The sequence below is a fragment of the Echeneis naucrates genome, chromosome 7 (assembly GCF_900963305.1).
Source record: "Echeneis naucrates chromosome 7, fEcheNa1.1, whole genome shotgun sequence".
Taxonomy (NCBI): domain Eukaryota; kingdom Metazoa; phylum Chordata; class Actinopteri; order Carangiformes; family Echeneidae; genus Echeneis; species Echeneis naucrates.
The window spans coordinates 1,713,797-1,785,885 of NC_042517.1; the positions used below are offsets into that span (position 1 = coordinate 1,713,797).

Genomic DNA, 72,089 nt, shown 5'->3' on the forward strand with positions numbered 1-72,089 from the left:
TGCTGGATCGTTAACCTCGGACAGTCGGTGAAAGGTTAGTTAGGTTTTTTTTATTTTACGCCCCCCAATCTCATTTTTACAGCAGCAGCCTAACTCAGGGGAAAGTAAAGGTCTGATTCAAACAGCATCCAGTTGAGTCCAGCTGATTTGGAGATTTTTTTCCAAGATGCAGACTCGGCTCTGATTTCTGTTCTGCTAATGGGACTGAGGAAATTGACTCCGCCCACCTTCAGAGGCAGGTGGGATAGGCTCCACCCCATCCTAAAATCAGTCATTAGCTGAAAAAAAGTCCACTTAAAAAGAATTAAATATCTTTATATGATTTACAATATTATGGGATATCTATTTCATTTCATTTATACGTTTGACCCAAATGGAGCAAAGAACTTAATTTCTTTTATTATTATTATTATTTTTTTATCTATCTCTCATCATGAGTTCACAGAAAGGTAAAGATGTCGCTTTAAACGTTTTAACCGCTCACGGTCACCATGGTGATCAACGCCGTTAAAAATGGACCTTCTGTCCATCCTATTAAAGCCAAAACACTTCCCCTTAATATAAAGTGACTGTGACATCGGACCACGTGTCCTCATGCACATTAAACTCCGGAACCAAGGGCACGACAAAGTCAGCTATGTGTCAGTGTCGTTTGTGTGTTTGTGTCTATTTGTTCGTCAAATTTGCAGCCCGTGTTAGAAAAGATAAGTCATTACCACTCAGCTGTGTGTGTCTGTGTGTGTGTGCGTTTGATTGAGTGTGAGCTGAGATGTGACTGAAGGGGAATATTAAACAGGATGTGACAGAACTGTGACTGACAGAGGAAGATAAGGGCGGCGAGGAGGAGGATGGAGGGATGAAGAGAACCACGGCAAGAGAGCAAATGAGACGGTTGAGAGAGGCAGAGAATGTGGAAGGTGAGAGAGAGATCGACCTGGACCTGAACGGGATCGTCTGCTGAGACCTAAACCGACACCAAACTGCTGCTTCTGTTGTTGCGTCGAGGGAGAACTGATCCAGGACGGATCCAGACCAGGTCCGAACAGAACGGATCCAGATCAGGGAGGTACAAATTCAGAGCAGGAAAGAGCAGATCAGGATCCAGACCAGGAGCAGAACATCTGGAAGTCAATTCAACACACATGCTGCTCAGGCGCACAACACAATACATGCTGCAGTTAAGCTGAAATAAATGTTTTCAATGCTAACGTTAGCAGGCGTCGCAATAAAAAAAAAAAAAAAAAAAAAACGAACTAACTTAAAACTGGGTCCTTTAAACTAAAACTGTTTCTGCACTGATCGGGTGACACATCAAATAAGAAATCGATCACAAGAAAAATTGGTTTGAAAAAGCGAAAGTCACCTAAAAACAAGTTGGTGGCGGAGTAAAGATGAAGTAAGCTGTTGATGCTGATGCATTCAGGATTATCAGGCTCTCCTCCGTTTGAAAGGTCACGAAATGAGATCAGAGATATTTAGAGTTCATCATCCGTCATTAAATTCTACAGCACATTTTATGAATCTGGCCTCTAAATGTTCAGGGTTATTTCCCCGGTGACAAGACACAGCCAGAATTAATAAGATATAGTTCGAAGCAGAAGGACAGATATGTCGGCATTGAAACGGGGGAAACAATCGGAGTGAAGAAGTGAAAACAGCGAGGGAGCGGTGCTGCTGACACGCAGCGGTTTCCCCTCCAAGCCTTCTTCCCTGCCTCTTCAATCATTCCATCAAATAACAGAAGCATAATCAAAGATGTCTTCCTCATCTGGAGCTTTCATTTAGAGAGAAGAGAGAAGAGAAGAGAGTGGATGCCAGAAGGATCACTTAAATATCACCCAGACGGGAACAACTTAAATAAAATAATATAAAAAAAGATGGAGGGCCGCGTATGATGGATCGCTCTCATAAACCGGACTCCGAGTCCAGTAAGAAGAACGACAGAGCCGAGTGTCTTCAGGCAGAAAGAGGGAGGAAAAAAACAAAAAGCCAAGCAAACAACAATCCAGCGAGACGACAGACAGGGATGGAAATAAAGTGACGGCATGAGGGGGCAGAAAAGTGATGACAAATTTGACTGAATATGATGTGGAGAGGAAAAAACAGCATCCAAAATGAAATAAACAGACCAGAGGAAGAGATTTATGACAGAAGTAGCTGGAAAATGTTTCCTTCTTAATTGGACTAATGTCGCAATAACACGTGGAGCCGGCGGTATCTCCTCTCTGCTTTTTGTTTTTATTGTTTGCCGTCAGTGTCGCAGCGTTCAACGGGGAAAGAAGTGCCTGACAAATGGCAGCAAATCACAGAGAATAACAGGAAAAAAAGGATGAATCATTTAAAAAGAAGCAGTTTAAAAACAACAACAAAAGAGCGAGACGTTCCATCAACCCAAAGAAGTCAGACGCACAATAAACAGAGAGAGAAGAGACGCTGAAAATTCATCCATCCATGGAATGAGAGCGACAGTCAGATTGGGATTAACGAAGCGGCCTCTGAGATCACGTGAGGATGAATCATGATCCATCCGGACTCCGTCGCTGTCTCTGCAGTCCGTACGGTTTATTAAAGCTCCTTCTGTCTCTTCGTGCCAAGACCAAAAATAAAATGAGGGGATGAAAGTCAAATCAAATCAAATCACCAGCCCGACAGATTGTAGTTTGATATTTTAAATGTCGTTTGTACTGTGACATATTTCAGATGCAAAGTTCTCAGTTAGAACTCGAACTTCCTGAAGGTTGTGTTCATACATCAGACGATGTAATTCAGTCTTAGAAATGTTGCGCCGCGGAGCCCTAACTGCGTTTTGCTCCTCCACTTTTACCTGCAGGACTTTCCGACGGCTGGTTCCTAATCTGTTTTGGCACCTCAGAGGAAATCATTTCTGGACAAATCAAAATGAACTCAGAACGGATCCTGAAAAAAACAAGAAACATTCAGGAAATCATTTTGAGAGCGAAACGAGAGTGAAAGAAAGGAATCGACAGAGAGACCACATGACTGCTGTGGCAGTTCGACGATGAGACACAGGTGGGACACATTAACGTGCGGACAGGCATGACAGGAAGTGGGGAGTGAAACCCTCATTTCAAAATAAAGCAGGAAGTGTGACAAAATCAACGTTCACCCGTACAAGCAGACACTTTGCTCGGCTCGGCCTTCCTCAGGTTCTGGTTTCTCAGCTGTTTCACTGAAAAGAAGTGAACTCCAGGCGACCTTTTCTTTTTTCAAATACAAATGAACCTGGACTCTGTTTTCCTCTTCGTGGCACCGTCGTTGGAAAAAAGATCACCATGTTGAAGAAGAGAGAAGCTGCAGTTGAGTGTTTTTAACGTAAAACACCAGAACTACCAAACAACAACAACACATCTCGGTTTTAGACGCACACACAGACACACACTAACCAGAGAGCGGGAGACGTGTAATATTTACAGCTCTGTGCTGCATCAGCAAATCACCGCAGCGGCTTAGATCGATGTTGTGTGTTTGTGCGCGTTGTCTGAATGTTCAGGCAGGCATCGAACTCTACATCACTTTGCTGTCGCCGCAGGAACAAACGCTCAGGGGGGCGTTAATCTGCTCCCACCTGTCAGAGGCCAAGCTGAACAAAGTCGCTGCTGAGTTTGTACACAAAATCACAATCGGACCCACACGGACCCACACTTGGCGGACAGCACGCAGTATTTCTCCTGGACGTCTGCAAAAAAATGTCAACCTGACCTGACCTGAAGATATCTGTGAAATTAAAAACAACATTTAAATGTTACATTTTAATAATAATTATTATTATTATATATTACCTTCACTGATAAAGCATTTTAAACAGACTGTGGAGATTCATTTACATTCATATTGTCATCTTTTTTTTTTTTCTTCTTAATAGGAGCAGAAAGAAATCAAAGTTTAACTCTCCAAATGTCCTTTCACTCCATGAAACTGGATAATCCACTTAAAATGCTCAGAGACTGACAGGAAAGTAGTTTGATGATAATAACTGCAGTCGGCACAGACAGGAAGTGGAGTCTGCTGGACGTGTTACTTCGAACACTTCAGCTGCAGCTTTCAGATTTACATTTCTGATTGATTGTTTGTTCCTGTATGGAGGAGAAGTCCTGGATGATCCCGTCCCGTCTTTACGTTCCCTCGGTTTAATTCACTCTCATCCTGCTTGCTTTTTTTTTACATTTGGTAAGTTGTTAAGTTTCACATTTTTCCATTAAAGAAAAAAATATGCAGCTCCGTCAACCTGCATCAAGTGAAAGTCCATTTTGGCTTTTTTTGAATCCTGAAGCTCCGTGGATTTATATTCTGACTCCACTAAGCTTCGCGTAGTGAAGAGAATCCTGGGCTGGTGGACCTGAATGAATAATGGATGAATGGATGGATGGATGGAAGCCTGTTTAAGCCAAAAATAATAAAAAAAAAAACTGCCTCTCTGAGCTACGGCCAATTAATTTTACTCCGTCAAACCTTAACCACAGTATTGGCAGACCAGAGAACGGTCACATTCGTCACTGTGGAAGGCAGAGCTGTCCCACACGTTTCGCCTAAATCCTCCACAGGAAGTGCCCCTCGATGAGAGCCATCACTTTTCTTTTTTTGTCCAGATGACTCCAATCAGCCAGATGGAAGCAAATGAGAGATAACTTGACTTGTTTCTCATTGATCTGGTGCAGCGGGGCAGAAGGGGGCAGGTAGTGCTGCTGCAGAGAGCTTTAAATATTCTCTCTGTGCTCCTGAGGCAAAAACAAGGTTAACACCCCCCCACCCCCCCCCCCCCCCCCCCCCCCCACCCCCGCCACATCTTCCCATTCATTTATCTTCCAGCAGACGCTCGGCATGCTACACGGCTGGCCTGGATGCGCTAACAAGTTGATTAATGGCTGCGGTGAGCAGTTCTAAATTCCCCACCCTCACCTTTACCCGTCTCCATCTGTCAGCTACAACCGTCTGACTATCGAGAAACGTTAGTTAGCGTGGAAAAGGAGGATCCTGGTGTCTCTGAGAGGGAACGGCGAGTTTCTGCCTCACTGTTCGCCGACAATAACCGTGAACTTTCCTGACCCTGGAGGTGAGGTGGAACCACCACGGATGCCGGACTTCATTGAGATCCAGAGATTCTGGAGTGAACACGGGGAGCTTTATCCTGCTGATACCGTTCCCATGAAGTCCTGGACTTGGTCTGAACCAGGTCTCAGTCAGCCAAAGTCACATCCAGATGAATGAAGGTACCAAAGTCTCCCCCAGCCTGCATGTAGCCACAAACCATTTTTTAAATTGCAAACATATGAGATTAACAGAACTGAAATCCTTCCCGCTTTTCAACCATCAGCTCAAACAGACATAATATTGATGCTTGAATGAATCAAAAAGCAACATGAGAATCTGGTGATGTTCATTAAAAACAGCCGAAAGCCGTAATTTGAATTTTGGTGCGTCATTTTGAACACACAGACTGTTCGCTGAGCGAAGATGAAAGTTGGAGGGAATGAAAAAGAAGAGAGGGACTGAAGAGGATGTCACGGCTGCATCTTCGTCCCTCTGGCCCTCAACGCCGTTAACGAAGACACGTTGGATGTCTCCTCCGTCAGACAGCAAGACGCCAAGTTTATCTCTCTGCTGCACCGACAGATTCAAGAGACGCTTCAGCAGCTGGAGGTGCGACGTGACGTGCACGTCAATCCTGCAGACTGAAGAACTGCATGCGTTTCTGGCCCATTTTCCCACGTGACACTAAATTTTTAGATTTTAGAAGTTTGACCTCATTTGGTATGAAATCAAAAGTTCAGAAACTGAACCTTAAAACCAGCCGTCAGGACTTCTGGAACTTTGTGATGTCACAGTGAAAGCAGCCAGCTCCAACCAAACAGGATTTGGTTTCTTTGAGTGATTCTTTTTTCTTCTTTCTCATTTGATCTGTTTTTATTTCATTTTGTTGATTTGAGGAGATGTGATAAGACGATGAAGATGATTTTATCTTCCCTTACGTTACAAATAAAAAACACGGAAGATTTAAAATGCAGGAGCTGTGAGAAGTGATTTGTCAGTTTAAATAAATGTACTGGAAGACAAGCTTTCAAGTTTTGAGGAGAAACCTGCACAAAATATTAATTTCTATCTTCTGAGCACATTTATTTTGAGCAGAAATCCTCGTCCCTCTCTGCCGTCGCACTCTTCAACTCACTCGACTTTTATTTATTTATTTTCGCTCGACTTGTTTTGTTTGAGAGCCATTATCTCTCCGTTGCCTCTTGTGGGCTTTCTTTGTTTCACTGATTCTATTTCACTCGGCAGCTGAGAGCTCTTCATACTCCGATGAAGAGGCTGCGTCAGGTGGCAATGACGTCTCTGCCGTTTTCACACAGAAAAGAAAAAACTCAAAACCACAAGAAGGCAAAACAGATTTGATTGTGATAACAAGCTTCCAAAGGATCAAGTCCTGCTGGCCAGTCCCATGAGGTTGAACTGTTCAGCACACACAAGGAAATAAAATCACTAATACTAATCTTAAAAAAAAGGATAGCACAGGCGAGTTCTTATTTTTAACCCAGCTCAGGCTCAGCTTTTACCATTTAAAATATAAACCACAGAAGAAGACTACAAACATTAATATTCAGTAACTGATTCAGATGTGCAGTGAAATCCATCCCTGAGTCGTGACAGAAAACAACTACAGGCCAGACTGGAGCCGCAGTCGAGCCAGAGAGTACGCAAGGCCACCAGAAAGAAGCAAAAAAAAAAAAGCAAACAAAGGCTGGATCTTCACAATAACGTCACAACAACTGTGCGTCTGGCACAAGAAGAAGAATCTATACGAGGCAAGGCCTCATGGGAAAACATGTCTCCTGCATCTGTTCATACAGTGTGAAAGAATTATGAATGCTAATACGAACTGCACTTCACATGCTAATGTGCGGGAGTTAACATAACAACCGCAGCTGGGTTGGTTGGATGCAAGCTGCACAACATGAGAGCGCCGGTACGGCTTTGTGCGTTCAACAAAACGAAACATCATTTTGTGTTGGTGTTGCGTGACTCCACCTAACCAACAGGAATGAGGTCGGAGCCGTTCTGAAGCAGTTTAATCGTACTGTGTTTGCGCGGCGTCTCTCACGTGTCTGACTGCAGCTCTGCCGAGCAGCAGCAGGCAGAACGCCACTGTCATGGCCGCGTACCATGTCAACAGAGTGTCGACGGCCAGCCGGAACTCAGGATGTGACGTCACAGACTGGCCCCGCCCCAAACGGACGTAGACCAGCAGACGTATCTCGGCGGCCCGGCGGCCCTGCAGCCAGCAGTGGTACACGCCTGAAAGGGAGATTTAGATTTAGATTTGTGTGGAATCATCGTCACTATGTTACGTTTCAGGAGCCACGATTTTAATCTGAAATAATTTACTAATCAAACTTGGTACCCGAGTCGTGACTTCTTGCAGGTTTAAACACCAGGTGGTGTCCGGCGTCGATCAGCCGCCTGGTGGGCGTGGTGCTGCCGTTACTGTCAGCTGAGTAGTCAAAGCGATAGATCGGCTCGGATCCTCGGTCCCAGGCCACGGCCATGTTGGGTTTGGCCCCGGGGCAGCCCAGAGTCAGGACGTGGTCGGCTGGGTGGTTCAGGTAGAACACGGGGACCGGCGCTGGCTTTGAGGCAGAACTGCAACCAGGAAACAAATATGGATGAAAACAATCTTTATCATTTGACATACTTTCCAAAAAAAGTTCATGTCTCTGGATGTTTTCAGTACCAGCTAGACATCGACGGCTTTCTGTAGGTTTAGTTTTCCGGTGCTGTGCAAACTTGGTTTTCGACTCTTTGTCGTGTTCTGACGAACATTTTTGTGCAAAACTTGTCATTTTTTTATCCATAATTTCCATAATTATCTGCGTTCTTACCTGTACCCAAGAAATTCCATCAGAGCGAGGAGCTTTGAGGGGGGCGGAGCTTCAGCTTGGCAAGCCACTTGGCATCTTTTGACCTCCAACTGGGCCCCAGCTCTCCTCTGGTTCGAAAGTCCAAAGGCGGCGGGCACCGCCCCTGAGCCGCATGATGCGACTTTCTGATTGGCCCTTCTGAAGCGTACGTGGAGGAAGTCGGAGCGGATGTAGCAGAGTCCCACGCGGATCTTTTCTCCTGGAGGTCCACAGCGATCGCACACCGACCACGGCCGGAAACTGGTGAAGATCTGATACGGCGGGCGAACCGAGCCGAGGCCTTTACCGCCGTTCATTTTCTCGCTCTTTCTTTCCCCTGGCGACCTGAAACGACCAAATCAGTAAATCCTCATCAGTGGAACACAACAGGACGGATATTTTTACTGTAACTTTTGGTTTTAACACAAAACTGAGAGAGAGAGACCGGAACAAGCGATCCAACAACCCTTCGCCAAACGATTCACTTTGTTTAAACAACATTTTGAGGTTCTACTTTTCTGTTGCACACGCTGTTTTATTAACTAGAAAATAATGGTTTCATAAAATGGTGGTTATATTGTCAGTAGATTCCTGATTAATCATTTTTAATTTTTTAGAATTGTTTCCCACAGAGCCAGCCGGAATCAGACGTCACCTCGCGTTGAAGCTGAGGACTCGTCCCTCCTGGACGTCCAGGTCGTACCCGGAGAAGAAGTCCTTCTGGGCCGAGCCGCAGATGTAGAGGCCGGAGTCGTCGGCCCCCACTCTGAAGATCAACAGGCTGAAGAGACGGATGGAGAATCGACTCCGCAGGTCGCCGCCGTGGGGGACCCTGCTGCTGTCCAGCAGCTTGTTGCCATGGTGATCGGTCAGGGCTTTGGTGTCCTCGGAGCTGCCCAGATGTTCCTTATAGAACCAAACAACCGACTGGACCTGAGACAGACGCGGGCCGAGGATCGATCAGATCAATACCGGGGGAATTCATCATTCATCATTCATCAGCAGATGATTGTCATATCTAACACGTCTTCAAACTCAGCTCCTTACTTTGACCTTGTAAAAAAATGACTTCACTGACACGCCGTCTTTGCGTTGCTCCTACCTGCTGTGGTTTGCAGCGGCAGGGCAGCTCCACCGTCGCTCCGGCCAGGTAGGCAGCGTTGGTGAAGGTCAGGAAAGCGGGACAGGCTCTTCTGGCAAAGACGTCCTTCTTTTCCTCCGGAGCCTCGTAGCTCCACACCTCAGGGTGCAGGACGAGGAGGAGGAGGAGCGAGTTCATAGGAGCTGCACAAGTCCTCACTGTGACAGAATAATTCCTGTTTCCCAGAGAAACTGTGCGAGTTTTCAGATCTGAAGGTGTTTACGTTCAAAAGTCTCCATGATGGAATCTCCTGGCCTCCTCCTGCTCACGCTGAACTTTCCTTTCTTTGATAAAGCCAAAGATTACCCCCACCCCAAAAAAAATACGCCGTCTCCGTTTCCTGTGATGTGGACAAAAACCTCGGGTTGCCACAGTAACGCTGTGCACGCGGTAGGCGAGCACGGCACATCATAATTTGTTCTGCCAGCCAACTGGAATTAAGCTGTAAATGAACCTGAGCAGCAGCGATACGGATTTTCTGGTTGGGTGAAGTAGATGAGGACTGAATTCCTTCAGTAGATATGAAGGCCACATTCTTCTTGTTTGGGCTGTCAGAGAAGAGTCTGTTCTGTAAGAAGAGCCAGTCTGTGTCCACGAGTTCGATTGGAGTCCAAGTTTTCACTTCGTTTATGAACTCAGTAAAGGTTTTCCTGTGGGTTCAGTTCAGAGGTAAATTCAGAGGGAGTGGGGGGGGGCAGTGGAACCCTAACCCTAACCCTAACCCTGTGGATGGTAAGGTCAGGTCAAAGTCCATGCTGGTGCTTTACTTAAATGTTTGAGCCCCCCCCCCACTCTGCTGACAGAGAAAACTCCACTTGGCTCTGGCGGACTTCGGGGTTTTGTTGGTGCAAGGTGAGCTCAGCTTCATCCACTTAAGTCATCCTGCACTTCCTCACAGCGGCTGCTGTAATGTTATAAAGAAGAAACAAATGAGTGCAGCGAAGCGGGTCCCTGCTGAACACCCCCAGGTCCTCATGTCTCATCAGGTTCCACCAGTCCACCGCCCGGGGACACAAACAAGACTCAGCCCGGCTGAGAAGTGTGCGTCAGCATCACAGAAGGTGTGAGGGCAGCAGGATGACTAACTGTGTGTTCAGAGGAATAAATACGACCCCCCGTCAACAAAATGGAGTTCAGTTCATTTTCAAAAACACCAAATGTGCACTAATCAGCTGACATCTGCTGACAATCCCAGTCTTCATTTGGTTATCATCTTTTTTTACGCTGTGGACTCAGTTACACAACTACAACACAACAAAACAAACTTCAACACGTGTACACATCTGCAACAAAAATATTAGAATACTGAAATTCAACACAATCTGGCTGCTTTCTAATTAAACAAACAAACAAACAAAAAAGCTGAAAACACAACGGGACAATATTGTGAAATGTAATAAGTGATAATTGTTGTGTTTTCCTGGTGGATTATTGCACATTTCTGGCTGGTAAAATAATTTAACATTGCAGCTTTAAAGCTTTAATTCCAAGAAACTATATAAATCAGAAAACACTGATTTACCTTCACTGGGATAAAAGAATGGTTGAATCAGAGCAATAAAAGAGAAACCTTTTTTTTTTACTTCTTTAAATTGGCTTTAATTTAACTAATTTTGATTATGAATGACAAACAATTTCTTCTACTTTAGTGTTAGAGAGTTTTAAAAACAAGCTGTCAAAATGTCCTTCACTTTATGATGTCACGAAATGAAACGCTTACAGAACTGATTTTGAGCTGAAGGTCATCCATCGTCTTGAATTCAAGCATCAGACTTCACCAGCTGATGATTGACGGAGCCAAGAGGATTAAACCTTGAATTTATAGTTTAAAATCTTCTTAAAAATACATAAAAATATCATTTCGTCTCTCAGGAAGAGACAGCATTCCCCGTCTCCTGTGCTGTCCTTGAAACTTACATTTTCATCCTCATCCACGAAATCACAACGTTCAACTGAAGAATGTTTCAAATATTTGTGTTCTCGTGTTCACGTGCCGAACATTTACACAACAACCACACAAGTGGTGCTGAGAAAATGAGTCGGCGCTCTGGAGAAAGTCGACACCTGTCATCATTTCATTCAGCTTCATTTTTCTGCAGGAAGGTAAATTACTTTGTCAACTTCCTGACACTGTTTGGTTGAGAGCATGATAGAATTTTCTCTGCGGTGCATCAATCATGACAAGTAGCTTTCAAAGCTCTTGTCAGATTATTTCGGCAGCAAAACTGAAAGTGTCAAAAAATAAATAAATAAATAAATAAATCAAGCCATCTTAGAAAGTGAGAAAAAAAACATATATAACTGTCATCCTCTCCGAGAAGGAGACGGGATGGAAGCTGGAAACTGATTTTACTGCTCACCAAACTTCACTTATCGATCCGTCCTCCCGCTAACTTTTGTTTATTTCCTCCAGCCGCTCTTTAAGATTCAAACGGAAGCATTCGACACACTCGGGAACAAAACTGCAGCTCGCACACAGAAATGGAGAGCGCAGTCTGCTCGGCATGCAAACACAGAAAACCTGACGGTCATCGATAAACCTGGATCCATTTTTTCCAGCCCACTCTGCTGTTATCTCTTTTCTCTTGGACACTTTGTTCCTCTCACATGTGCAACTTTTACTCTCCTGTCTGGAAGCCTACAACATGTTTGTGTGGGAAAAATGTATGTGAGGCTTGTTGAGCAGAGGTGTGAAGAGTCACACGGTCATGATTCTGTTCTAAACTTTCTGTCGTCTTCTGGCTTTGGATCCGAAACGTGGACCTTCCACTGGAGATGTCTGAGCTCTCCGGGGACGGGAGCAGGCTGGGGGGAGGTCAGCTCCTGAGGGGCGGGGTGACGCTGGACACCAATGAGCCCAAACACGATGTCTCTGGATTCAGGAACAGGAGGCCCGTTGAGGAAACAAACTCCGCTGAGCCCCCCCCACCCCTCGCTGCCCGGCTCCAAACACAGACCTCCTCTGTTGGCTGCCGGGCTGCAGCACTCGAACAGTTGGCTACTGATCTGCTTCGATCAAAGAGCGCTGAAGGGCAGCAGCTGAAGGAGGAGGAGGAAGAGCTCTGTTGTGGCTTAATCATCGGAGTTGTGCTAATTTCTGCTGCTGTTTATGGAGAACAACCGCATCTTGGCAAAATCCACCAACTGCTCATCTGCCAGCTGTGCAGCTCTGCTCTCTGATATTGGACCATTATGAGTTTGAGTTGACGGAGTCCTAAAGGGCGACTTAATACAAACCTGTAATATGGAATCTGCAATCCACAGAAAACAAGATCAACACAAAAGAAAAGAATCTATGCTACCTTTGTATTTGTTATTTCCACCATTGGTTTTCTGTTATGCTGCTGTCTTCAGCAGTCGATGTGATTGTATTAGATCAATGAGATACTGATTAGATATTCCAAACACATAACAGCTGTGAGAGACACAAATCCTGAAAAGAAAGGAAACATAAAGTTTAAGAGATTATCATTTATGCCATTCAGCTTTAAAATTGTTACAGAAAACTAAATAATTAGGTGCATTTCCCTTTCAGGGCCGGTTTAATGGAGGGAAGCTATTCGGGGCATTCTTGGAGCTTTGACCAGCGCTCAGTGACATCCATCATCATCACCATCCACACTGATCGTCCGTGCAGCCAATCCCGGTCAACATTTGGCGAAGGCGGTGTTCATCCCCGTCCGGTCGCCATTTAATGTCTGCGTTGACACATCAAGACGAACAACCGTTCCCACTCCCCTCTGGGTGAATTCACTAAATCACCACTCAAACAGAAAAGCCCAGAGTCCCCAAAGCGTCTGAGTCAGGACAGAAAGGACAAAAAAAAACAAACATCCTGAAATCATCTGAGTTCCTACAATGGAATGAAGTCCTAAAGATGAACATGATGGGACCAGAGGAACCTTTACATCAGTTTGCTTTATTTAAGTGAAACATCTCGAATCTGGAAAGGTCAGCAAAGGTCAGAGAGCAGGCTGACTGAACGACGTGGATGGACGTGGAAGAAAACAAGAGGCCAAATGGCTGACGTGGTGTATAATCCCCCCGGCATGTTCCAGCATGTCCTCAGACCTGAAGGTGCTTCAGAGCTCCGCACCAACAGCTGGTCTCTGAAGCATCCGATGCTCATTACCGAGAGCAGCAGCCTCTCATCCGGATGCCAAGGACCCAAGAAGAAGGAGAAACAAGAGGAACAGGAAAATCCAAACAAAGGAGCTGAGTTTATTTTTTATATCGAGCCACAGCAGCAGTCATCTCCAGGCACTTTCCAAACAAAGCAGAGCCGGACCTGCCTGATACCAAATTATTTACGGACATCCAATAGATCGAGCTCCTGGCGACGGCTTATTATAGATTATTACAAATATTTAGCAGATTCAGAGTCCACGGCTCAAAAGAGAGAAACATCGTGAAAGCAGCAAACTGTTGATGCTGCCGGCTGAAACGATCTCATCGCTTTAATACGGAACAAATCGCAGTTCAGAATAAATAAAGATTCTGCTTTGTGATTGTTTTTTTATTAAGAGATGCTGAAAGCACTCAAAGTGACCGCAGAGGGTCAAAAGGCTACAACTGCACAAACGAGGACTCTGCTGGAGGATTGTAATTATTGATAGGAACAATAAAGTTTTGTTGTTTTTGTACTAATTGCTTTCGCTGCTGCGGGCTGCTCTGTTCACACGACAATATGAGAAACGTAATTTTCCCCGGAGGGAAAAAAAAAAAGAAAAGGCCGGTTATACTCCAATAACACACAGATAATGTATCGAGGCCAACAAAGCGTTACACCAACACAAATGTCTGCATCTGTTTCTCCTTCTGTCTCCTCCCAGTTCGCCTTTAATCGTTAATTCCATCTCTTCTCCTCTCTGCCTCTAATTATCCTTCATGACTCCTCTCCGCTTGTATTTCTACAGATGCTCACTAATTAGTTATCGATACATACGGGTGTGTTTGTGCGGACTTCAAGGTCCGTCTGTGTGACGGCGTGTCTGTCGAATGAAGGAGTGATCTCTCTCGTATCGCTGTAATTGCCTCATGGCGTCAACTTTGCTTCCCCCATTATCGCTCTCTGCTCTGTGAAATTTACAGCTAGCAGCTCTTTTTAAGCTTCTTCTTTTACATTTTGACCTACTTATGCATTTGAATTCCATTTTCCAGACGTTTGTGAGTTCCTCGGGCTGCGAACAGAACAAGCTCAAGTCTAAATATAGTTGGTTGTGTTAGCGCTTAAATTTCCTGATAGAATCAAAGCTGCTTGTTCACGTTTTAGGCGCGACTCCCTCGACTGTGCAGTCGATGAAGGTGCTTTATGTTTACATCAAAGCTTAAGGTGAAAACTTTTACATGATGATTTATCAAAGTCTGTGCTGACTCCTGTAATGTCAAACAAAGTGTAATAAAAAAAAAAAGTTGATTTATTTATTTATTTATTTATTCTCACATTTTAAAAAACAGCACTTCCATCACATTGATGGCTGAACTAGCTGACGCTGCAATAACGTGAAACCATTGTGTTAAAAATAACAACAAACACAACAAAAAAGGCAATATTTTTCTCCTTTGCAGGTCAGATCGACAGATATATTGAAAATAGCTCCCGGCAGTTATTCAGTTCTGTAAACTGAGGTCAGGGCTCCATGAGGGAGGTTCAATTTATAGAAATAAAGGAGAAATTGACAAATTAGTCGTTGAACTTCACAAATTTGTTTTAAATCAATACAGTTGTTCCTTTTCCTGTTAAATCCAGAATCAATCAAACGCCGCAAAGACAATTTTACTCGTTTGCATCAGCAAGAAGGTCAGAGTTCACGGACAGAACGTCAGCACTGTAACACAACTACGGAGCGGGCCTCATGGCTGGCATACAAATCATTGCACTGATTGATTTGGCAACATTCCCTCACATTCATCTGCCGCAGTTTTACGAAGGACTTCATTTGAGAGTTCACGACCTTCCGTGCAGGTGAGAGGTCAAGACATTACGATGGAAATGCTCTTCTTCTATCATATCGGGAAAATAAATGAGAGACATCTATCAGTGCAATGAGTACTTTGGCCCTTGGGAGAGAATATCACTGTGTGTGTGTGTGTGTGTGTGTGAGAGAGGAGTTACACAAGCAGGATAACATCAGATAAAACTTACTTTCCAGTAACTTGGACATAAGTATATATATGTAAATAATACATAATGATATTTCTCAGAAAAATGACATTATGATTAAATAAAGTGTTCAGCTACTCTTTTCTTGAAAACTTTGAACGCTGCGTTCCATTTTGCATTCAAAGGAGATGATGACGGCGGCCTGTTTTCCAAAAGTTACGACATTCATGCCGTATATACGATAAAAACAGGCACTCCAGATGGAAGAGCCAGATAAAAGAGGAGTGGAATGTAAGGAAGGGCTGTGGGGAGACGTCCGGCTTTGTTATGTGGTAAATGGGTTAAAAAGGGGGGGGGCAATAACACAGAAAAAGCTAAAATAGAAGCAGAAGAGGGAGCTGGGTGAGATATGAGAAATGCAAAACTCTGGGTGGCAGGTGGAGGGAGGTTAAGGAAGGACGGAGCTGAGCCGTTATATAATGGAGGGGGAGCAGATGAATAGATACAGGGACTTCTTCCTTGTAAAGTGAAGATGAGTCCTCACTGAACCCTCGTGGACCAGATTGTCCGCGACGTCATCCGAGTTAATTTACTGCCGAGCATGGAAGAAGAAACAGAGCGAGGCGTGTTTGTCTGAACTGGTAACTATAAATCCGATATGAATCTAAAGCCGTTCAAACAGCAGCTCATCGCTCGGTGCCACGGAGCTAAATTAAACACACATCAATCAGCCGCACCACGTCCACTCAGTTATTTTGAGCCGCTCCCACATACGGCTATAAATACTCAACTGCTGAAGATCGTCCCCAACGTTGGACCACTTATTCTTTCAGTTACGTTTCCTTTAAAAACCAGAGCTTTCTTTATCTGCTCTCAAAGATTTCCCTCCTCGGGCCTGAGGCCGAGTCAGGCTTTGGTATATTTCTGATTTGCTGACACTTCAACAATAGCAACACTCCGTGTCACAGATAGGGGGCGTTGTTCGGTTCGACGCCAAGCAGCTTTTATACAACAGTCAGCAAGTGTGGCAAAAATGTTAAAGGAATAAGAAACACAAAAAGTAAATACCCCTCAGTGGTTTCTAGTTTGACTTTATTCAGCGTCATCTCCACCTGGGAACCACCAAGTCTGGACCCAAAGTGTCTCGTTCAACAAATCATCAAATCATTTTCAAATTCAGCCACTTCACTCTGAAAACACAGAACTGATCCAAAGATGTTGAACAGCCGACTCTCAGAGCTGCGAAGACGACCTATTTCATCTCATACCTGCTACTTCAAAACCGACGAGACAGGAGCTCAAAGAGAAAAACAAAAACCTGAGTTTTTGTTTTTCACATTGTGTTCTTGAGGAAAACATATAAAATGTAGAATCTCTTAGCTGTTAGTAACGCTCTTTCCTTTGCTCTACACCTTCGTAGTTATGCCCCCCTCCTCTTTCATTCCTGCCAAGTAGGTCAGGAGTAAACGATTTAAGCGCTAATGTGAAATATTTCCACCCTTTTCAGTTTTTAAATAAATATTAGGGGTGATTCAAAACACACCTGACAAACAGACGAAGCCAGAACACAGTGAGTCAGACATGGCCATCGTTTATTTATTCATTTCATATGTGGAGAAAAAATATACAATTTAGAATTCAAGCGTCAGCAAAAAGTCTATGCATTGACAACAAGCCAGCTAGCATGGCAGTCCGCGGGACAGGAACTCGTGAGTTTACGTAGCCACAGCCAGAGTCACGTGATATTCACAGCGCCGCCGCCTGACCTTCACAGGCGAGCAGTAAAACTGAGAGCCAAACAGATTTTTCCGACAGGCGGAAACTACTTCGAGTGTTGCGATCACAGCCAGTGCGTTCAAAAAATGAAAAGGCGAGGTGAGATTTTGCGGCCTGGAAAACAAAACGTCTGAAATTTTCTGAGCTGTTTTGATTCTCGTGACTCGGGCAGCGAGCGAAAATGCAGTCCACAAGTAAAACACCGAAACACACCAGACAGTCTGCCGCACAGCAAAGGAACACTAATGCGACACTGTTAGCAATAGTAGGAATAACAACAACATCAAGATCGTACACTATTTTTGTCTCCCTAGATTTGGATCTTCAACAGGTTTTCACTTCGACATTCATGTGGTCTGTTAAAATGTAAACGAATGAAGGAGTCCGCCCCCCCAGCCACACCTCCGTGTCCTGATGGGTGGAGGTAACAATGCTTTCCATCACGGTTGGCGAAGAAATTGTTCTTAATTACACACCAAGAATAACAAACATTAAATGATGATCAGAAGCATGTTTCGTGTTTCGTACTTAGAAGTGGAATATTGAACAGAATGTCTGTACACAAGCTAATCGGTTCTGCCGTCGTGTCATTTTTGTGCTATAAAAAACACCGAACGGTAAAATACAAAAAGTATTCGCGTCTTCAGTTTTCAACAGTGACACTTAAGCACAAAGAGCTTTCACAGCTGCGTTACAGCACGTCTTCTTAAAGATGAGTAACGTCGAAGCCACCGTCCCCTCGATGAGCCGGCCGCGTTTCCTACTAAACGTCTGCTAGGTTGTACGAAAGGCAACGAGTATTCATAAAGCTATCTCAGAACGGACTACGAAGCTGGAGTTCAAACTGAAGAAGTTGGACAGTACACCTAAAAAAAAATAAATAAAAGAAACAGAACATTTCTTGACAATTTCAAGATACACTGCCTGCTTTCCTTCATCAAACAAACAAAAACTATGATGTACGTTTGTTAGTGTGACGTTTGATGTCCAGTAAAACTGAATTTCACTCTGTCAGTGACCTCAGAGTCAATCTGAGCAGAACCACGTTCAGTGATTCTCAATTTAAGAAACTAAAGAACCATTTAGGCCATAAACCAAATCCATTATTTTCAATATGAGATGATTTTGGAGTGAATGATTGCGCATGAAAAACCTAAAAGGAGCGATCTTTAATCCGCATTAACCACAAATGAATCGACAGTTTCCTTTTCAAAGCGTGGGGCTGATTTTAGTTTTATTCAGCTACTGAATTAAGTCAGTATATGAGAGGAAACTGAATCCATTGAACGCCCAGCGTGATAAAAATGTTCTTGGTGATAATTTACTCATCGGCACACTGCAGAGTGCTGTTAGCAGTTATCACCAGCAAAAAGAGAAGCTGTGTGAGAATTCAGTTTATCGGCTGTAAGACAGTTCAACACATCGGATTAAAGGCTGACACTTCGGGGAGAGTCGGACATTTATCAAGTCATTGCATTTTTTTTTCTAAACCAAAGAAAGTGATATAAAAACCAATAAAGAATGTGACTATTCTCTTCTCAGAGGCTTTATGAATACAGTTCTGGACTATAGTATAAACTAACAGCAAAGCACCAGTAAAAACTAGAATACATTTTATCCAGCCAGAGAGCAAACTTCACTTTATATTTAAGGCAATGTAAGTTCATAGAATTTTTTTCCTCTCAAACAAAACTAAGTTCGAAAAGTTAATAAAAAAAGATGAAACCGTTTGTACAGATGTAAAAAAACAACAACAACAAAAACATAACAAATGAAATCAACTTGAAACAAAAAAAAAAAAATCTGTAAATTCAAATAAGAATAACCAAAAGAACGAAAAATAAAAAATAAGAAAAAATAAGAAATGCGACAATAAGACCAACTGTGAAATTAAAGGGGATACCGACCCTGAAACAGAATTCATGCGTTCATTCTTATAGTTCGGACTGCAAAATGAGCAAAAATGGAAAATGTGTGATACCAAACTATGAAATGAGACGATTAGCTTTTAGAAACTTCACCTAAACTAAGAAAGCTTCAACTCAGAACACCGAGGAACTGACTGTGATAAAACTTGAACATGAAATCTGCCATAAAATTGAAAAGACAGCAGTTTTTACAATTAATTACAGATTATATTTATAAGATGTGAAAAGAAGTACAAATACTTATTTTAATGTAATATCGAACACATTTTCGCAGTCTTATAAGAATTAGCTGTTAGAATTAGAGTTAAGAACAACATTGAATTTTATTCTGCATTTTGGACAGTCCACCATCGTTGGCCCACTGAATCTGAAGTGGACCATGAGAATCCTGTTTCAGGGATGATGTCCACTTTAAGACACTAAGAAGAGAGAGAGCCCCTTTGTCCCTTGGAGTCGGGGGGTCAGAGCACGGTGACCCCTTCCTCCTGCTTCGCCACGGCGGTGCCCGGAGTCAAAATGACTCCCCAGTTAAACACCCCGACCCAACAAACCCAAACCCCCAATGTTCCCTCGAACCCGACGTTGACCACCATCAACGATCAGGTTTGGTTTTTTTTTACCTTGGATCCTTTTATTCGTGATAATACTGCCTCTGTGGCGAATAAGTAACTTTAGTCCCAATGAGGACGGCAGGTGAACTGAACTGTGATCTCATATTCCATGTTTCCTTCGGATACTGGCCTTCCTTCTAACCGACTGACCATCTGAGATGGCGGAGCCTTGAATTCTGGCCGGCCTCTGGCTGCTTTGAGGAATCGTCCCGATACAGTTCTCGATCACCCCCCCACCCGCTGTAATGTTCAACCTTTCTTTAAGTTTAAATTCAATCTGACGGGGCTGCCGAGCCAGAAAGGTGTGTGTTCTCCTGCAGAGCCATTTTAAAGCGGAAGTTCATATTTATAAAGGATGAAGCCTCCGGAGACGGCGACTTCTGAAGTCCTAGCTGCAAACTGATACAGGCTGATTCACATTTGGTCTGCGGACCCACCACAAACTTTACAGATGGAATTTTTCTGCTGGGCTTCTGCCCGAATTCTTTCGGGTTAACCCTAAAAACCCCAAAACCAACTCCAAACTTTTTACCACCCCGCAAGTGTTTATAGAAAGTTTTCACAAACGTCCCAAAATCTCTACGAAACGTGTTTTTCTGGCTTATTTTGTTTCATCGAGGACGCGCTGAGAAACGATGTGACATTTGTGCCATAAATCCATAAACACAGTTTGATAAAAACCGTGGAAGAGGAGTTTGTTGCACGCTGTTCTTTTACACACATCAGCTGTTTGTTTTTTTGCAGATGATACTCAAACTTTCTGTCTAAAGTTTCAAACAGCACATCACATTTTATGAGCCCACTTGAGTCCTGACAAGGGCTCAGCAGCATTTCACCGTTACAGAGACAACCCACACCTGGATCCGGATGGGCCAAAGGGTCTGTTCCCCGCTGCCTCCCCACCAAGAACAATCCTTGAAAGTCCTTGTGACTAAACACTGACTGAGAAAGCTATATTAAAGTGTTAATTCACACTTCCACAAAGCTTTTCTCTTTGTTCTGTGGTTCAGCAGAGAGCCAGAATGGTTATCGTCTCTTTAGTGCATGATGGTCACTGAGATTTGGTATCCACAGGTCCGTCGATGGATCCCTGGTGGTTTATGAGCCTTTTCATACCCAAGAAAAGTGTCAGACGTCTTCCAAGAGCTGAGTTACCTCAGCTAGCAGGTCTAGCTTCTGTTCATGAGCGTGTCACACTTGCAGTAAATTAGATCCACCTTAAAAGAGCCTGTGGCTCCGTTCCAAATCGGTATCACTACAGTGAAATTAGGACCAAATTTTTTTTGAGGACCCCCCCCCCCCCCCCTTTTTTTTTTTTTTTTTTATTTCACCCAATTTTCTTTCCCCTGTAGGAAGTCCTGTGTTTGCCATCCTTCCTAAATTCTTTTCCTTTCCATCCCGTCCTCCTCATCCCCCTCCCCCCCGCCCCACGCCAGTCTTCTTGTAGGGGGGCGGGAGGGCTCGTGCCGCTAGAGAGCTGTGATCTGAGTCAGTTCTGTGTTGGAGTTCCCTGTCCCCTGCGTCTCTCTCCTTTGTGGGGGGTCTACCCCCACCAAGGGGAGTTCCACGCCTAGTCATGCTGGATTAGGCGTCCCTCCTCCGGGCCCCCCGCCATCTCCGGTCTTGCAGCTGTACGCCGCCGCAACCTCCCTGGCAATGCTCCTCATCCTTTCCGACTGTTGGGTGTCAAGGCGGAAGGGCGACGGGTGGCAGAACTCGCGGAAGCAGCGCTTGAAGTTCTCGTCCAGGAAGGCGTAGAGGACGGGGTTCAGGCTGCTGTTGACGTAGCCCAGCGCGATACAGAAATGCATCAGGACCAGCGTGAACAGGCTGCTCAGGTTGAAGCCCAGCGACTGAGCCAGGACCATGATCTGGATGGGCGTCCAGCAGACCACGAAGGCCGCCACCACCACGAGGACCATCCTGGTGATGCGCCGCAGGTTGCGGTCCTTCTCCTTGGACCCAGACAGGATGCGAACGTTGCGCAATCGCTTGACCATCAAGCTGTAGCAGATGCTGATGATGGCCACGGGGATGAGGAAGGAAAAAAGGAAGACGCAGGTGCCAAAGACCGGATCCCAGTGACTCCTCGGTTCAGGTAGAACCACGATGCACTCCACACCTGGATTCAGTGGAAAAGAAAAAGAGAAAACAGAGCAAGAGATAATTAGGAAGTGTGAGGAAACACCGGGGAGATCCAGCGGATCCAGGATCTATTAGTTCAAGATCAGATGCAGGACCCAAAAACCACTCAGAGCGTCGCAGCTCACAACTGCCTCACAAATCTTTAATCTGGATGTGAATGAAGATCACACATATACTGAGAGCAGCGAGGATGATCTCTGAAAACTAATGTGGAGTCTCTCCAGGAGACAGGAAGATGAATGTGTCTGGACCTAAAGGGAGATAAGGAGAGGCAGGTAAAGTAAAAGAGAGCGGGGAGCCGTACAGGTGAGCTGAAAATATAATCACCAGACAAGTCGTACAAAATTCACCAGCAGGATAAAAAGGAACAGGAAATAGACAAACACAGCGGCGCTCTCAGGACTCCATCAGGTGGCCAGTTTGGAAAAAACAGTGAAATGACCATTTTCCCTGAATAGTTCTGAGTCGCGTCGAAGAAGCTCCGTTTACTGAAACAACTTAAACTCATCTGTGACTGTCAGGGAAAATGGAGGCTGCAAAGTAAAGGCAATGCTGAATTCTATGGGAAAATGGCACTACTTCTCACTTCATTCATTATCCTGCTAAACATTTTTCCAATGATTTTTTGCTCTCAGGCTGATTTGTCTTTCAGTTCAGACTTGAAAGAGTAATTCACATTCTGATCACAACTCGTCTGGTCCTCTATCTTCTGTCTCTCGGTGCAGCAGCTCGGCTCCTAACTGGCAGAATAGAGTGGCGCCACTTTACTTATCTGAGCTTTTAGGCTTTCTAACCACATGATCTTCGATGTTCTTTCTTCTCTCTGGCTCACCTGAATGTGTTTTCTCTGCTTGCTGTGTGTTAATCACTGAACTCCATTTTCATGTTTATTGTCACGCTCAGGAAATGTAATCTGAATCTGATTTTGCGGCATTGAAATACACAAAATAAAAATCAGGCAGATTTTTTGCTTCTGCACTTTCTGAGAAGTCGTATTTCGATCTGAAGAGGGCTGAACTCCCTGCAACAGCGTCAGCGACTTCTCAACACTTCTCAACACTTATCAGGGATCTATTAGACTTTACAGGTGATTTATTTCCAAGATTTATGCCATTAGATGGAGTTCATGATTTAACCTGAAGGGAGCTGCCATTAGGTATTTTTATTTGAAACATTTTTTTGAGTCCATTAAATGAGGAGGCAGGAAACTGCTGCGTTTGGCTTCTGGTTGCTCTGGTTCAAACAGTTATTCTACATTAACAAGAGCGCTTTTAATGAATTAAATTTGCACCACGCCTTTTGAGCACCACTTCATATAATTAGCCCGCATTTGGTTTGAGAACAGCCACCATTTGAACGGACTTTACTCACATTATTTCACGTTTCAGCGTGTCCACACTTTTAAAACACGAGTTGATAAATGAAATGGTTGTGACGCGTCGCAATTTGGTGGAAGCTTTTATCAGATGCACACAGAATTTACAGTATGTAGGCGTTCCAAATCAAGATGGAAGCCGTGGCCTCTGCAACATTACTGCAGCCAGCGATAACAAAAGAAAGGAATAAAAAAGGGCAGGTGTAGTAATAACCTGAAGTTTATGTGTTTCATAAAAACGGATGTGAATGGCACAACCAACACAAACAAATACGACAACATTCTTCAAATACTCCGTCTCTTGGTTGGACGTGGAGGAAGAGGCGAGAGATGTTTCCTTCCCCTCGTTCATCCCGAGGTAACGTCTGCCTTCTCTCTTTTGTTTTTTTTTTTTGTTTGTTTGATGGCGCTGACGTCCCTGACGTCGACCCTCAGGGACACTTCAATTTATGACTTTGTTGTCATTCTGCTCAGAGGCGACCCGACAGCTCATCAGTGCAGCGGCACACGACCAGGAAAAGAACGGCCGCTGGGTTTAAGAAACACAAGAGCGTTTCCTGAATACGCCAACATGTATCATGTTTTTCCAGTTGAATTCTCAGCAATGTCACAAAAGGGGGACGTAAACATGCTGAACTTCACGTACCGTCTCTGAACATTTAAATGGAACTGATGCTGAACTGTGTTTTCTTTGTGTGAATCTCATCTAAACGTCACGGAGTGGTAAATATATTTTATGGGGCTGAGGATCTGCAGCGGCGTTCAACAAACTGAGGAATGTCCTGAGATTTAAATTAGACTAAACGCATGATGAAGGTCAGAAGGTTGACACGGTCGGGACTATTTATTGACCTTATTTATTTCATTTTAACAAATTAGCAACCAATGTCTCACATAAATGCAGATATGGATATGGATGTTTTTGCTCCTTCTGACCGTTTTCCTCACATTTAGAATAAGAAGTCCGGTTGTGGTTTCCATTTCACAGATTCTGCGTTTATCACTTGTTTCTCCTCCATTGTGTTTTGCCGACCTCTGTCTTTTTAGTTTCCTGTCTGCTCGTCTCATCTATTTAGTTTCAGTTGCTGACCTTCTGGTCCAGAGCTGTTATTTTCTCAGCTTTAACCAATTTCTGCTTCTCTTCTGCGTCCTTTGGCTTTACTCTCATCTTTGCTGCCGTTCCTCGAACTACTTGCTCCTTTTGATAAATTTCTCCTCCCTTCTTTGCTTTTATTCACAAAAGGAAATAAAAAGCGTTCAATCCATTCATTTTTCTTCAACCAGCCTCGATAAAGCTCAGCTGTGTGGTTTTTATTTCTCACCGCCGCCTCTCTGCTAATCTCCTCCACCTCGTTCATTTTCAATCATAGCTAGACGGCACTTTCCGGCTCTATTTCTTCCTTCCCTTTCACCTTTTCTTTCCTCTCTTCCTGGCACTTCTTCCATTTTCCCTCTGAGCGTAATAGCCGTCGGTCTGGCAGAGATTGGATCCTGCTGACCTCCCGACGGAGAACCTGAGAGCGGCTGAGAGCAAACATCCAGATGCTGCTTTTGATATTTTACCACCAGAGTATTTTAGAAATTAAACACAGTTTTGTACCTCACTGAATAAGATATAATAAAACCATCTCCGTCACTATAGTTGCACGCCATTACCTTCTCCTTGGTTCATTAATGCCAGTTCAATGAAATCTCCCGTTGCATGGATTACTGATGAAGCAATGATACGTTAAATTAAATGATGTCACGTGTCATTAGCTCGCTCTGCGAATGATAACAAACAACCTTTAAAGTAGGAGGTGAATTCAGAAACTACAGCTAATTCTGATCTTCTGATCACATATTTTTATCAGCATGATGACGACATGAGGAAAAAAGAGTCAGCACGCTCATGCGGTTTATCAGATTGTTTAACACTAGCCACATTTCTAATAACCTGCTTAATATGCAACTTAAAAAAAATCCAATCTGTTTCCATGAGTTGGTTTTTCACACCAATTTGAAAACAAAAATTTTCATAAAAGCAAAATAACACACGCTTTATCTTCCAAAATATGCGGCAGCATTATTCACAGCCGTCATGCCATTCCTGCAACATTTCTCTCATGTCACGGCTTTTTTCCTCAGATAAGAGAAAAATAAAAACATTTCTGATGGAAATAACGAGAAATAAAATTCAGTCTTTTCAGCTGATGCTTGTCTCTCTTGCGCATAAAGAATCTATTGTCTGGAGGCTCAACTCCGATTTAAACGTGTAAAATATTCTGATAAGCAAAGTAAAAATCCCCGGCAGCTGATTTCTTTTTTTCCAGCGCGAGACAACCCATTAAAGTGTGAGAATACAGCGACACGTTTTGTACTGTGTATGACACAAGTATGTTTACGGCTCATCTCACACCGAAGACTCAGCCCCAACAGAGGGGGCGATAAGGATGTGTGTGATTTGGCCCAGTGAGTATTCCTGAGTGTGCGTGTGTGTCTGTCCTCAGGCAATGCAGCAGTTGTCATCCAAGTTATATCTGGATGTGTCAGCAGAAATAATAAGTTTATTTCTCCTCAATGATTCATCACACTGCAGATAAACTCAACTCTATAAATCCTGCAGACCTGCAGATCCGATCTGTTTTATTCCCCGCCGACCGACATCGTGCAACAAAACAATCTGATTGGCTGTTACTGCTCGTCCGCTCGCTCGACCTCAGTGAATGAGCCTGTGATGGAGGCAGAAAGGCCAATCAGTGAGTACAGAGCTGACTGTGACTCTTTAACATGCCGCGGTGCCTTTTTGCAAGTTTTACTGAAAAGGGTTTTGATGCCGGCCCTGACCCATCGAGGCCTCTGAAGGCTGAGAGGAGTAGAGCACCAACCATGAAGGACTCGGAGACGTTCTGACTCAGTTGTCTTCAAAATGACATCTTTGCATTAACGTTGAGGGCCAAAAAAAAAAGGGAGGGGGGTCATCTCAGTCCATCCTGAACACAAAGACAGAGACATACAGCTCGTCCTGGTCACAAAAAAACAACCTCGGGCTCTGATGCACATTAGCATTTCTTGCTTTTGTCATGATGAGCATTTTTAGTGGGGGGGGGGGGCTTTTCACATACGTTACACATAGCTGCAAAATGCCATTGAACAATGTCCTGGAAAGTTAATACAGAAACGCTCTGACCCTGAAGAGAAACGCAATAAAAGCTGTCCTGATATAAGAGCACAATATTGTGGCCGGCACAGAGCGATAATGCCGGGAAACTAAATAAAACAGGAGGTAAATATAGAAACAGGTGATTTATTACACGGCAGCAGTGGAAGTATTGTGTGACCTCCACACAGACAATCCACCACAAAATTATACCGACCTTTTGGAACCCGCAGGAACCCGAAGAGTCCGGCAGCAGGAACTCTGAGGACTCTCACGGAGGCGCTGATGACCCCATTAAAACTTGCGAGCATCATCATTAACCTGCAGTAATGACACGTGGCACCTTTCCTCATTACGTATTGCTGCTTTTACAATAACTCGCTCATTAATGACTCACCTCGCCATCACAGACATGAATTATGCATTGTTGCTATAGTGGCACCACATTAGCATTGGCCGCTGTAATTACTCAGAAAGCCGACATACATGTGTATCCGTACGACGTAGAAACAACAGCAGAGACTAAACACGAGGGGAGGGAACGCTGCTCCTTCCACTTCATTACATGGAAAGTAAAAACGCCATTACAATCTGACTTTAACGCAAATTGTTCATCAGGATGTTTTTCATTTCCCTCCGCTGATTAGACTGATTGGTAGATACTTTATTAACTATCATCGTTGATCTGGAGGTGCAAGGAACTTTTAAGCTTTTCTAACCTGCTCTGGCTGCACACGTACCAATACAACACACATTGTAGATATATATTTATACTAATTATAGCGCCACCTACTGAAAACAGGAAATCACTGAACCAAAACCTTCGGCAGCTTCAGAGAAAAGTTGGTGAGAAAATTGGAATTTTTTGAAGCTGCTCTGAGATTTTAAGTAAAATCTTCCGCTTTTGTTGTCGCTCGCAGACTGCAGGACTGACACACATCAGCCATGAAACACACCAACACGTCTTCGAGCCAGAGAACAACTCAGAGTGACAGCGTTGGGGGGGGCTCCTAATTATGGCCTCCTTCCTGCCGCTGTGTCCCTGGGCAAGGCATTTGACCCCAATTACTGAGAGCGGCGTGCCACGACTTCCCCTGCAGCTGTCAGGTCGTGAAGCCGCTCCGTCGCCTCTCTGTTTGTTTAGAGGAGAGGAGGACCGCTACTATTCCCAAATATAAATTTGTTGAACATCCAGTAGTCACGCTTAAACATGAAAACAAAAGAAACAGCCAACATTCAAGTGAAGGAGACAAAGGGACGAAAAGGAGGCGGAGTTCAGCTCACGTTTGGTGTTTCCGCTTTCGATCCGGATCGGAAACACTTTAGTGATCCTCAGAGGAAATTCTGTTCCTTGGAAGTAGAAATATTACAGGAATATTATACGATAGCACGCTGTAGCATAGATAGATATAAAAAGTTGATATTAATCTGTAAAAAAGTCTCATGAAAGTAAATAACGATTTGGTGCCCAGAGAAACTGTAAGTGACCATTTTAACATCAAAATAGAAACAAAAACTCTCCAAACTGCTCAAAAATAATAATGAATAGCAGTCAAAGGAAAAGTGTTCCGACAGCTGACGGTGAGCCAAACACTCAGGCCCAGTCATCGTCCCATAAAGGAGGATTAGCTGTTATAGAGAAACATTTTGACATCAACATAAAGATCATTGATTCATTTCAATAGTCTTTTTAGTGGCTGTGTTGGTTTAGATCGTCTCTAATGTAATGAAGGTCTGTTTGAACAGTATTAAAATCCACGATCCCTCAAGGCTGTGTAATTGTACGGGCTTCTGGTTTAAATCAGATTTATTACGAGTATTACGGCTTCTTCTTTACGTGCGTATTCATTTTACTCGACAAAAACGCGGTCACACACAAATCTTCTTTTGATATTGAGAGGGCTGGAAAAAGGAGGCGAGCTGAGTAAGTGAGCCAAGACTAGCTGGACAAACACAAAAAGCAGTCGCATGAGAGCAGAGATGACTCTTAGCCTGGATGGAGCTCAGCTGTAGAGTTGACTAATAAAAATGATTATAAGATTAGTCCGTAGCTGCAGGCTGAGGTCGGATCGATATGCAACCAACCGACCTCCCGTTCCCTCCAGAACCACGAGACGCTGATCGATTTAACTGCACAACGGCCCGGATAATAACTGCGCTGTCTGTGGGCACGCGATTAGGGAAAAAACAAACTTAGTGAAATCACCGATTAAGTGAGTTTAGTTTTCTTTGACACAAATAAATCTGCCGTTATGTCACATCTGTTGTCGTACAGCCTGAGATTACGCAGGAACGCGGAGTATAAAGATAAGAATGGATTTATGAAGTTATCAGACTGTCTCACCTCTGAAGGTGCCGGCAGGCTGGCAGCGAGAAGCCAAGAACGGAGTAGTACCAATGAATAAAAGGCCAAGGTGGTCGCTTCCGAGGTCAGAAAATGAAAAAAACCTCATCACCACTCAAAAGGTCGAGCAGGTTTTCGTCCACAGAGCGAGAATAACGGAAGTGAACGTGAAAACGTCCCAAAAATAAGATGCCACTTAGCTTTGGTCATCACAGTCATCTAAATATCACGACATCACTGTCGACTAAACGGTGGATTTGGGTGTCGTATAAATGATACGGTCTGATAATATCTGGATCATCTTTGGGCCCATAAACAAGAAACAGCAGAAATATAATAATATTAGTCTTTACTGCGACATAAGTAACGTTGAACTCACGCTCTCCTTTCTTTTCTTCACTAAACAGCGGAGTCACTCTGCCATAACACAGTCGAGGCCGGAGAGACTTCCAGCTGTTTTTCTGTAAACAGACCAAAGTGCCAGAAATTCACTTTTATAGGCCACAAATGCTGAACGACTTTGTTTCGCCATCAATGACTGACGGAAAACTTATTTTCTGACATTGTGTAAACCTCACGTGTTGCCCCGCCCCCACGCCACCTTGGAGGTCACTCTTCATCGACCTGTTAGTGCAGAAACTCAGCAAACTCGTTTCAACAGGTTCAGCTTTTAATAGAAAAGAGCTGCCATCTGTCAGCGGCAAGTTTGTCATGATACCCGAAGCTGCCAGCACACACACACACACACACACACACACACACACACTATCGCTCTCACACAACCGTATAAGGCCAATGCTTTCAAATCCACACACACACACACACACCGTAATGTGTGCTGAGTAGATTCTGCTCCTTTGCAAGACTTCCCCATTAAATAAGACTATAACTCTGTCTGTGTGCCATAAACTAAAACACACAAATACCACCGCAGGATGATTTATGGAAGCAAACACAGAGCTGTTTCTGAAACACAACAGCAACAACACACAAACAGAAGAAAACCGGAAGGAGCTGGCACCGCGGCAGCAGCGACGTGGCGAACGAAAGGAGACGCCGAGGTCGTGTTTCACGTCCGGAGGGAAAATAGAAATTGAATGCTTCGCTGTTTGACGGATAATTCTGGTGATCGAATCCTGTCAATTCATTTCTGTTTTCCTCGGTTAATTCCAATCAGGAGGGAAATTGCAAATACTTGTAATTCAGCCGGGTAAACATTTAAAGCCACACCGAAAACTCACATTACACAAATTGGACACGCTCAAACTCATTTAAATGTTAATCATAACATAACAGCTTGTGACTCGTGGCGTCACCTCGTCGGTCTGTTAAAACTCTTCTCTGCTGATTGGTTTGGACTTGACGGAGATCAAACATCGGGAATCTTTCTATTCTGGTAGATGAAACCGTTCAGAGTTTCATTTCATTCATCCGCCATGCGGTGAATCTACAAAAGGTTGAACATGTCAAAGAGAAGATGGATGTTTTTAGACATTAACACCGAACATTCCTGCTGTCCACCTGGACTTCTGGCTTATTTTAACCTCAGAGCGGTTAACAACGAAGGAGCTGACTCGGCGAATTGCAGCGACAGCAGGAGTGGAATTACCGTAATGATCCTATATTGGCTGTGAGGTGCAACATCTCAGCTTTCAGAAACCGCTCACACGTCTCCGATAGAGCAAACATTTGCAGATTTATGGTCATTCGAACAGCAGTGGACTTCATGGTTGTGTGTTATTGGTCATGTGACGTGTGCCAACGTCCAATCACGCAAATCTGCTGTAGCTGAAGGGGGCGGGGTTAAACCAAACAGCAAAACCTTTGACTCCTTCTGCAGCTTATTGTGTGCAGATTTGGGGGCACAGTGAAATTTATTTGGTGTGTGCGTCACGGTCACTTACTGTTGTGCTCCTGTTCTTCCTCCACGTTTCCCATGACCATGGCCGGGACGCCGAAGGCCGACGCCAACACCCACACGCAGATGTTGACCACCTGACCACACGATGACACGATGGTGAACAACATTCATGACGAGAGTAAGATGCATAATTTCATGTCCTCCAGATTAAAAAAAACAAATATGATAATGAGTCAGTTGAATTAAAAACTGACAGTAAGGTCGCCTTGTCTGCGTCAAGGCGGCGGATTTATTACGGAACAGGAATGTCGTGCTCGTTTTTTATTTTCAGCCTGAAGTCAGCTTACAGTCGTTCCTGGAAGGAGTGCAGAGAGCTCTTACCTTGGCCTTGTGGGGCGTCCTCATGTCCAGCGCTTTGACGGGGTGGCAGACGGCCACGTACCTGTCCATGCTCATCACCGTCAGCGTGAAGGTGCTGGTGAACATGTTGTAGTAGTCGATGGACACCACCGCCTTGCACAGAGCGTTCCCGAACGGCCAGAAGCCCAGAAACACGTCGGTGCCCTGGAAACGTTTCAGGAAAGCAGAGGATGAGCCCGGAGCTGCCCGAACACGATTCTGGACTGAATTCTCAGCTGTGCCATTGGAAAGTAAAGAAAACAAGCAGACGCACAAAAAAACCTCACAACCAACCAGAGCGTTTCACTGAATGCAATTTTAAAGTTTTTCCAAAAAAATCGATCAACGAGGCAGGCTGTTGACACACAACTGCAAAGGAGGGGTATCGTAACAAACGCACACAAAGACACACACATACCCAGACGGAGATGTGATTAAGTGTTAAAACTGATCTGTGATATGATTGTTTTATCACAACGTAAGGGGAGAGAAGTTGTGTTATTATTCATGTCTTATTTTGTGTTCCTTGTCTTACAGTATATTTGTTCCTTTTACCTCAAAAATTAAAAACACTGAATCTGAATCACGTATGACCGAATCACTGAAGCTACACAAAATCAGGCCCAGGCCAAAGCTGGCTGAGACGGCGGTTGCCTAGCAACAACAATGTCAGCGTTTGGTGACTTCCTACCTGGAAAGGTAAAGTAGCCAGGAACAACGAATCAGCCAGAGCCAAGTTGAAGATGTAGATGTTGGTGGCCGTTTTCATCTTGGTGTACCTGAGGAGACAATAAATAAAAATAAAAGTTCATCAGGAGATGAATTAATGTGTGTGCTTCAGATACGCTGAATAAAACCTCTTCCTCCTCTTGTTTCCTTGTTTCCTTCAGCTCTGACTCCTTCCCTCCTTCCTACCCTCGGATTTTTTTAGCAGATGCAGAATTTAAAATGTTCGCGAGACTTTTACGATTGGAAACAAAAATTGAACACACACGGGAATATAACTGCGAGCACCGTCACATCACAGATGATGTTTTGATGTTTTTGCATCTGTTGTGACATTCTGTGAGTATTTTGTGAGGACCACCTTCACGCCTCTCTGTTTCTTCCATCACTGGCCTTAACCCTGCCGCCGCCGCCGCCCTTCCTTCTTCAGCTCCTCTCCGTCCCTTCTCTTCCCTTTCTACTCTTTAATCCCTTCACTGGATTATCTGCAGCTTTCTTCATCTCCTCTCTTTTCCTGCCCTCCTCTTCCTCCTCTTCTCTCTCTGCATACTGACGACTTGCAGGCAGAGAGCTTCAGAGAGAATATTTCATGTCTGTTCAGCTTCCCTGCCCTCTTTACATCACGGACCGCCGCTGAGCCGCCCAAAGCCTCCATCGCTGTCACTCTCATACAGAACATCACGTCCTCTCTCCATAAGTCTGGTTCTCTGTCCTGCTGCGTATCTGCCTTCTCCCTTTTCTGTTTGTCATTCAGTGCAGTTAAAAGTTCAAGGCTCTTGGCAGCGGCAGACAGAAATGAGGAGAGAAACCAGAGAAAAGAAAAAGGAGGCCAGACAGCCGCCAACAGAAGCTGCAGTAAAGGAGCGTGCTGCACGTGCACAATTGTCTTTTCTGATTTAGTTTCAAGGAAGGAAACTTTCATGCTGCAAGGCTGCTGTATCGCCACAGTCACATGGACGACACACAACCGTTTTGTTAACCCGACACGCACACAGAGAAAACGCACAAGTGTTCAGATATAAAGGAAGAAAATCAATAATGGAGGTTTTTCTGCAGAAAGGACTGACAAGCACTATTCACATTCTGAGCAGGGAAAAAGGAACGTTTCTTACTTTTCTTAATCCAAATTCAGTCTCCAAATAATCTGCTCAGGGAAGAAATGGAAGAGAGTTGTTTGAAATTTCGTGTGTGACGAAGTATCCAGAAAAAAGTCCCAGGTGGGAGTAAATGTTCTAAGCTTGTAGCCCCCGGTTCATTTCCTGCCTTAATACTTTTAAAGAGTAAAACTTTAAAATGGCCAAAACTTTCTAAATCATTGCCTTCATCATCTGGACTGTGCAGCTTCCTTTTGATTAAATACAATTGAAGCCGACTCAATAACTGGATCATCCCTGTTAGTCAGGCTGGAACAAACTGCTGGGTGGATGCTAATTTTCTGACTTTTTCTGTTATCCTGTTACGCTCTGATTGGCGTCTGAGAGTAATTGGATGTGCGGATCGATGTTAGGTGGAAGTGGCGTTGTTGGGATTCACCGCCGTCTGTGCTGAAGGAATTCCATGAGCGTGAACTATTTAGCTGTTACATCACAGAGGGGGGCTTGGCACTCCGCGCCTCGCTCAGCCTCCCTCCTCGTGTCGGCCGTTTTCAGTAAACAGTCAGACTGTTAGAATCCTTAATCTGCAAACTAATACCAGAAGATGGCAACAAGCCTGGTGCAAGAAATCTCTCAAAGATTTTCAAAAACAAACTACAGTAAAGGTGGAGATTTGGTGATGCTGAAGAATCGTAATTTATTAATATATATATGTTTTCATTAGAATTAGCATTGATGCTCTAAAATTGATTTTATCTGAAATGTTAAGTGCTTTTGTTGTTATCATTATTATTATTAAGAAAATGATAACAACCAACGGTAACTAATAATTTACTGCTCAAAAACCCAAGTGAGTGTTTTGTGGTCAGAGAAAATCTTTGATTAAATGTTAGATAAAGTCATTCCAAACTGAAATCTGAGTACACCCTCTCTTTTGCTTCATATTTAATATGAAGCACTAATTGCGTTTTACTTTAATAACACAGCTTGAAAGCTCGGCTTGGTCTGAAAACCCACGTCAACAGCGATAAGTGCAGTGAAAAAAGGTTTTGTAAAAAGAAAGAAAAACAAAAGATCATTGGATAATTATTGTTGAAAATTGATAATTAAATGGGTTTTTGTGAAGCGGAGACAGATCAAAATAAAATAAAACGGTGAGCAGGAAATTGTGTGAGAATAATGAATGTGTTTGGATGTCCTGACACCACAAAGGGCTGGAAGTGTGATCACACTTTTCTGTGAAAGGCCGAAGCTCGTTATGGAGCTAATTATTGACTTTGGCCTGAGCTCACACTGCTGCATCAAAGACTCACAACACAAGTCAGGACTCGTAGACTGAAATCTGCAAACTAACCAAACCGGAGCTTTTTGCTAAACTGCTGCTGATTTCCTCGTTCAGCTGCTCTAGAACACAAAGAAACATCTTTTAAATTAACATTCATCTCAGGTTTCTCATGCCTTTTTTCCACCACCTCGATTCGACGTCATCATTTGAAATCAGAAATGCTTCTCTTCCATAAATGTGATCTTATTTGATCTTTAAATGAATGATTGTGATCCAACATTGACTCAAAAGATCGTTTCTTTGCAGATGATGTTGCTCTTTCTTTCCTTCCTTCCATCTCTCTCCAGCCTCACTAGACTTTCCCTCCATTTCTCACTGCACTTCTTCTTCTCTTCATTAATGGAGGGAGGAGGATAAAAGGAGTCCTGGAGCCCGAGGACGCTTTCATCGACCAAGACGTTGAGTTTCAAATATTAATAGTCGCTTTGAATTATTCACTGCAGTGTGTCGGCTTGAATGAGCTTTCAGATGTTGGCAGAAGCGTGTGTGTGTGTAAACAGGCAGGATTATAAACTTTGAAACTATAAAATACAAAATTAAAGTACTCATATTAACAGAAATACGTGTTTTATGGCCCAGCCCGTCCCTCGTTCTTCTCTCCATCCAGATATTTCGACCTGTTCTGCCTGAGTTCACCGCTCAGTTTCAGTACATCTGAACTCTGTAAACATACTCTGCCGTGATTAATATTTTGTTCTACATGTTTTTCCAACATAAAAAGGGAAAGAAAAATGAACTGGGTCGGGAAGTTTCTCCGTCTCTTCGGCACAGCATGATATTACTTATTTAAATGAAAACAGGAAAGAGTCCCAGAAAAGAGACGCTGCTTGGTTTTAAAACACGACAGAGACATTTGTTGTTTATTTTGATGTCATAAATTTGGCTCTGAGACACCAGAGCAGACGGAATCAGTGATTTAACATGAATGCTGATGAAAAACTGTGAATATTCTGATTATAATGCGGGCTGATCCTGCTGATCAGATCCAGTTCTGTTTTCTGTCTTTGTTTTTTTTTCCTACGAGGTCTGCAAACAGCAGAGAGCTTCGTTGGACAGCAGAACACTTCAGCGTGTGTCACTTTTACAGTAAACCCTTTTGTCTCTTTGTGTCGTCTCCACTCTCTCCCCTGGTGCTCTAATGACACATTTTCATAAAGGCCCATTTATCTCCATCCTGTCACAGTGCGTGTGCTTTCATATGCCACCCCCCTCTCCGTTACACCCCCGGAGGGAAGAGCGCTTAAAGGTGAAGCCTTTCTTGATGAAAATCACACAATCCAATTCCCGGCTGCTGCAGATGCACCGGCGCCGTGCTATTATCGGGACGCTGCTCCGGTGACATCAGCCTTACTCTGCTAAAACCTTTAAGTGTCTCTGAGAGCAATCTGAAGACTGTGTTATTATCACGGCCGGGTCGAGAGGGGGTGGGAGCGTACCGTGAGGGGGATTATGGGAACACGTCTGCTGATGTCCGTCAGTAAATACTTGGTGTGCAATTTCAGGATACTGCTGCTTGTTTTAGCATCAACACTGAGCCTGAATATCTGCTCACATCAGCACTTTAACCTGAACTTCGGAAGCGTCGGGGGCTTCAAAGGCAGACAGGGATCTGCACTTGGCAGATGTCATAGAGGCATTTTTGCTCGAGGAGAAGAAGACATTGTGCAGTTTTTTATTGGCTGAATGCTGCAACTCGTGACTAAGCAACCGATTTTCATTTTAAATGAAATAAATCTGTTCAGTCGAAGCAGGGTTGTCATAACAGTCATTAAATTATTATTCTCTGACGGTTCGTCCTTCGCTCCGGCCTGCTGCAGGGAGCGTTGAACAAATTCACATAATTCAGCATCAAGTCCATCTCCTCTGCATTTCTTCACATTCGACCCTTTAGGCTATGAAGCAGCAAAAGACCAATTACTGTGTCTTCCTTCGTTATGAATCAGGTCCAGGATCTATATTAACAAAGCTCATTTCTCAGAGAAATACACAAAGTCTGTATCTCTTTGCGATGTCACAACAGAGCAGCTGCCGGTTCACTGCAAATCTGCTATTTTTACTTCGCTCTTGTTGCTGTGGCTCCAGAGAGACGTAAAACTACAGCGAGGTGGTTTTTGGTTCTTAAATCCACAAACCTTAGATAGATAAACCCAAACGATAGATTTTAAATTCCGCTCCCGTCTGTGAAGTCGGTCAAATATCACTTCAACTCTGTGTCAGGAAAGTGCCAGAAGAGCAAGAGTGAAATAAGAGCTTGGCTCAAAGGTGACGCGAATTATTTCTCTGCTCTTCAGACGAGCGGTGAAATTGAACAGAAGTCCTCCGATGCTCGGCAGTCCTGGAGCTCCTTATAAGCACTTTGGAAACCCAAACAAGGAATCGCTGTTTTCTTTCTCCTAAGAAACCTCAATTCTTCACTAACTCCAACTCACACAACGAAAGATTTGGCTTTTAGCTTTTTATCTTTGCAGCTTTTGCTGCAGCAAACTTTTCCTGCAGGCCTAAAATGACAATAATCCCTGTTTCCAAAATAAAATGAGCCCCAGTGATTTAACCTGATAAATGCTCTTATCTGGATGAATTTGATCCAGTTGCTTAGAGAACAGAATAGAATATCAAGACATTTGAAATAATAACTGAAATTGAAGACAAGAGTAGTAAGACTGAACCAGAGCCCGTAGAAATGCCTCATTCTTCCAATTACCCTTGAAAACACAGCTGAGGATGCTGACGTCCATTAAGCTTCCACTTTTAATTCCACTGAGTTGGATTTTTAAACGGTCTGAGTGGCCGTAAAGCTTTCACATTCTGTTTAATGGCTAATAAGGTAAAGGGGTTCATTGAGTGTAGAGCTCCCCCAGTTCAATCACATTCGTCCCCACAGGTCACGCTGCTAGCGGAGAGACTCACTCTGACATAGGATCTAAAGCCCACTTTATTAAGACGATCAGAAATCAATCCAGAGCAGAAAGAGGCTCGAGCGGCATGAGTGGACGCACATGAGAGCCCACTTAAAAGAACTCATGGACACCCAGAGAATTCATTTGTTGTTACTTTCCTGTCATATTGTGTCTCCGTTTGTCTAAACCAAGGGTGGGCAATTATGTTTTCAATGGGGCCACATGAGACCCAGAAAATATGATGGAGGGCCGGACCACAGGGCTGAACTAAATTCTACATAATATTAACTGTGTTTCTTTAAACAAAAACCATGTTTTTGATATGTTGGTAAGAGTAAATGTTAAGAGCAATAAAAAGGTTTTCTTAGGAAAAAAATTAAACTAAAAATAAAAAAAAATGTGAAGGTTTGTACCATTTGTGATTCATTATATTAGTGATAATTTTCACCCCAAAGTGCGTTTTGAGTTTCATATATTGCTGGTTCTTAGCTTTCTATACACATCATATTATAAAAATATTGCCTTTGCCTTTTGTAATTCTCTGCATGTTTTATCTCGTAATGCAGACTCAAATTGTAATCCTGAAACAAACCAAACACACCTCACGCATTGTATTGTGTACCTGTACGTGCCGTAAATAAAAACACAACTTCAAAATAAAAGTTCAGTCCATGCATGAGGTGAAATAAGAAAATGTGTTTATTTTGTAATTTCCTATTAACCTTGCACGGACTGGTCAGAGTCAACCAAAGGGCTGTGAAATGCCCAAGTCTGGTCTAAACCAACTGAGTCCCGCATTGTTTCCCAGAGAATGAAGCTGCTCTGAGGGCTGAACCCAAAAATCATCATCCAGACGTCAAATCCACATCAGCTGTCAGCTGTCAGCAGTCATAATGTTCTGGCTGATCTGTATGTGCAAAATATTAACCATCAATTTTTTTGAATGGAAATGATTGAAAGAACTTTTTTATGTGTTCCTTATTGAATGTGTCTTCGAGTGTGCGCCTCGATCGTTGTGTTTGTACAGTCTGAGGCCTCTTGGTTTCTCTTATTTCTTTGAAAGCACCTTTCTAGCCTGACATGTCTGCAGCGACAAAGAAAAGACTTCTCTAAATGAAATGTGAAATTGATCTCCTGTGATCAGCCACGGGGGGGCGGGGGGCACCGTCAGGTTATACATCTCCCTCCGAAGTAATAACTTCCTCTGTGTTGCTTTCTTTAACGCACACATCAAATATCAACAACCTGCTGGGTGAAAATAATAAATTCTCAGCGGGAAAGATCTCCGAGTATGCTGTTGAAGAACAATTGGCTCCCCTGATGCTGGTAGCAAACACGAAGAGAGGGAGCGAATACAGACTGATGAACACTTCCTTTGTGTTATATCTCAACGGTGGGGGAGTCACAGAAGCACCGGGCGTTACAGGGAGGTGTCCGATATGGTGTCTCATGTCCGCCAACGAGACTTGGGGTCAAACTATACTTCTGTCAGCCAAGTTTATGAACTGCTCATTAGGACAGCGAGCGAAAAGTGGGGTCATTTTCCCATAGACTTCAACACGATGAAGGTTTAAAGGCTCTCTAATCTGAATGCTCGTTCAGGACTCCAGACTTTCATCTTCTCTTCTCAGAGGCTGTTTCGTGTCTGCTTTTGTGTTTTCCCTCCAAACCTTCCGTTTCATCTATTCTTCACCTCGCTCGTACTTTTACGTCGTAAAACTTGATGGTGAGAAGGCGACGCAGATAAACAGGAAGACTGAGACACAGAAAAATGCTGAGTGAGCGTCTTTCTCTCGAAGAAACATCCCCCCGTTTCTTCGTTAACACGATAAAAGCATCGGCTGTCAGCTCGTGGTGATGATGAAGCTGCTAAGACGATGGTGGTGGTCTGGCCTAACCTCCCAAACATGAAAAACAAGCTGTGATGAACGGACTGACATCATCCGCTGACGTAAACCAACAGTAATTCCTGGAGCATTAGAAGGCATTGTTAAAACCGATTTATTCTGAGCACAAACTGCATCTCACTGCTTCTGTAACGAGGCCTGCTGCTAATTTATAGCCGCAGACTTTGATTAAAGATGCATTTGGACGCTCGCAGTCCGCGGGTGGAAAAAAGGCAATCGATAAATGTGTCCTCTGCGGCCGAGCTCTTCGATTTGGTTTATTCATCATATTCAGGTTTCGGCATAACAAAGAGACCGGAGGAGACGCCGTTAATGCGTCATCTTCATGCTGTTTATCCAAAGACAGGATTTGTTTTTGTAAAGTCATTTTCACCGCAGAGAAGAAGAATTGACTTCCTGTTAACAACGTTCGATGAAATCTTGTGAGCAGAACACCAATCTGCTTTAAGTTATTTATTCTGCTATAGTTCTGTCGTCCAATCACGTCCCGGATGATTGTTTTATGACTGACATTCAAATTTGATATTGACTTCTGTGGGTGTTTATAACCAGAGCCACAAAAACAGCCAGCACAGCTGTTTATTATATATTATAATATGACTGAAAGAAAAATAAAATAAATAAAACGGAGCCAGTGAAGCTGATGTGTTCTCGCACAGATACAGATATTTTCCCCTCGCCGTGCTGCTCACCTTCCTTCATGCATACAAAACAAGCGCTGCCCTCATTATCTTCAAAAGGGAGCCACCAGCTGAGATCAGAGGATATCACAGGGACGAGGTGTTCATTAGAGCCTCACCTGACATGCTGTCACAGCTTGTGCCGCCGTCGGCAGCGGCGCATTCACACGCTGAAAGTCAAGCGGCGGAGTCACACGTACTGCAGCAGGCCTGTAAATAATGGATGATTTTTCTATAAATCTGGGCAGCGGCATCGCGTCATGTGACAGCCAGCGTCCTCGACTGCTGTCTCCCGGCTAAATGTTGTGCATTATCGGGAAACCTTTCAACCCACTGACATTACTGCCAGCGGCGGGAAAATGGAGGCGGCTGATGAAGGCAACATGAACGGAAACAGACCTGTGACCTTTATGTTACAGAAACTATCTGCAGCCATGACAGCTCCCCGTCACTTCACCTCTTCTCTGCCTCGCTCTCTCTGCCTTCTGTTTCAGCCATCAGATCACGCTGATGTTTTCATTTCCGTCGTCGTTCGTGTCGTCACACAGACGCCTCATGAAGGATGAGAGTGCAGCTTCAGAGCAGCAGAAGCCTCGCTGTTTTTGTGCTCAGCGCAAAATCTATCAACAAGCATGAAAGAGAGCACAACAAAAGTGCATATAGGAGCGAGCTAGACATGTTTGGGTTTTGGGAGAGGATCTTCCAGCATGGAAGGAATCAAACTGTTCAGAAGCTCTTCAGCGGGTGAATGTGAATGTTTCTTCACAGCAAAGGATCCATAGTCATCTCCAGAAACTTCAGTCCTTTTTGTTTATTAATGCATTCAATCATGCAGCTGCCAGGTAAGGCTGAGCAATTAGACACGGCGGGGATTTAGCAAGTCAAATGAGTGGAATAATTCACCGCTATCTCGTACAGAAGCTCTCCGAAGTTTTTGCCGATATTTGTGCTGATTTATTTCCAAAATATGATGAGAGGATGGAAATGTGTACAAATGAGACTTGATACGGAGCGAGAAGGTTCGTGCTTCAGTGAAAAAGAACATCATCAGCATTTCAGATTTGAGAGTTATTAAAATGCTCCAAAATCTTTCACTGGCCCTTTTCCTTCCTCTGACACGCTGCTCTGCTCTGAATTTACTCCTCCTGCTCTCCGAGATAAACACACGAGATGTACGCTCTTTCCAGCATCGCATGACGAGCCTGAACGCAGCTGCTACTAAATTTAAAAAGAGGCTGCTGAATTCTGCAGCCTCTTCTTCCACTCATACGTTCAGTTTGATTTAAAAGTGACTCTCACACATTTTAAACATTTATCCCCTCGTGTGATCGAGCCAGAAGGACGAGGGCTGCAAACAAAGCTGAAGTAGATTTTACAGGATTTATTATTTGCTTTTTGCGCAGCAGGCCTGACCCGCGGCCTCCGTGTCAATATTCCCTGAATCCAGCGTTCCCCCTCAGCTGTCCTCGTACAGGGGGGTAATCACGTGTGAAATTAGTCTGGAATGGGTCCGATGGTGCTCCTCGTCTCAGCGGATAAATCTAAGGCCCATCTAATTACGACGGGGGAGCAGCAGAGACCGATGACCTGCGCCACATTTATCTGCCGCTAATCAGGATCATCGGTGAGGGGGAAATTGTGAACGTGGCATTTTGGCGGTGAGTTATGGAGCCATTAAGGCTGTAAAAGAGGGCAGCTTGCACTATTTTTAACACCTTGTTGTTGGAAACTGCCAACTTTGGGCAATTTGAGTCAGTTTTGTGCAGAAAACGGAGCTTGTCTGTTTTCCAACCCTTTAATTCCTGCTGGTGGATGTTTGATTGCCTTCAGCTCAGTTACAGGCTGAGATGTGAACACGATAATTACATTTACATACATTTACATTTATTCCAAAGAGACACCGAAACTTCAGTGAAACTTCAGGCGTGATGCGACGTGAAGCAGAGGGTGTTTTCGTCACACGGGGCTGTGAAACGTAACTCAACACACTAACTGTTGTGATCCAATCAGATCTCTTCAGCTGAGCTGCCTTTTTCATAGTTAATATCTGGAAATGCAGCACGTGGTGGCTGAACCTCTGCCGGCCACACTACAACAGGACGGATGGAGCTGAAGAATCTTTGGAGTTTGGAGTTAGAACGCCATCTTCTTCTCCACACGTTCATCACATTCTCCCGCTGCTCTTCTTCTTCTCGCCAACGAGGTTGCTTTCTCCTCCAACGACTGAACTCCATTTTCTTTTCTCATTCACTCCTCTTCAGTTTTCCTTTCTTCCTTCCTCCCCCGCTCATCTCCTCTCCTCCTCCTCCTCCTCCTGCATCTGCAATTTAATAACCCATTGTTCTGCAGCTACATTTCATTTCCCCTTTCTTGCTCTTTCTTTGTTCCCCCTTTTCTTCAAATCTAATTAATTGCATTTGCATATGAATCCCTTTTTGTTCTGAGACTCTCCTGTTGTGTTTGAACCAGTCGGACCTTTTCAGGGACATCAGGAACCAAAATACAACCTGATTTGATAAAACAGCAGCTTGTTTCAATTGGATTAGATTAGATTAGATTCAACTTCATTGTCATTGCAAAAATAAGGACAAGGAAATGCAGTTTAACATCTAACCAGTAGTGCAATCATTAAAAGTGCTTTTCTTTATTGTGCTGCTTAAAACACAGAATACTGTATGATCATGTTAGATCACTTAACAAATCAGGTTCTGAGGACTCAGTAGTTCATAAAAATAGTTTAATTATCCGATCAAAGCCTGGCAGGATAACATGATGCAGCCCGGGAATATTTACAGGCCAACGAGGAAATTAAAGTGACGTGAGTCCAAAAATGTAACTTCAGAAAAGTTCTGGTATTTCTAAAAAGACTCTGAATAACATCAGACGAGAAAAAGACACGACTTGAAAAATAAAAACCCCGGAGACGCCTGGAGCTGCTGGGACTTTTTGAATATTTGGTGCATTTGTTGCAGGTGGGAAATCAGAGCTTCTTACAGTGTTCACCTGCTGCAGAGTTTCAAATCTTGCATTCCAATTTGGCATTTTAGCGGCGAGCTGAGAGTTTCCAACCTGCTTCCTGTTTGCTCTTTTCTCACCACTGATCACCATCACAATTGATTTTAAACTGCTGCTTTAAAGTGACAGTGTGAATGAGGCCTTCCGTCGTCTTCTCTAGCCCTCCTTCCTGTTACAGTAGAATTTCACGCCTTCTCTCTTTTTTAATTATCTTCCATCTCTGTTTGTGTCATACTTTTCTTGCACACTGTCAAGTGTCAAAGGAGTGTGTGGCTGCATGTTCGGACAGCCTTCCTCAAAGATTGGTTCTTCGCCACAGTCTCTCCTCGCTTTGTTGTCTTCTCCTCTCTGTAACATCTCACACGCGTTAAATTGGTCTTCAGACGAAATCTCAGGTCGAGAGCGCTTTGATTTATTTTTCTTCTTCTTGTTCTCTTTTTATCTGAGCTGCACAAACACCCCTGATGGGATTTTAATGAATTCCAATATTTCTAAAATAAACTAAATTAGTGTCGGGCAGCATCGCTGCAAGAGCTAATGAAAAGCAGAGCGTCACATGGCTACATATGTACGCTTAACATAAGGTGAGAAAATATGTTTAACACAAGATGTATATCATCTCTGAGCTTTAAAACAGATTCTATGCTTCAGAAACACGATGTAGGTTGTAAAAATAGTCCTGCGGGAAAGTCGGCACACTGTTTTTTTGATAAATATGAAGACTTCTGAGTTCAGACAGAGTTTTTATAAACAATCAGCATAAACTAATAAAGGATGCTAACTATGCTGGATCTGACTGAGGCCGAGCTTTGTGGACACTCATCAGTATCAGCCACCATCAATTATAAGTCAACAAGCAACATAATCCAATAAGAACGCTAATCGCTCTGATTCGGCCTCTGGCCGCATACTTTCAAACACTTCTTCAGTTTCTCTGTGGAAAAACATTCACCACATCCCATTTTAACAGCAGTAAATATTATTTATGTGCAGAGAGACGCTGTACTGCTCATTGAAGATTCTTTGTTGGTTTTAAGCACTCCATTTTTTGTGCTGATCATCTTTTTGAAGCAGACTCTGTGGAAGGAAGGAAAGAAAGGCTGAATACTGAAATGTGCACCGGTCCAGACATGAAAAGCTCCATCCAGGAAATACACAGGACCATCGTTCCAGATGGATCTATTTTGTGTTCACTGTGTCGCCGTCAAAAACAACACAAACCTCTGTCGAACTCCTTAAATATGAAATGAACATATTTTCATCACAATCACACATGCTCATATATCAGACTCCACACTGCTCCCTACTGCATGCAAATCAAGTGCCCCCCCCCCCCGAGCCTAAAAATCAGGAGGCCTGCTGGTAAACGGTGTGACCGGGCCGGGGGGGTGCTAAGTGTTCTGGCCAGGCAGAGCAGAGATTAGACGTGATGATGGTAAATGGTTTGGCTCTGTTTCCCCATCTGAGCCCCTCATTAGGGGAAAATGGCTCCCAGTGCACACACTGCCCCCCCCCACCAGGAACATGCCCCGTCTGTGCGTGGCTTCATATTTCCATCTAATCTCCCGTCGCTGTGCAGAAATGATGCATCGCTGTCCAACCACATGTTGCTCCGCCACATCCACCAGATGTTTCTGGCCGAACGCCGTCGCATCTGCTGTGAGACCAATTATTTTCATTTTTGTCTCGTCAAACATGACGTTTTTCAGCATCATGATGATGATTCCACAGCGACTTCCTGCCGCAGAGTCGGGATCTGTACTCCTAAACCACCAGCCGCGCCCGTGATCCTGCTCACCACCTGCTGCTAAATCTATTCATCACAAATATTGTTATTATGATCATTTCCGCTGTGGGCCACTGCTGATGGGAATCGTCTGGTCTAATACTATAAAGATAAGTTCAGGCCCAGCTCTATTTGTGGAATATCTTGAGATGAAAACAAGCACATGCAGCTTTTAAGCCGAACAAAAATCGAATTTGGAGGTGAAGGTGAATCTGAGCTGCTCTGTGTCTGTCAATCAAAAAGTAGCCACGCCCCCTAGTTCATCCTCTGCTTTATGGTTTATTTCTTTCTAAAAAGCATCATGTCGTGAAGACTTAAACCCCATTTTCCCATACACTTCAACACAATCTCTTAGCTCCTTACAAATGAAAAACTTTCTGTTATTTCCTGCATCATAAAAAAAAAAAAAAAAAAGCGGCTGCTGTCTGCTGAGAACTGGATGTGAGAACGTGAACGTGAAATCGGACAGCGTCCAGCTGGAGTTTGGTTTTTCAGCTTCAGCGTTTCCAAATTATTCTCGCATCCCAACATGGATCTGCATTTATCTGACTCGTGGCCTCAGACCTTTTTTTTAAGCAGTTTTGACTGAGCAAGGAGTTCACCGCGGAGCTGGAAATGGAAATGATGAGTCGATAAAAGAAAACAAACAAACAAACAAAAACTAAATCATTTTATTATTATTATTGAATTCTGTATCTTTGAATGTTTTTGCAGATTTTAATTCATTTATTTATTCAGTTGCTGTTTTTGATATCATGAATTAGTTCACGTTAAAGTTCAGTGATCGCTGTGGATTTTTCTGCCGACCTGCATTTTCACAGTCAGACTGTACTGAAGTCTATGGGAAAAGGGGCCTGCTTCTCACTTGATTTACGAGTTGGTTATGGTTTCAGCCCAGAGTTTTGAGCTGATTAGATATTCTTATTTGAGTTCTTCATTTTACTTTGCGCCCATCTGTTCCAACCTACGACCTTCAAACTTGGCAAACACAGACTGGACTGAAATATAACAAGACGTGGCATGATTGTATGTTACTAAGAGCGATAAAAGCTTTGTGAGGAAAATCTGACCTCTCACTCGTGCTGGCTACGTTGAACCACTTAAATAAAATGAACAGTTGAAACATTAAAACTCCACTTCAACGCAGATTCAGTCTGATGAAAACACAAAAAAAGCAGCAAACAGAGACGTGTGGTGAAGGAGGAGAGAAAATGATTCGAATCCAAGAAGGAATGTTTTTTACAAAAAGGGAAATAAAGCTAATTGAAATAAAATCTTAACTTGGGCCGGTTATGATAATAAGCCAATTCAATCAGCTTCCCTAATTCAGGACCTAATGTCCACAATGAAGCGGATATCAGGAGCAAAGAAGAAAATGAAATCAATAAAGAGCACCTCCTCCAAGTCCACGTGGCGGACGGACGGCCGAACACGGTGACGGTGTGATGAGGCCATTCATGTGATTAATGGAACGCCAATGATCGCTTCATGGAACGACGAGGAAACAGACCCACATCAAGTCCTGATCCAGATTCCTCAACAACACAATAAAGGCTAAATTTATTTTCACATCAGACCCGACACAAAGCTTCAGGTGTCACTCCTTTCAGCTCCGGTCCGAGAACGTCCTCATCCTTCCTCCACGTGCTGATAGATCGGTGTCTTATATCGACGTCGGATTCATTTTTGGACAGCTTTCAAAATCTAGCCTCAAGACGCACGGATCCGATTCTATGCCAGGGAAGAATGAATGAAATAGGCAGAGTCACGGGCCTCATGTGGTCCGGTTTGATTCCATCAGTGATATCTGCCGACTTTTACCCTCAGGGAGGAGGTGGGGGGGGGGGGCTCCGGGCTTCAGTCCTCAGAAGAAAGACCCAATTATCTGACTCTGCTGTTCCCATCCAACTCTATCAAAGTGAGAGCTGGGGGGAGAGTTAAACCATCAGCACACAGCTGGAGTGTGACTGCAGGCGCATTGCTGCCCCCCCGTCCCAAAAAAAAAAACCCCAAAAACAAAAAGAGAGCATCGACCCAGATGCTCCAGATCACCACCAAACTAAACTAAATAAGCCATTTCATTTCTACTGTGCAAGGACGTTATTTCCCCCGATGCAGCCAAGAGCACAATTTTTCTGCCCCCCCCCCACATCACGTTTCATGGTGCAATTTTTGGTCCCTTTCCTCTTAGAGCTAATGGACAGAAGAAAGAATCCTGTCAGTTCACAGCAACAGCGTCTGCTTTGTGTCTCCGCAGTTTTCGATTTCAGGCAAAACACAAACAGCCCTCTGATTATATTTCTATTTCATTTATAGAAGATAGCTTCCTTTCAGTCCTCTCAGTCTTGATGACCAGCCGAGATAAACAAAAACAATGCAAAATTGCCATTTTTGAGTCATGAGACTGATGAAATGTGTCTTAATTCACAGTAATTTGTTTCAGGAAGGTCAAAATTTAATTATTTTTTTTTTTTTCTGTTGATTAAATGACCGCCTTTCCCCGAATGTTCATCAAATCTGAAAAATAAAACCAGAAAAATCTAAAGTTTCAAATCCAGCACAAGGTCTTCGTTCTTGAAGGGCCTTCACCCTAACCCTAACCCCCCTTCGTTCCACCGCAGATTAAAACCTTCACATCTGAATCCTAATTTTTCGCAGCACAACTTCTTCGAGCTGAACAGCCAGAGGCTCAAAAAACAAAAACGGTTCTTCTGGGTTTTCACTACTTGTACTTTTTGAACTGAACATGTTCAAAAGCCTTGAGGACTTCAATGCCACTTTTCAAAAAGCCTCCTGAGTGCACGAGTGACAATCGGGTATCTCATTTATCAAAGCCGAGTTCGAGAGCTGAGTGCTTTCTGAAAGTAGAGCCAGGGAGGATGGGAAACTGAAATCCAAAGTATAGATCTTAATTTCTCTGATATCTGATCAATGAAAGGTCATATTAACTGCTGCCTTTATTTTTATACTAATAGATGATTTCCATCTTAGCTGCACTCAGTGTGAACCGCAGCATCAAACCATCTGCAGAAGATTCAGGTCACAGGGAGAAGAGAGGACATTGCTCTCTTCTTTCTTCCTGTATTTGGATTTTTTATTTTATTTTATTATTTTTTTGGACGCACGTCAACCTCGACTCAGCGTTACGAACACAGTGAAAATCAGTTTTGGTGAACACACACACACACACACACACACACACTGTTCAGAGCGGATTACCCTTCAGAATAAATAAACAAGATAAACTGTCCAACCTGCAGCCTGTTTAGCAGCAGAGATCCAGATAAACAGGCAGAGAGTCCAGCCACACCCCGATCAGACAAAAGTCCAGTTCAAATGCCAGATCTGCTCCACAGCAGATGGTCCAAACCAAACTCACCGGCTTATGTTTCAGGGACGTTTGAAAGGACATAATAACACTGTAACAGCAGTAATACCATTCATTTATTATGTGTACAGGGAAAAAACGATTTATCTGACGACTCCTCCTCCCCCGTTAAAGGTGGACCTCCATGTATTATAGTGATACAGGGAAGGCATCAAAGGTCTCAGTCCACAGAGCCTTAAAAGCATCCAGACTTTGTGATGCCACGCCCACCTGAGCTCTTACCTGAAACCTGCTCTACCCAACAGTCAGCGGATCAGGAGGCGCCGAAAAGCAGGAATTTTTATAGCGTGCCTAAAAAGTGTTTGTGCAGCAGTGACCGACGTCCATCACTCCCACTAAATTAGAGCTCTCAGAAAAATGTCCAAAACGTCTCCAAATGTTTTGTTTTTTTTTTTTTATTAAACCAGCTGCAGAATCTTTTCATGTTCGGACACATTACGTGCCACTTTTCATTTTAAAAGCAGGAGATACGTGTCAAAACACTCCTCCGGTGCTCGAATGTCAGAGGCAGACAAACGCAAAGAAAAAAAAAAACTGTCTCAAAGTAAGAAAATAGTTTTTAACAACTTCAAGTTAAAAAGAGATCACCGAACGTCAACTGAAGTTTCTGCGCACTGACGCAGCGTTTATTCTAAGAGGGAATATTTCCCAGCAGCCATTGCGCTGGAGAACTCACACACCGTCCTGACGAAGCGAGAACCTCCTTTTAATTATTACTTTTATTTTTATTACAGATATTAAATCAATATTGAAATAGTTCCTGGTTACTTTTTCAGTTGCAGCTGAACTTCAGAATGTTTTATTTGAGTACACAACAAAGTCTTCAAGTCTTTTTCTGCTGAAATTCAACTGAAGTGTTTGAACGGACTGTTTTTTCTGCCCTCGGTGCGTTCAGACCTTTTTGGAACAGCATTTTTTGAACATGCACTTGGCGAGAAAATAAAATGAAAATCTCTGTCTGAGTCCTTTCAGGCAGAAAACAGCTGAATCTGATGGTTCCCCAGCCGGTTGGCGGTGCTTAAAGTTTAACAGCACGTTATTATTTTTCCTCCTTCTTCTTTCTTTTCCGTTCCCTGATGCGTTTTTGTTGTTAAGGAACTCAACACTTTGAAGCCAGAGAGCCGATGCTCGGGGATGGCGATGTCCTAAAATGCACAGCGTAGATCTGTCAGTTGTTATGGAAACAGCATCCCCTTTTTTCTCTTCCCCAAAAATCCCTTCAGGAATCACTTTTTCCCCATCACAAAAAAAAAAAAACAAAAAACTGCTCCGTCCTCGCGTCTCTCTTTCTGCAGACTGCTTGGTGCTGATTCCTGCCTGATGCTTCAGGCTCCCTGCGGTCCAAAATCTTTTTTTTTTTTTTTGCCCGCAGCGCTCAACAGATGCACACAGGAAGTCCAGCTTGCGACTATTACCCCTCCTGCACTGCGGCAATCTGCCGCCTGCCGTTCAAACGTCACAGTTCCGAGTTGAACTTTTTGGATCGTGACAAACTAATGAGCCTCGTGTCCAAACAACAACCAGATGACATCAAATGTACAAAAGGTCTCCAAACTTTAACACTTCCTGTCACAGAGATATTTAAGTTTCAGCAGATTGAAGCCTTCGGTCACCAATTTGTGTGCGTAAATATGAAACACCTTCCACAAATGCCAAATAAAAATGAGCCCACTTGTAAAACGATCTTGCAAATTTAAAATTGATTTGCAGATAAACAAGAAAGTAAAGATGATGTATGAATCCTTTTAAAGATAAACTGAAGTAAAGCAGGGTGTAAAGTTAAAACTAGAGCCTGTAATCCTGCTCACACGTTAATGCAAACAGTAAAAGAAGAATCTGGGAAATTTTAAAACTATCATGTGGATGAAGTAAGTGACAGTAAATGATAAATGAAGGGGTGCAGTCCGTTTCTATTATCTCAACCGCCGGACAAATCCCAGAATTCCTCTGGGTCCTGGCCACTTTCCGCTTTCCTCCCTCCGTCACACCTGACACATTAAAAACCACCACAAGTGTTTAGACGCTGACAACACGACGAGTTATCAAACATTGCATCTTTCCATCTGGCTCAGAAAGCGACCGCAGTGGCTCTCACACAGAGAATAACAATGATCATCATCGGAGTCACGATCGTAAACAAAAAGGATGACCCTCCACATCATCGCTCTTTAATATCAACACTACTTCAGCCAGCAGGGTCGCAGTTTGAACATTTTGTACATGGAAATGAAGCCCAGATGAAATTCTAATTATTCTCCCAAATTGGACGCGTGCACATTTTGGATGCAGAGATAGTCGGTGACTGGAACTCATTGTTTGGTTAATTTGGCTCCTGTTGAGGGAGCTTTTCATTTATTTATTTTTTTATTATTATCTTTTTTTTGTTTTGTTTTGTTTACCACCCACTGTCCTGTCACTCTCCACGAGCTGGTTCAGAGATAAAAAAGCAAAAAGCACTAAGAAAAGAAATCAAGTGTTTCACTGAGGTGACGGATAAAAAAGCCGAAGATGTCAACTTCTTTTCAAATTTCATGCAGCTTTCTTGTCACATATCACCGGCGTTACCCATGATGCAACTCTAGGCCAGGAGTGAGCAACGCAGAGAGCGAGCTGTGGAAAATACACTGTCTCTGTTCTTATCTACTTCTTTCCAGTACAACAATAATTTCAGAATTTAATCAGTTTATAAATCAGTTTATAAAATAATACATCCGAAAAAAAAAAAAAAAAAAAAAAAACAGGCGTTTGTATATATATATTTTATTTCTCTGAGGAAGAAAATCATTTAACTCGACTGGGAGTGAAGAAGACAGAACAGAAAACTGAAAATCCAGATAAAAATCGAATTAATTACAGCCCAATTTCTGTGAAAACAAACTCCATGAGGCGAGCGAAAGAAAAACGATCTGCGCTAAAACAATAAAATTCTGCGATGTTGTACATGCTGGAATAGTTCACATTGTACCTACTTTTGTACCTGACTGTTGCCAGCTGAAAAGTCAGTTTAATGAGTAAAAAACAAACAAAAAAAACAGCACGGAGGAGCGAGCTTAAAAAAAGGTTCTTGTCTAACTTGAAGGTTTTAATTATGTTGCAGCAGGACTGTGATATTTTATTACTGACTCAGATCAGAAGGTTAGAGCTCTGGAGTGGTTTATATAGAATTTCATATCAAGCAGGAGGAAGCCAGCAGAATTAATACAGTGCTGCTACTTGTTGGCTGTTCAGTCTGTTGAGGCATCTGGGACTCTGCCAGTGATATAGAAGTTTTTTTTATGTGCAGCTGTGGTTGAAGCCGAGGACGGACAATTAGAGTCTGCTCAGAAAAAGAAAACAGAAGAAGAAAAGAAAAAGAACCAGCTTCCAAGCTCATTAAGCTCGTGGATGTAAAACATCAACAGGGTTTTTATTTAAAGCTCCCAAGACCAGACGCGTCCAAGGCCAAAAGGAGGAGGAGCCTCCGTTGGCCACGCCTCCGACCTTCGTTCTATTGAATGGTAACAAAAACAAAAAGATACTCGAGCAAAAGATAACAAAGTCACACACACACAGTTTCCTGGTTCAATATGACATACATGAACAGACAGCAACTGCCAACCAGGCCAACTCATGACTGCACACACACACAGACACACAACTGCACAAAACACCCACGTTTCCACCTACACTTTATTCAATCAAATCCACCGGGGAATGCTGCATACACACACACACACACAAGCGCTCATGACACACACATGACCAGACAGTTGCCTGCCAGGCTTTCGACAAAAACATCTACGCAATCTGGCATACACACAAACACACACACACACACAGACACGCACAGATGAGCTCAGGGCAGCTCGAGTGCTTTCAGAGATCACCTTGAAGACTCGATGCTGGAATTTTGTGGCTGCAGCAACTTATCACTTATCCTGATTTATCCCAGAATGCTTTTAGAGGTCTGACGACGTAAAAAATGTTTGATACTCCCAAAGAAGAGAAAAGAAAAAGGCTGAGTGCATTCAGCATCAGCAGACTGTGGCGGCTGTAGAGCCGTGATAACCGATCCCATCGCCTCTGTCTTACCTTATGATGACGTACATGACCAGGAAGTTTCCCACCAGGCCGATGACGCAGACGATCATGTAGACGACCACGATGGTGACCTTCACCCCCGTCGGCAGCAGGGCGTCGGTATCATTGTAGGCGCCGGTGAAGTTGTTCTGGAAGAGCGAGTCGTTGTAAAACTGCAGGTGGCCCAGCTCGGCCAACAGGAAGTCGTCGGGGTAGTCCATCTCGGGCCGAGAGCACGGAGCGTCGCAGACGGTCTGAAAGGAGGAAGTCGAAAAGAAGTCATCATCATAGATTAAGGGCCTTATGTGATGTAATACATTCTGCAAAAGAGACACAACTGTACATTTTTATTTTTTTATGAATAAATTTAAAAAAGAAAAGAAAGAAGCTACCAAACACTTTTGTTTCATCACTGTCTACCTCCTCCTTCGTTAGCTCTGCATGCCATTTCCGGTCTTTCCCCAATCAGTCAGTCAGATCTCTTAATTTAAGGCGTTCAATGAATAATTGAAAGTACGTCCCCTTTTATATTCAGTCTGTGAAGGATGAGCAGCACAGCTATTAAAAATAAAAAAAACTCTCTTTGTGGATTACATGGTGACCTCATCAGGCCGCGACACCCCGGATGTCCACTGAAGCGGTGAGTCAGGCAGCTCGAGTGCTCAGATGGCGCGCTGGAAAAACCGAGATCAACAAGTGGGATGCTGAAAAGCCGCTGTGCTAAACTGTTGAGATGCAGAAGCTGTCTGCAAACACCACCAACCAGAAAAGCTGTAGCTCGATCAGAATAGATCCACTGCCCCTTCATTTTTAAAGGGCCGGGGATAAATTAGGTAGTGTGGGGGCATCAGACAAACAGAAGAGCAAAACTTGTGTACGTGTTTACATCGTACCTTCGACAAGAGAAAAGGGCGCAGGAGGCGAAGGGTACCTCCTTAGCTTCCCTCCTAAGACCTGAGCTTGGTCCGAACAACAACCAGAAGGAGACGACGGCACTGTAAATGCAAATGTTTATCACAATGTTCATCACGTGTGCGACAGAGTTGGTGCTGATTAAAGTGGTGCTGGAATTTTCCGGACGGCACTGCAGAGGAATAATAAAGCTGCACCGGCTCCACTCCCTTTCCCTCTGCAACACCCCCTTCACCGCCAGCTGCAGCAGCATCAGCAGCAGCAACGCATCAGAATGCCGCCACAATCCAGCTGTCCCCCCCCCCCCCCCCCCCCCCCTCCCCCGCTCCCTGTCTGATCATGAATATTCATCAGATCAAAACAGCAAAGTAACTCCAACGCCGTGTTGATGAATTTCCCCGGGGGCTGCGTCCGTGCATGAGACACTCACGGGTTACACCACGTTCAACTCACTCTCTGATTCTTCGTTTGCTCCCCCCTCCTTCCCCCACCCTTCCCAACCACCATCTCCCTGACATCCACACTCTCCATTCTGACTTTGCTTTCGCTCTCTGACCGTGTACGTGTTGCTGTGTGTGTTTTGGCTGCCTGAGTGTGCGTTGATGAATTAGCTGTTAAACTTAGAGCCTCAAGTGTGTGTCCATGTAAGGCTGCAGTGCCCCTCTGGGTGGGCCGCCGTACCACTTCCACTACATGTGAGACAAAAAAAAGTCCTAATGAAGCTGCTGTCCTTTTTCATTATTGCCTGCAGCAGCACAAGGTGCACGTTGGACAGAGCGAAGCTGCAGACGCTCGGCACTTAAAATGCTGCATTTTGCTGTCAAGTTGTGATCCCTGACGTAACAACAATGCAATAATATTCACTTTGGTATTTCAACACCATTTCCAACCTCCAATGGCAAATAGTGATCTGATCCATGTGGGTCGTTTTGTGTTTGTTTCAGCTTCCATGGCGACAGAGAGGGACGGGAGGAGTCCACAACAGTGAGGACACAAACTGGACACGTTAAGGAAAACCGTCAGTGTTCTTCAAAACAGAACATTTTATTTGACTGACTTCTTTGGTCCTTCAGATGCAGCTGACATATTGGACCTTCTGTTTCAGGGCAGTGAAGGCTCCAACAGCTGAGGAAGGTCCATACCGGCTAATTTCAGCCTTTTTAGCCGAAGGAGGTGATCTCTGAACTGAACTGAAATAAAAACAATGGCAATATTTCCATCTTTTGTTTCCAACAATTGCAGCTGACGTAGTAAAGATCCACATTATTGCTACACAGCAATAATGTACCGCCTCACCTTTCCAGCAAAAGTTCAGCCAACTGCACCAGTTTTGCAGATGAGGTTGTGTTTTGTTTTGTTCTGTAGATGTGTGAATTGGTTTCTAAACACAGTAAAGCTGCATTTCATGTCATGAAGGCAGCTCTGAAACTGCAGCCGCGACCCGTCGGTGACTCAAGGAGCAGAAATTTGTACCAGGAAATCATTCTGAGAGCTCAACAGTAAACATCCTCGAAGCTGGAGCGCGAGGAGGACGGAGTCATTAAAACGAGCACCGGATCATCATAACACAAACAGTTGTCCTGAAGTCCAAACAGTTCAGGTAAAGCGTGGAGGAAGATGCATTTTCTGCTTATTATTGGCCTGTCAGCGGCCGGAGACATTTCTACACCGATAAAGCTGATAAAGAGTTCTATTCCTGTTTCCAGCGCAGCAAAAATCTGCAATATTTTCCAATCTGGCTGAGAAATTAGTGAAATTAGTTCTAATTTCTAGAGAAAGGAAACAGCTTTGTTTGAGTTTCCAATTTAAAATCTACATAAATGAAAGGAAAGGAGGAAAGAGAGAGCGTGTTGTCAGGGCGAGACGCGATTATTCATCAATATCTGCTCGTAAATTAGGCGGTGCATTACTGACGTGCTGAAACACACACACTGACACACACACACACACACCCAGATAGGCAGCAGTGTTTGTGCAGTTTTTGCTGAAGTGCACAACGGGTTCCCCGGCTTCACAGATCTGCACGTGTCAACAACACGTCTTCCCAACAACTCAGAAACAGAGTCACATCTCTCCTTCTGATGACTCAAATATTGTTGACAAATCCTAATCCTGGAGTCGGACCACACACTGTGCATCCCTTTTCTAGGATGCTGAAGAAGAACACATAGTGCTCTAATTTTAGGAGTAAGTGGACATTAAGTTGATACTGTTTGGTCTTAAATCACTCACTTTCTTGATTAGCTTAAATTAGCCTGACTGTTGACCGGCTGCGCTCCTCCATTAAAGGTCACTGTGTTTTTATTTAAAGTGTTGATATCAGAAAGAACATACATTTATGGTTTTCAGAACCAAAACACATCTCTCAGGACGGCGAGCCAATCAGAAGAGAGCGTCAGCAGATTAAAGAGAAAGAAGTCGAACAAAAGTCCTGAGAGATGATTTTAAGGCTGCAAGGCCTTCCAAAATACACAGAACCCAAACGCATCTCACTTTGGCCAATATGGGACTTTTAGGCATTTGGAACTCCACCATGATGCAACTTGAACATGCAAAGGACTCAGGAGAAATCTGAGCACAAACCAACTCAGCATTTAAAAGCCAAACAGAATCATGATGCTCTGAGAACAGTAACACCGGCCTCGTTTCTCAGAATGGTTTAAATCCCTCAAACTTTGGAGGCCATTCATCATCCTGTTAGACTCCGCCCTCCCAGTTCATCAGGTCTTTTGGAAACAATTTCAGTAAACCTGGAATCCTGGTAAATGTAAATGTCGTTCCTGTAAATGTCCTCATTTCCCCAAAACCAAATAAATAAACACCAACAACAACAGTCAGGTTTTCAATTCATTAAAGGGGAAGTTCTGCTGCTGTCAGTCAACACAAACACACAAACACACACTAATAAGTCCCTAAACATTTCAGTCAGAGCAGGTGTGTGAACTCAACACGCCTCCTGCACTCACAACTTCCATCACTGTGCAGCCGGTCACCTGAACGCACCACGAGATGAAGCAAAAACACTTTAACTGCAGACTCACACAACACACACACACACACACACACACACACACACACACACACACACACACACACACACACACACACACTATCAGTATCTACACAATGTGTTATGGCAGCTTTCAGCTCAGCTCAACATAAACACACTGACACACTGCAGATTTGTGCTTTTGTGTGTGTGTGTGTGTGTGTGTGTGTGTGTGTGTGTGTGTGTGTGTGTGTGTGTGTGTGTGTTGTGTGGTCCGCGAGACGCGCGCACCGTTTCCGTGCACGTGCGTGTTGGAGATGTAGTTGCACCATCTTACCTTTCTGCTGCCAGCAGCTCCAGAGACAGAGGACAAAGGACAGAGGACACCCCCGCTGGAAGTTGTTGTCCCCCTCTCCTTCCCTCCTTCCCTCCTTCCCTCCTTTCCTTCCCTCCTCCTCTGCGGTCCTGCTCTCTCTCTCTCTCTCTCTCTCTCTCTCTCTCTCTCGGTTCAGCTTTGCTCTCTTTAATTTCTCCGTTTGCACCAAGTCGTGGTCCGAACCTGAATCCTGCTTCTCTCTCCCCGCCAAAAGAAGAGATAAATAAAAATAATAAAAATAGAAATAAAAATGAAGACACTCCCCCCTCCTCCTCCTCCTCCTCCTCCCAGCCCCGCCCCTCAAGAAAAAACAAAAATAAAAATAAATAAAAACCCGAACCCGGTCCGTCAGTCAGTCAGTCCGGCTCAGAAGACGAAGGGGAGAGAAAAACCCGACTCACCTCCTCCAGTCAACATCAGCTGGCAGGCAGACAGGGAGGGAGGGAGGGAGGGGGAGAGAGAGGTAGAGACAGACAGGAGGGAGAGAGAGAGAGAGAGGAGGGGTCTGCTGAGATAAAGATGCAGCCAAGCGCTCAGCTTCTTCCGTGCTCTCTTTATCTCCCTCTCTCTCCATCACCAGACACTGTGCACATTTGGAAGTGTGTGTGTGTGTGTGTGTGCTGGACTTCTGCACATTGTGCATCAGTATGTGTGTGTTTTTATGTGACTCTGAAGGAGGAGCACCTTCCCTTTAATCTCATTATCGTTCCCGTCTAACAGAAAACGTGCTGATATCAGATTTGTGCTGGGTGAAATTCTCCTCCACTTGTGTTGTGAGCACCGCGCTTTGGGCATCAGGTGAATATTCACTCAAACAGTAAACACAACGCACAGCGTGGGGACGATTCTGAGGTTTGTGATCTGTGTCGACTTCTGCGTGTCCAAATCTACTAAATCGAAGCCACCATGGGGTCAAATTCAACCATCAAAGGACCACGAGCTCGGAGCCCCGTCACGGAGGCTCAACGAATGTTTTCATTGTCAGCTGTCCAAAATCATTTCAAAGAGGCATAAAGCAAGATTATACCATGAGCACTTCAACGCTACGCTTTCATCCAGCTCCCACATGAACTGGCTTCCTGATCTCGAGGCCCAGATCAGGCCTGACTGTGCCCTGAACCTCAGAAGTACAAATACTTTGTTACCGTGCTTGAGTAGATTTTTACTTCAGAATTTATTTTACTCCCAGCATCCTACATTTATACACAAAAACGTGTTTTCTACTCCTTACAGTGCAAAAACAGACTTGTTATTTTTTTTTTTTTTAAACCTCCACAGATGACAACACGACGTAAAAGCACACGTAGACGAACTAGCGAGCGAGAGGGGGGGGGGGGGGGCAGGAAACCGGGGGAAGAAGTCGAGTGAGACGGTAGAGAGACAACCGGATGTATTCATGGGATGTTTTTGTTTTATTTAACTTGTCAGCATGTAGAATCTGAATCTGGAAACACACATTGTCACATTGTCGGACATTGTGCCGACATGCTAACAAGGAAGGGCCTTGAAATCATGTGGCTGCGTCATTTAACCGTCTGAAATGGGATTCAAATAAACACTGACCTTAGCATGCTAACCAGTTAGCCGCAGCGTGTTTCATCGCTGAGTTGGCTGTTAATTGATTTTTTTTTATATCAGTTTTTTTTTTTTTTAATTCCAATCAAAGAAATGAAAAACCAATCGCTCTATGAGACGACTACAACGGTAAAAAAATGGGATCTGTTACACTGCCAGAGGAAAGAAGACGAACCCAGATCGACGTGACAAGAAACGCCACAAAGCTGTCGGTAAACAGAAGCAGAAGAAGAAGAAGTAGAAAAGGCAGTTTTCTGGTTCGGAGGAGGAAACGATCCGGAGCTGTCTCATTACCAGCCGGAGGATTCAGGACTGATGGCAGCGATGACCTTTTCTGAGAGATCACCTCGACAGCACGATGCATTAATAAGGCGGCGAAATCCACAAACTCAGGATTATAATGTTGAATCACCCAAATCCAGCTGCCTTGTGTTAAGAAATGGAGGTCCAACACCAACATTTTTGAAGCATAACATACGTACACACAAATTTGTTCTTTTCTCTTGCATTTCTCCGCAGAAGTTGTTGTAACAAGTCCAGTTGGAGTCACGTCACATTACATCAGTCACGGGACAGAAAAAAAAAAACACACAACACAACAAACAGGCGATGACTATCGTATAAAGGTCATCACGGTTTCAACACGCTCACAGTGATTTCAATCTGGCGTCTCTTTCGGTCATATGTTGTTTTTGTGGCCTGACTGGATCCGCTCATTTAAATTACTGCTAATGAAGTCGAGTGTGTTTGTGCGTGCAGGAATCTGCAGGCCCCCCTTCGGCACTGAACTGATCAAAAAAAAAAATCCCTAACATTGGAAATATTCATCTGACAAACTGTGAGCTCATTGTACTGAACTGCTTTTTTTTTTCTTTCTTTGTTGGACTAAAATACGTTCTCTGGTCTTCTGGAACTGCCAGATATGTAAATATATAGATAGATATTAAAATAGGAATCATTAAATGTGGCTGCTGATAATGATCATGTTCACGGCCGCCTTCTTCAAAAGCATCTTCACACTGAGATGACTCTAAAATCCATCAATTTTTGAATCATGACTTTATATACAGACATTTTAAAGTGTCTTTAGTGTAACTTTCATAGCTAGTTGGTGTCCAACACAAAGAAACATTGATTGTTCATAGAACAGATTGCAGAATCAGATGAGCCCCCATCTGCTCCAGAAATAAAAATAAACACACAAACAGCCACAATATATCAGATTGCCATTGGACATAAAAAGCAGTCTTCTTCAGAAGACAAATGTGAAAAATAATCGATATATTCCACATTACAAAGCGGGCATTCAACACGCAGCACTTCACTGACCGACTCCTCGACTGAAATGTGAGGGAGCCTTCTGTTTGCTCACCAAACACGGAGTTGAACAAACTCCCAGCAGCTCTAAAACCAGTTTTAAGTTCTGCCTTTTCAGAAAGATATATAAAAGGCTGCGAAGGATCAGATACAGCAGAGCTGACATCCAGCCCGGTGCAGAAGTAACAGGGAGGCCGGGGGGAACAGGTTTTATGTTCCAGTGGTGCCATTTATATATCGGAGCTGTCGAAAGACTCCAAAGAGCCGAGGGGGCCCCTCGGAGGACTCATTAAAGCGCCTTCTTCTTCTGCGGCAGATCGGACCTCGGCTGACCTGAGCTCAAATCCCCCCCAACTTCTCTCCTCCGAGAGCCTCCGAATATGAATAATGGATTTTTAATACACTGCAGAGGACGCGTGAGTAGACAGAACCGGACTTTATCCGAGAACGGCAGCTCATGAACATCATCCCGGCCGATGAGATCAACCATCTCCATGTAGAGCTTTCCCTTCAGATTACGGCTTTAAATGGGCCTTTCAAATTGGGTTATTTACAGCGTGCACTTAAAGCACGAGCTTCAACAGGCAGAGAATCTGCAATGAGCCGTGGAAATTATAGCCCATTTATGGAGAAAAGTAGCTGAGCATTATTTAATTATTATTATTATTATTATTATATACAAGCACAGTCAAAGCATACACACCAACCAGCCAAAAGATTATGACCACCCACAGAGGAAGTCAATATTTATTATTATATTTGACCCGATCTTGTTTGATGTGTTTAATGTGATTTAAAATTTTGTTAACTTTTGTGAGTTTATTTGCTGACTTTGTGTTACCTTGTGTACAGTATTGTAATTTCTATTTTGTGTGAGTCTCCGGTGCAGAGCAGCTTCATGTATCACACATTATTCCTTAAAACCTTTCAGCCTTTTTGAAGCATTACTAAAACCATGAATAGACATTTTGTTCTGCTCCAGACTTGAAGATTTTTCAGATTTGCAGCTTTGGCTTTTACGCTTTCATTTCAGGGTTGTATTATTACTATTATTATTATTATTTCTTCTTTCAGTTTGGTTTTGTGGAATCTCTATTTCTTCGTGTCAATAAGCTGCTAATGCTGCTGTGCTGCCCACATTTGCATTAACACTTTAAAACTTTCTTCTTTTTTTGATGTTGTTGCCCTGCCCTGCAGAGCCTTCGCCGCCAAAGGGGGCGCCAGCGTTCAGCCTCAGTGGGAGGCTGTTTATGTGTTTATGTGGCGTTTTTGATGAATTATCGATTACAGGCAGGAGATCAGATGGATAGAGGAGGAAAGGGAGGGGTACAACGGAGAGAGAAGGCGTTTGGGTGGGGGGGTTACATAGTTGGTGTTTAACTAACCTGTGTTGACAGCATTAAGGCAGATGGTTGAACAGCAAGACACAAAGTCAAAGAGGCAGCAAGAACCCGCTGCTTCTGTTTTCAGCTGTCTGTCGTTGGGGGGTAATTAGAAAACCTCTCCTGAGATGGAAATAAAAACAGAAACCTGATGCCCTCGTTGGAATTTCATTAAAAAGTCCTTTATTTTATTTATGTTTGACAGCGTTTCCTTTTTGTTTTTATCCATAAGAGGATATATTTGAGGTTTTAAGTTTCACAGTGCCGCACCCCAATCAGTCAGCCAATCAGAAGAGAGCATCTGAGCAGAGGACCTGATTGGTCGACTGGACGGGAATCTCACTATGCTGACTGCTTTACCAACACCAGGTTGTTGAGCCAATCAGAGCAGTTTCATTGTGACATCACAAATTTGTAGACGTCACGATGGCTTGTTTTAACGTTCAACCTGCTTCATAGAAGATCATACGATAATTATTACTAATACTTTTATATATATACAGAATCAAAATCCAATTCAGTCAACCAGTGACACGAGCCACATTAAAAGCATTGCAATTCGCCTTAAGAGCTACTTCAGTCTTTTCTTCTTCACCTTCTAAATGTAACGATGAAAGAAAAACCAGACAACGGCAGGTGGCGATAAGTGCCGCCTCCTTTGCATCAGCTGGGGAATTAAGCACAAAAAAGCCTCTTTACTGCTACCTGGCTGACATGTTCTGGCAGAAATATAACACAATAACAGTAATTTGTCCTGCTGTAAAGCCTGCAGGCTCCCGTTGTTTTTATGGCCTTGCAGCAGATTGCGCCACGATGAATGGGCTCCTGAGAAATGTTGTTATTGCTGGTAAAAGTTGAACGTCCCGTCATTCTAAGCAAACCTGCCTTCTCTGCTTCATGGTTGATCGATACATGCACGGGCTGCAATGCAATAATGCATTCGAAACATAATTAGACCCTGATTCATATTCATGCTGCATTTTTAGGGCCGCTCCTCTGTGCAGCAAAGTGCTTCTGTAGGCGTCGGTCTGCTGCATCACTTCATGGACAAATTAAGTCAACTAATTGCGGCGGGGATGAATGGATTCCTGCTTCTTAATACTCCTGAGTTAAGGCAGCATGAAGTGGCGCCCGCGGGGACGGATCTGAGATGTGGAAATGAAATTGAAGAGAACAGCAAAGTGCAAATGAGAGATACAAGCTTTCAGACTCAAACCTGCTCCCTTAAATGCTCCTCATGCTCATGACGTGCGATCTGCGAAGGCTGCGTCTGTGCAGCAGAGACAATGCAGGGAGGAAAGCATGCAGAGGTGCTGCAGCCTCATTCGGCTCGTCACACACCGAGGAGGGCAGATAATTGCTCATGCTCCTCCATTATTATGGTTTTAAATTCATTGACCATAAAATTTAAATCCAGCAGCACTGAACCATTTATATATATGAATCTGCATGTCAGTATATTTCCCATAATCACATCTAGAAGACTCGTCTCGAGATTAGATTAGATTTCCCAAAATGACATTTTTTTCTGATTCACAGATCAGGAGAAAATTCATTTTCTTACAAAAAGGAAATTTTTTTAAATTAAAATTTACATTTTTTAATTAACATTTTTTTTCACCAGATATAACAAAAGAGTTCGTATTGAGGTTAGCGTGTGTCTAATTTTAGCAGTACATTACAGTTTAGCAAACCACCGTGAGGCAGTTTTTACCAAACTGATGTTAATGTTTTTAACAGGTGGTCGCTAATGTTAGCCAGTTTTTATGACTTACTACAGTAGCTGTTGCACCAACAAATATTGATTGTATACGTTAGCTAGGTAATTTCACGGTGGATCTTTAATAAATGAAATAACGTAACATTGTCCGTACAATCCTAAACCAAACCTGTCAGCTGCCATTTTGAAGCCTCCGCTTTGTTATCTGGCTGTCGGCCATATTGGATTTTTTAAACCAGTTTTGTGGTCACCTGATCTGGAATTTATCTTCCAATTCATTAAACCAAACTGTTACCGTTGTCATGGTGACGGCGGGAGCCGCAGCTGATTTCTAAAAATGCTTTATTGAAGTTTTCAGCCCCACTTCAACGTTTAATCTGCTGAAATAAAACTGGCCCTGCTGTGCTTGGCCTCACTTGAATTGAACTGCGGGCCTGAGCGGCGTGTGTGCACCCGCTGCATTTGGCACAGCTGCAAAGCAAAATTCAACATGAGGAAACGACCAAACAGTTGCTGCGGCGCCGTGAAAACACGAACCTCCGCCGGGCAGGGAACAGCCAGCGCAGAGTTCACCTTCACCGGGAGAGCCCGCCTTCATACGAAGGTTGGCAGCATTTTTAAGAAGAGCGCTCCGACACTGAGAAGCAATCACGTCCTCGGGCTGAATGTTGTGTGTTAAATGGATCATGGCTGGCGGAACAACACAGCCTGTCTTGTCTGTTTCCACTCCATTACTCCGGCTGAGGAAGTGTTTTCCTGTGTCAGCCACAGGGCCGTTCAGACGGGGGGGGGTCCATCAGTCAGTGTCACATCCAGACTCCAGCCAGAGGAGGGAGAGGCTGCCCTGACTCCTACCAGCCAACCTCAGAGGTCAAGGACAAGATCTCATCGGCTCGTTCCTCTTATTCACTCATTCTATTCATTTTAGTTTTTCAAAATAAAACGAGAAAATTATGCCGAGGCTAAGAGAGGAAAAAAAATTCTTTGTGACTTTCTTTTGCGGGTTTGGGTCCAAAATATGAAGGCAGATGTGTAATTTAATGAAAGACTTTGAATATATGTTGACAATGACTGCTAATATCAGTGAAAATGGAGGAATCTGTTTCCATAGAAACAACAAAACCCAGAGGAATTAGGAAGATTTGGCTGTCGGGACACCTCCAACAGCTCAAAACTGACAGAGTTGGGACTGGATTCATGGAGAGAATTGTTTTTTTTTGCTGCAACTATTCACAACCAATGCCAGCTGTGAAGCTATTCATTTGTTAATATGTTCACTTTTTTTTATTAATCTCTGTTTTATTTCTTTTAAAGAAACATTTTTGCTTCCAGAAACATGAAGGCAAAAGAGTTCAGAAAAAGATGAAACCAGAGTGAAGGATGAGACAGGAAATGCAGACGGCGGGAGAAAGGAGACAGAAAACGTTAATTATCAGACGACACAATTCGTTTCTTTTAAATCTGTCCGGTGCGGCAAAACAAAAACACAAACACATACAGAAAAACACACACACACAGCTTTAATGGTAGCAGCTGGCTTTGTGGTTTCCTTAGAGGAGTGATTAAACTTTAAAGCTTCTCTGTGTTGATGCCACAGCGAGCCCTGAAGAATCAGGCCAAACCAGATCAGATCTCCAGCCCTCATCAGGCTGATCAAAACAATCGTATTATTATTTGTTTCTGTGTTTGACAGAATCAATCTCTGCTGGCTCACCTGCCGTCTACGCTCTCAGCTCGAGGAACTTGCATTTTTGGGTTCGTTGCCGTCGCCACACCTTTGTTGTGATCTGTTGTGAGCTCCTTTTGAGGAACGGGATGAAAAACGGAATGAATCCAACCAACTGAATCTGATGCGCGCTTCGTTTTAGGAAACTTGTTTTTGAAACTAAATGGTCACCGTGCTGAAGACGTACTGTTGTATTTCTTCATGAGGGTCAAAGGTGATACGGCAAAGTGAGTCCAAATAGTGAAGGCACGTCATCCATGGCCAGCAACTTCCTCTTCTGTTACTCCGGTGTGTTCATTAACGTTTTTACTCAACTTCTCCGTCCTGAAGGTCTGTCTTCACAGATTCAAACCCTCGGCTTCTGCCCAGGCAGGATGCTGATCCAAAAGTCGGAGAGGGCGGAACATGAGGGGAGATGTCTGCTGCAGAGAGAAAACCAGGAGTCTTTTCTGCTTGTCATTAGAAATATTCCAGCAGACAGGGAGAACTAATCACTGTTACGCCTTCAGTAACAAGACAGCTGGTGAGAAAGACGGAGAGACGCTTTCTCATTTTGTGCTCTACGGACGGATGTTCTATCGACAAAAACAGACTAACTGCTTGTACCTTTCGGTGCTGCTGCTGACTGGAAAAAGAGATTATGAAAGATAAAAGAGCCTCCTCTTTGGCAGCTGAGCACAGAGGAAATAAGACACTATTTCTTTTGCTCGTTTTGTTCGTGCAGGTTTAGGTAGTGTTTGTCAGAGACGGAGGGAGAGACTAGATTAAAGGAGCTGTTTTATTGCTGCTGCAATTCACTGAAGAGGCAATCGTAGAGCGGGAGAGTTTTAGTGTTTCAGGAGCTCCACTTGGATTATTATTATTATTATAAGAGAAGTTGGTATGTTTCCCTGGTCCCACGAGTTGAAGTGTTAAAAGGATGAAAGCTGATTTATAGGAAGAGGACAACAATACTTTGAAGGATGGTTTCGTCATTCAAGCCGCATCGATCTGTTGCTGAGGGGGAAAGAAAAGTAACTAACCGTGAAGAGAAGGCTGTTGTTATCGGCAGCTTTCTTTGGCCTGTATTGACCAGAGCTGAAGAGTTTATCAAACAGAGATTCAGATGAAGAGAAATGGTTGGTCAGGTGTGGGTTGGCGGTTATTGTGGCTTCACAAAAGCGTCAGCCATCTTTTTAATATACAGAGTTATAAGGAATCCCCTGAAAACATAAAAGGGTTTCCGCTGAAGTTACTGCAGGACTGCAGGCCTGGGCTAGCTGGTTAGCATGCTAACAGTGCTGCCTCACACAAGAGAGCAAACTTTCAATGTGGCTCCTCTCAAACCACAGCGATTTGTTTCTGGGCGGGTTTTTCCCATACATTCATGGAGCCCCGAGCAAAACAGTTAAATACTGACTAAAAGTGTTAAACTAGAACCCGAGGTTTTCCTGAAGGGACGAAAACAAACCACCAATCAGAACAAACGAACTGGAACCATTATGGCTTATTTCAGACGACTGAAAGTGGCATTTTCATCAAAAGACGAAGAATAAAATGAAAATTAGCCATCAAAATGAGGATGAAGCTGACTCAACTGTTCTCCGACCGAATACACACCAGCTAAAGCAGAATCTTGTTGTAAATGTAACGAAACCACAACAAAAACTCACCTTCCCTGTCGAGTCAGCTGCTGCCGTCTGTAAAGCTGGCAGCTGCGGCTGATAAATGTGAATAATCCTGCTCATTCATCATTTTTTCCAGTTCATTTATGTTTTTTATTTTAATCTTTCAACAACACAAACAATCTGAAACGCTCAATTAGCTGCTGGCTCCAACACCTCACAGATGAATATGTGAAATGAAGCCAGAAATGATTTGGCAATGTGGAAAATGAGCAACACGCGCAGCCAAAGAGAGGAGCGGGAGGAGACGTAATGAGGCGTGGGCCGGCCCGGGACGGCTCGGGCCTCCGTTATGGACGCCGTAAATAAACTTTCACGTCCTCTGATCGCTTTTCATTCGGCCTGATGAGATTGGAATTGGATGTGACAAGTGGAATTATGAAAAGACAACAGGACCGAACCCCCGAACGCCCACAACGCTGCTGAGAATAAAACAGTGACATCTGTTCATCTGTGATTACAGAGGGGTGTTAATCCGGGGAGGAGGTGAGTTCATGTCCTGCATTCATGCATCGACTCCAAGGAAGACAATTTCATTTCATAAACTGGCGTGAAACATCGGCCGTGCTATGAAATGCAGCGGAGCTTTAAAAGCCTCAAGCTGCTGCTGTTTCTGTCGGAACACATCTCCGTGTTTCACATGTGAACAAAGTGCAGGACTACTTAAAATACACGCCGACTTTGGGATTGGGCTGGGCGAGAACACGAAAACGATAATTATCACAAAATAACTTTTCCTCCATCGATAGAACTCACTCCATCCATGTTATGACAGACAACACGAACAGCCAATGAGAAGAGCGCCGTGCCGAGCCAATCATGCGGCTGGAATAGAGTCGCAGCCACATCAGGATAGGTTGGTGATGCAGCCGTAACGTAACGTAACGTAAGGTAAGGTGACGTAAGGTAACGTAACGTAAGGTAACGTAACGTAACGTAACGTAACGTAACGTAAGGTAAGGTGACGTAAGGTAACGTAACGTAATGTAACGTAACATAACGTAACGTAAGGTAACGTAACGTAAGGTAACATAACGTAAGGTAACGTAAGGTAAGGTGACGTAAGGTAACGTAACGTAAGGTAACGTAACGTAACGTAAGGTAACGTAACGTAAGGTAACGTAACGTAAGGTAACGTAAGGTAACGTAAGGTGACGTAACGTAACGTAAGGTGACGTAACGTAAGGTAACGTAAGGTAACGTAACGTAACGTAACGTAACGTAACGTAAGGTAACGTAACGTAACGTGTTTTGGCCACCAGCACGTTAGGAGTGGAAGCCAAATACGTGAAAATGACACGCCAACGGACAGCCCGAGGAAAGGGCCGAGGAATTTGGGAGTGGGATGATATTTTGGCCATTTAAAGTCCAACAAGAAGCTGAGTAGTGTGCACTGCGAATTGTGTTGCACTTTTGACTGCTCAGAATTAAGATTTTAGTTTATTATATAATCATTTTAATTATTTGAAATACAGCTCTACAACGTCTGTAGTACTTTTCATATGTTTAACTTCTGACAGAAAATAAACAATATTTAACCCGATATTAATGTGGTATCGTCACATCTCACATAGGAGTAAAAAGGAACTTAAACTTGACAGAAACGGTTATTTGATTTATTTTGATTTTGATTTTCATGCAGATGGAAACAACAAACGCGGTCAACGGGAAAGACTGTCTGTTAAAGTTCTGTGAAATGCTCCTCACACAATGATTTTATTGTGTAAATGGCTTTTGTCTTCTATCTGCCCGCCTCTCCGCAGCTCCATGAGCGTACGCCCGCTCTATAGACTCACGAGCAACAACAAGCTTATTAATTACAGAGTACTTTTAAATTTGAGCACCGGTTCATCTGATTAATCAGCTGTTGCCAAGCCTCAGCCAGGTCTCGCTATCTGTGTGTGTACAGAAGGCCTCATTATGATCCACTCCGGAGCGGCCGGCCTTTCAGAGCGTTTTACACACCGAGTGCAGAGCTGGAAAACACACTCACAGGGTTAATTTGGCACAACAAATAACAAATAACTTTCTTAGGAAGTATTGTCCAGCTGACCTTTGCTGGGAGGCAAAGGGATGTTTACTGATCTTCTTCTTGTCATTTGGTGGCCAAGGTCTCCTCTTTCAGCGCACATTATGCGGTCTAAAGGTAGAAATAGCACTGAGGGCTGAAATCTGATCTGCAAACACTCACTGAGCTTACATGATCTGTATCCCGGTTCTGATTGGGTTTTTGAAGTATCCCGTGTTTGTGTTTGTGCATGTAAACACCATATCCCGAATTCAGAAACCCAGTTTTGCCACCTGGAGTACTGCGATAGAAGCACGGATCCGCGTCTGCAGAGGCGCCAGATAAACCACCAAAATGGCGGCAACAAGATCGTCACATTTCTGGAGTGAGGCACTTGCTTGAATATGATGAAAGAAGTGGACACAGCTAAGTGTATGGACGGCAGGAAACATAGAGCCAAAGCTGTAATGCGACGTGAGTATCTGAAATCTGAAATCTGAAAAGACATGAAAGACGTAGCACACGCCTGCGCAGGTAGGATGCAGTGATCAGAGAACGTGTTACTGGTATTCTGTCCCATGCAAACGTCATATCCTGGATCCTAAAGCGATTCTAACATTTTTAGAAACCTTGGGGTGCGTGCAAACTTTTTCATATCACATTCATGAGCCTGTCTGTCATTTGCAGCCGGTGATATGAGCTGACAGGTTCTCCGGCAAAAAGCTTTTTCCTCTAACCTCCAGACTGCGACAAGCCCACTCTAATTGTGTTTGACCTAACAAAGGCCCAGGAAGGACTTTTCACATTCCACCAACTGGGCCAGTCTCTTTTATTCTTCTTTATGTCACCGCTGTCTCATTAAGATTGACAGCAGCAGAATCGGAGCAGCTTGGGAGGGGCCAGAAACCCGAGTGAGGCTCGACCCCACGCCGCTCCACGGCTCGTTAATTGAATACCCGATTTTAATCTTCCAAAAAGGGGCATCGAGTGATAATAATCCCTTTGGTGTGCCCGTGCAACTTGGCCGTCCTCGCTCTGCCCTCGAAACGCAGCCAGGTCAAATCAGTACAACCTTCGAACATCAAACAAAGAGTTTCAAGGATCGCGTTTCAGTGATGGCTCCTCTCTTTGAATCGGTCCGATCCGTTCACACGAAGAGCTGAAGAGCAAAGCTCTGAGGATTTCCTGCAGTAACGCGATCTGCGAGCTAAACACTGAAAGGGTCTTCTTTTTTTTTTTCTTTGGTTTATTTAGGAAGTTGGTCCAAAGGCAGCTGTGGCCTGTTTGACTTCAGGCCAATTTCTCTGTCCACTTTTGGAAAGAAGAAGAAATATCAGCGACAAACGAGCACCAGCTCAGACAGGACGAAGGGCGATGTAGTACAAACCTCAGCCTCAGCAGAACACAGCGTCTGATTTCTAGTTTTAGTTTGTCTTTTTACAGATTTCAACTCTGGACAAAGTCTCCAGTGCTTCGAGATGACTCGTCTTTTATAGTAGAACTGAACAAACTGTTCCCCGTCGGGCTCTTTTCTCCTTTTTGTGTAGCTGTCCGCTGACGAAATCAGCTCCAAAGCCTTTCATGTATTATTCTCACTACGCTTCATTTCTCCCTCTGAGTTCAATATGAAATGCAGGATTGCATTTCCTGCCGCTCAAAGCTTCCACATCCAGATGTAGGTCAAGGTCCGGGTCCGGGTCCAGATCCGGTCTGATCGGTCCAAACTGGTTCATAGTGGTCCAGGTCCAGGTCCGAGGTGATCTACTCTGAGGTAGGAAACTATGAGTTTTCCAGAGCATCAGATTTGAGTTAGTTTGATCAACTCTGCGTAGTTTCACTCGGCGTTAAACACGCTCACAGCAAATATAACAAGACAGCCCCGATTCGTCACCATGGCAACGGGCAAGAGGAAGAAGTGCAAGTGCGTTTAGGTGGAGTCCCGCCGCAGAGAGCCGCACTGAGCAGCAGCTTAAGATGAAATATAAATACTTCTGAGAGCACGAGGAAACTGTGTCTGCTGTCTTTGCAGAGGGGGATCCAGAGAGGCGTGCAGAGGTAACAACTTAATATGTTCCTGATAGTTCTCTTCACATCGCGTTTCCTGAACTGAAGTATGAACAGGCAGCAGCAGGAGGGTTCCTCAACGTCCACTGAGATGGATGTTCATTCTGTGGGATTCATGTGCAACTGTATCATTTCATGCCCTCCTTATGTATTCAAAGAAATGTATAAAATTCACCTGCTGAAAAAAAAATCCAAAAAACCAACAAAGAAATGCAAAAGTCGGACGGCCAGATTAGGAGGGCAGATCTGAAATATTGGAGCACAAGTTAGAGGTGGGTTTTAATTTTAATTATGTTAACTACTGGAACATGAAATGTGCATTTTCTTTTTATTTGACTGCTGTGGTGGTGATTATGGTGATTATGGCCTTACCCAGGTTCTCATCTCATCTCCGACATTGTACAAAAAAACTCCCATTTGCACATTTCCACAGCAGGTAAGCTTTAAAAAAAAAAAAAAAAAGTCACTATCACAACAGCACAATACATAATGAAGAATAAATAAAACCTGCGCTGGCGCTGATGAAACGTGGTGTGTGATGGAGGAGGAATCAACAACATCCACAGAAATGAGAAGGAAAACAACTGATGTCGAACAAATATGCATGTTCAGGCACACAGAAGCCAACGGCAACAAACCAAGCAGACAAATAGTCAATGAAGAAACAAACATATCCGTCTCTGCATCGTTCAAAACACAGCGTGGTCAAGAATAGAAAGGCGGCATGTTGCTCCCCGACATCGACGCCCCCACTAATCTGATTTGACAGGAAGTGAGCAGCTGTCAGTGTTTTGGCAGGTACGAAAGGCGAACTGTCAGCTGGTCTGAGCAAAATGGGATTTCAGCTTCATTACAGAAGCGCTCTGCTTTTTGGAAATGAGCAGCAAAGCTGGAGCGTGCAGACTGCAACTATTGTTGTTGTTGTTGTTGTGCTGACGGTTTTCAGAAGAAGCACGACTCTTTTGAGACCCAGCAGCAGGAAAATATGCCCGCAATTAAATACTCCGAGCCGCCAACGCACCGAGCCTCTGTGCAGGAACACACACATTTAAATTGCAGACACGTGATAACAACACGTCTCCCTCTGAAGGTCATCGCTAATCACCGTTTCTTTTTTTTATTTTTTCAGGACGAGGGGGCGGGAAAGAAGCCGGCCAGCCGCAGAGGGAGAAAGACGAAGGGTCAAGGGAGAGATTCATGAGGAAGAGGTGGAGGCAGGTGGCAGCGTGTTGGTGAAGGAAGTGATAAATGTCTTGGAGCTTCCCAGGAATCCCGGCTGCAGAGCTGCAGGTTGTTCGAGTTAATTCAATTGTGGGAATCCGGGGCAGCCGTGAGTTTTGGAGAGAGGGAGGCGTCTGCGTCGGATTTTCTGTGACTTTTAATTAAGTTGAGTATTGTGCATGTTTTGCATTTTAATTAAAAAGTAGCCACACATCTTATTTCATCACCAAAGGTTGAAGGTGCTTCTGGAGGAATTACGGGGAAATGAACAGACGGCTGTTTGAGGGCGGGGTAATCCAACTGATTATTACATTAATGTCAGATTGTGAACACGAAGTGTAAATCCAGTGCTTCAGTTCTTAAGGTGGACGGAGGGTTCAGACTTCAACACGACAGCCTAACAAGCAAACCAAGAAATCACCTGTTCCTCCACACACCTCCACGGCCCGATGGGCCCCGAAGAGGAGGGGTGGGCGAGAAACGCAGCCAGAGGACGGGAGGTGACGGAGAAAATGTGGAGAGAATGGCACAAGACTCCAAATGAGAAAAAACTGGCGAGATGCAGAATGTGGAGACAGAAAAGACGAGATAAGATAAGAGAATAATAATCAGCGGAGTCGAGGAGTCGAGGCGAGACTGAGGCGGAAATTATGACCAGTTTCCCCTTTTACACCGCAGGAGAGAGCGAAATGATTCAACTGGACAGAAAGAAAAACAAGAATGTGAAAAAAAAAACCTGATTCAGATTTTGATATGAATAAAAGACAAACATACTAAAGAGAGTATGAACTTAAGACTAAATTTAACTTCAGTAAAAGTCTCATCAGTCAGCGTCAAGCTCTCGTAAATCTGATTACGGACATCAGTTATGGCAGGACGGTGAAGTGGAGGGAGGTTTCAGGATCTGAGGTCTTTAGTGTCCTCGTTGGTGCGACTGTGTCCCGTCGATAAAGACTCGTCATGAGGGGAGGAGGAGACAACGGGCGCGGGTGGTGGCGTCGTGTTTCCCCTTTTCCAGTCTCCAGTCTTCCTTCCTGCCAACTGTGGGAGAATAGAAGAGAAGAGAAGATACTTGCTCGTCCCCTGGACTTTTTTTTTTTTTTTTCAGGATAAAGCAGACTTTATTCCATTTTGTTGGCTGAAATTATTCCACACAAACCTTCTTTGTAACGTTCCAAGCATCCTGCAGTGTCACTTTGACGTCCGTCACCCTGAGACAGGTTTGCATTGTGGCCATCTTTCTTTCTAAAGCTGCGTCACTCTGTGTCAGTGTCACCGTGTCAGTCATCCTGCATTTGTGCGTTGCTGTTGTTGTTGTTGTTGTTGTTAGGAAAGTGTGTGCCCTTGGTGAACATCTGTCTGCTCATCTTTCACGCTCCTGTGAACAAACGTTGCAACAGGCTGCAAAAGTTATTCTCAGCTGAGCCATTTCCCTCCGCTGCACACACACACAGACACACAACTAAACTATGCATCTAATGTATCCTCATTTCTAAATATATAAAC

At 43.8% G+C, this 72,089-nt stretch overlaps 2 protein-coding genes across 2 annotated transcripts; both read right to left on the reverse strand.

Annotated features, from left to right (window-relative positions):
• Positions 1 to 7,081: 7,081 nt before the first annotated feature.
• Positions 7,082 to 9,189, reverse strand: LOC115046818 (Ig-like V-type domain-containing protein FAM187A). The gene is given in 5 exon segments (XM_029507442.1): positions 7,082 to 7,308; positions 7,415 to 7,653; positions 7,893 to 8,247; positions 8,561 to 8,843; positions 9,013 to 9,189. Coding segments are annotated over 5 exon segments (1,281 nt in total).
• Positions 9,190 to 21,043: 11,854 nt separating this feature from the next.
• oprl1 (opiate receptor-like 1) lies at positions 21,044 to 51,850 on the reverse strand. The gene is made up of 5 exons (XM_029506215.1): positions 51,642 to 51,850; positions 31,424 to 31,511; positions 30,715 to 30,897; positions 30,377 to 30,467; positions 21,044 to 21,591 (listed from the first exon to the last, which is right to left on the reverse strand). The coding sequence occupies exons 1-5, from the start codon at positions 51,848 to 51,850 to the stop codon at positions 21,044 to 21,046; spliced, it is 1,119 nt and encodes a 372-aa protein (XP_029362075.1).
• Between the last annotated feature and the right edge of the window lie 20,239 nt (positions 51,851 to 72,089).

Bases quoted from the DNA above. Each gene is read 5' to 3' on its own strand.
- oprl1 (XM_029506215.1), bottom strand. From the start codon at position 51,850: ATGGACTACCCCGACGACTTCCTGTTGGCCGAGCTGGGCCACCTGCAG. The intron at 31,512-51,641 runs GTAAGACAGAGG...TTGTCTCCTCAG, and splicing joins GTCATGTACGTCATCATAAG to GTACACCAAGATGAAAACGG. The intron at 30,898-31,423 runs GTAGGAAGTCAC...AAACGTTTCCAG, and splicing joins TGGCTACTTTACCTTTCCAG to GGCACCGACGTGTTTCTGGG.